This window comes from Salvia splendens, chromosome 2 (genome assembly GCF_004379255.2).
Source record: "Salvia splendens isolate huo1 chromosome 2, SspV2, whole genome shotgun sequence".
Lineage (NCBI taxonomy): Eukaryota > Viridiplantae > Streptophyta > Magnoliopsida > Lamiales > Lamiaceae > Salvia > Salvia splendens.
Genome location: NC_056033.1, coordinates 37,637,658 through 37,700,238, shown reverse-complemented (window position 1 = coordinate 37,700,238; position 62,581 = coordinate 37,637,658). Strand labels below are relative to the sequence as shown.

The following is a 62,581-nucleotide window of genomic DNA, read 5'->3' as shown; positions in this document are numbered from 1 at the left end:
CACTCTTACTCTTACAACAAAACAATGTTCGGCCACGGCGATCACACATCCGGCTCCCACGGTTGGAACCCCGATTGGTTCGGTTCACAACCATTTCCTAGTCCGGAAATGGAATATTCGGCCCCTCCTCAAACCCAAGGTTCGCAAGTTCCGAGTGGCTACCGGCCTTACCCGATCGACGACCAAGATGCCCCCGAAGGGCAATATGGGTGGACACCCGAGCCATCCGTGCCTAGAGCGGGAGGGAGCGGCCCCTCTCAAACTCCTCCTCTTTCTACTCGCGGTGTCCGCACCCCGTACACTCCGGGGGAGATGGAGCAATTGTTCAAAGCGTTCTTATCAATCTCCGAAGATCCGGAGGTTGGCACGAACCAATCCGATGACCATTATTGGTGGCGCATCTGTCGCCGGTACAATCAAAACCGGCCGGCTGGAACAATCGAGCGCAACGAGAGTATGGTGCGCAATGCCATATACAGAGCCAACGAAGAAATCCAAAAGTTCCAGGGGTATTACCTCCGGGAAGAGCGGTCGGCGGGGAGCGGCCGGAGCTAGCTTGACATCATCAGTTCCGCCTTGGCGACCTACCAATCCATGAACTACAAGCCGTTCAAGTACCTCAACATTTGGCAGGAGACGCGGTCGCATCCGAAGTATAGGGGAGGCGTAACATCCTCCTCTAGCTCCTCCTCCAAACGGTCGAGGTCGGTATCCCTATCCGACGCCGGCTCGGAAGATGTGGCTAGCCAACTTGCCGGAGCTAACTTGGGTAGCCCCGACGCCGGCCAGAGCGGTTCCCAACGCCAGCCGCAAGGAAGGAAGAAGGCGGCGGCCAACCGCCGTCACGCCACGACTCCATCCGCCCCCGCTCCAGCTCCCGCTCCCTATGTGCCACCTCAACCCCCCACCAACTCGTTGTGGGGGATTTTGGCCCAACTCAATTTGGCCGATAGGTCAAATATGACCCCCGAGCAACTTTGATCGCATGTGGCGATGATACGGGGTCTCCAAAGAACATTGGGGGAAGTGCACAGATGTGGGTGTTGTGCTCTTGCCTAAGAGCAGGGAGTAAAAGTGGGACCGAGTCCACATCTGTGCTTGTTGGCAAGAGCACGGATGTGAATGCTCTAATTATGTGGATTGCTGACTGTAATTTATCTACAGACATTTATTTTGACTGATAAAATAGATATATAATACATTAACAAATTATTTATTTTGAACAACTAATTGATAGTATTATTATCTATTACTGTGATTACGAGAGTGCAACAAAACAAAGAATCCCCCAAGTAAAGATCGCATGTGATTGCTTCTAATAAAAGGAAAAACGTGTGAAGCAACACTCTTGTAGATGGGAATAGCATTCTACATTTATCTAATTGTATCGCAATGTTACAATAAGTCAATAATTTATAATTGTATACAATTTTGGTGCATTAATTGAATGTGGACCAGATATCACATCTCGAATTATAGAGTCTGAAAATTAATGCGTTAGATATTTAATATATGCCTCTAAAGTAAATATACACTCTCCTCCATAATTAAATGTTCCCACTTTGATTTTAGATAAGAAATACAAAAAGGAGTGTAAATACTTAATGAAATATGAATCATAATTTTTACTCTTATTTTATAGTAATAACTAATAATATATAAATGAAATATTCATTTATCAAAATAACTAATGAGACATTTCATTATTTACATGCCAAAATGACAATGCGTTATAGTAATATGATATCGGAGAAAGATAGTGCTAGTAGTATTTATTATTTGGCAGCTCATTCTTAGAAGCTAATCAAGTAAAAGGCTCTTTTTAAGTTATTCCACTTTCTAAATCGCGAGGGCAAAATTAGCAAATGAGACTGTTAGTGAAATTTCATTATTCATCTTAACGAAAAGTAATTGTCCAGAAAGTATTAATCTACAACGAAAAAATTACAATATACTACTATTTTTTTATGAAAAAGTGTTGTGTACAACTTTAAAATGCTTGAAAAGCACAAGTATTTGAGGGTCATCGAGACAAAAAGTCGAACAAGACTAGCCATCAATTTTCAAATGCATCAAGTTTCAACAAAAAACCTATCATAGCATTTCATAAAACTTAGTTATAGATTCAACAAAATGTCTAGGTGAGATAAGATCCCAACTACCCAACTAATAAAAGAAAGAACATAAAAAAAACCCAAATGAAAGATTTTTGATAAAGTACATATTATAGTAAAGAGAGAAACAATACACTTCGGATTTACTATATCTCTCTATTATCTATTCAAAGACTTGTTTTTTTTCTTTCACAAATTATATCTATTCAAAGACTTGTTTATTTCTTACACAAATTAATGGGCTAAGATAGGATTCCAGCTACCCAACTAATAATACAAGGAACATAAAGAAAGCCCATTAAAGAAAGAAATGGGCAGTAGAAAGATAGTTGTGTATAATTTGTAAAATTTCCATATAATACAAGTATAGTATGTTATTAGAAGTGAAAAGAATGGGTGCAACCGTCTCCCAAATCCCAATGGATATGATGAACAAATATTTAAGGTAAGGTGTTGGTATGATTAAATGGAATGAGAATGGAATAGAATGAAGATTTTTTTTGTAATATATTTTCTTTGCATTTCATTTATTTATTTTATTGTACCAATTAAATGAACATCATTCAATTTGAAACACATTTCATAAAGAACGAGCTTTGAAAAGTTATTTTCACTTTATATATTACCCCTAGTATAAAGTTTTTGAGACTTCTTTGCACAGAAAGGATGTTACTAGTTCTTCCTAAAATTATGTTTCGTCAAACACTGTCTCAGAAATGAAACAATAATTCATATAATTTGTTATATTAAATTCAAAGCGAGTAAAAATATCTAAAATACTTGGGTACAACAATCAGTATCATCACCAATAGAATCGAATTTTCTGCATATCTATTCAGATTTGGGTCGCGCTCGTTCATTTAATAAAAAAAATCATACTATTTAATTATATTAAAACAATCACATTCGGAACAATATCATTTTTGCAACAGTAGTTTTAAATTATTACAACATGCTCTAATTTTTCATTCATAATAGCAGTCATTTTCAACATAATTATTTTTAATCATAAGTATAGTCACTTTTATACAGTATATAAGAACAATAAATTTTTGTCTGAAAATCATTATGAATTTAGAGGTCACATATATTTTCTTTTAGAAAATCAATTATAGTTTTTTATTTATTCCTATAATATGATCATGGTCACTCAAATTTATCATAACTTGGATGGAAGAAAAATATTATACTATTAACTAAAGTTCGCTTTATTATTTTACCCGCATTGGTAATTTGTCTATTGAAAATACTAAATCTATAAAATACTACTATTATAAATCTACCCAAATGGACTAATTAATACTCCAAATAGCATGATCAAATTTATAGTTTAGGGATCATACTTGAAATTTTCAAGAAGTCTCTCCCTCCCACAATAAGAGTCACATTTTACTTTTACTATAAACTAGTGTTATCACCCGTGCTATGCACGGGACATAGAATTTTCAAATAATGATAATAAATTCTAAGGTAAGTAAACAAAGGATAAAAATAATATAATGAAGTTCATACTTAAGAATATGTGTTAATTATATAAGTAGTCATAACACTATAAACACAAAGAGGAGATATGTGACTAAGGATCAAAGCTTATGCCATAGTTAGAATAATATATACAAACAAAGAAATTGTTCTACTAAGGATCAAAGAAGAAAAAATCATATAGTTTGAATAAATAAATAGTTTAATTTTGATCAATAAAACATTGATGTTCATAAATGGGAACAAAAACTTAAAACAAAACAACACTCAAGACTGAAAATCAGAAATACAATATTTCTTAACTTCTTCTGCACCTTAAAGACTGAAAATCGGCATTGCAATATTTCGTAGCTTCTTTAGCACTTTGAAGAATGAAATTATGGATGGCAACATGCTCAAGAATTACTGATTGATTTGCGTTTGAATCTATTAACCAAATACATAAAAAATAAATTTTTTATTTGTGAGTTGTTGTAACACTGCTTTCCAATAACCACAGGCTAATATCTTGTACTCCCTTCGTCCCATGTAGGAGTCCCGATTTACCATTTTTTGGTGTCTCAATTTAGGAGTCCCGTTAGCATTATTCCATAAATGGCAATATGACTCACATTCCACTAACTTTTATTCACTCACATTTTATTATTAAACTAATATACACAAAAGTATGTTCCACATTACACTGCCCTTTTTCACCAAATTTCCTTTACATTTTTTAAAACTTGTGCCAAACTCAAATAGGATACTAAAAAGGGACGGAGAGAGTAATATAAATCAGTCAAATTGCACACTTTTTTGAAAAAGTTTTCCGGCTAAAGGTATTCTTTTGGAGAAGAGGTTTGAATTAGTCTTTTTAATCAATAGATAATTATTCAAACAAACTTCAAAAAGATTGCATTATATTATTATAAGATATGTTTCAATATTCTAAAATGATATTTTGGTATTGTTCCAAATCTATAAGAGCACGTTCACTATGTAAGAATTGGTCAATTCTTGATCCAATTGGGGGAATTATGGTGTTTACCTTCCACTAATTAATTGTTGGGGTCCTTACCATTGAGGTGGGGTCCGCACTATTCATGCCAATTGAGGAAGAATTGAAATCTTGCCTTTTAGAGGCAAGATTTGTCTGTACATTGAAAAATGCATCAAGAAATGAACTTGATTTTACACATTTGCCATACTTTTCCACATTTCCACCTTTCACTTGGAGGGATAAATTTGTCAATCCATAATTCTATTAATTCAAAGTCTTTATTTTGGGTAATATTTGGGTCAATTCTTGGCCAATTCTAGGGTACTAAACAACAGGGAAAAGAATTATATATGTGGCTAATTATGGTTCAATTCTTGGAAATTTTAATTCTTCCAAATGTTAGAAATGGAAATCTCCTATAGTGAACACGCCCTAAAAGTTTATAGTTTAAATTGTAGTAATAGGCTCTCTGCACGAAAAGAGCTACAGTGTGAAACTATTGCGTAGTAATAATTTATCATCTGTGGGAGACGGTCCAAATACAATACATAATAGTACTCCCTCCGTCCCGACTAAGATGACACATTTCTTGGCCGCCACGAGATTTTAGGAGTTATTTGTTAAAGTGTTAAATTTGAGTGAGAACAGGTGGGTGTAAGTATTAAAATAGAGAGCGAAAGAAAGATGAATAATTTAATAGGAGTGAAAAAAAGTGGTCGGTGTATTAATTGGAGAGAAAAAGTTTTAAAAAAAGGAAATGAACAATCTTAGTTGGGACAAACTAAAAAGGAAAATGTGTCATCTTAAGCGGGACAGAGGGAGTAATTTTTAATATTTTTATCAGTAATATCACTATTGCAAAACACAAAAAAATAAATGCTCAATTATAATGATACGCAATAAAGTCGAGTACATTTATACTGGTTTCATAAAATCCAAATATCAGTTTAAAGTAAATTGCCAAAATTGAAAATTATTCTAATTTGAAAAATATGTAATAACAAATGTCTATTATGACCACTCAAATTTATTCATATAAATCGAACATGTGTACAATTTATAAAAAAAGAAAAAGAAAATAGAGGCGTGCGCGGGCTCCACCTTTAAGAAGTAAAATGATACTTCAGTTTTATATGGTCTCAGCATTTTAATCTTTTACTCTTCCAGTATTTTTTTAATTGGTCACTAAATACTTATTTTTTTGAAAGATTTTACCGAATGCAAAGATACTACAGATTTTTGTAATGTATTTTTCAAGATAAAAAACATTATTCAATCCATCAAAATTTCTATTTGAATGATGATTTAAATTTATAAATTAATGTCGTAACTCGTACGTTAGTGTCTTTTTCATCTTATTGTGAACCAATAGGATGCAATTTTATTAAAATTTAAAATCTCATAATAATGTTTTTAAATATAAAATGTAGGAGTATAATTTAAGTTTTTAATTCGTGTAATTTATCAACAAAATAGAAGACCGCAAAACATGTAAAAATAAAGCTACAGAAAGCAATCAATAATGTTTTAAGTCTTTTTTTTTTATTTGTCTATTTAAATTACACATACCCAATTAATATAGATAGGTGATATATTACTTAAAAGCTTAAATTTAAATCTACAAAACTTAAACTATTAAATCCCCCCAATATCCCTCCTACAAACTAAACATAATATACATATAAATGCATATGTCTCTTCCCCTCTATCGGTCCTCCACAGTCCCCCAAATCAGAACATACAGATCTCTCTGCATACAATCTGTACTCAGCGGTTCAGCTCCTCCCCCGTCTGCCGATCTTCTTTTTCTTCGGTATCTCTCTCCCATGCTTTCTTCTATCCCCAAATCGAAGACCCTCTAAACATCACGCCCTCTAACTCATCGTCCGTTCAGTTCGCCAACAATAAGAGCCGTCGCCACCTCCCTCTCGTCAACGATCTACCACCGCTACTAATGTCGGACCGTCGCGAGATGTTCGCCGTGGTTGAACTCCCAATTCATCCATCTCCCCTTTGTCTTGGCTCTATTCTTATCCGGCCATGGCGTCGCCGGGCGGCTCTCGCCAGCGCTCCTTCCTCACAGCCTCGTCGCCATGTCTCCTGCCTCGCCAGTTTCTTCCGCACAGCTTTGCCGCCGTTCCTCCCACCTGCACCTTCTCTGCTGCCTTCAGTGGTGGTGTGCTCCGGCAGATTTCTTGGTTGATTCAAGTATTGATTTGGTTTATGAGTTAATGATCTTTTGTTGTTTTCTGTGTAATTCATGGAACTTGTAAATATTAATTTTATATAGGTTTAAACTTCTGTGAAACGCTATCATCTCATTGGACAGCCATATTGATTAATAGTTTATTTTTTTTTTCAATTAATTATTTATTTAATGAATACATTTCAACCAATAAACAATTTTTCCGCCAAAACTGTGCCACATGACATCCCAAAAAACTCCCCCTTTATATATTGATAGATGATAAGTAGGTTTCACAATTTATAACTCGTTTCACTCACATTCTATTATAAAATTAATATAAAAAGAGTGAACTACACTAATAGTCCCTGAATTTGTCGAAAAATGCATCAATGGTCCCTAAATTTTTTTATATCATTTTTAATACGATAAGACTAAAGTAACCCTATGCACCACTAGTGTGAATATTTAATGTTTGGGGGCATTTTGGACCTTTCTACTCTCCCTTTAATTTTTTTATTTTTTCTTCCATAATTATTTTCTTTTAAAAACTTAATGAAACCTTCATTTAAATAATATTTGATGCTTTATGATTGCAAAAATTTAATAAGAAACCAAATGTTTAAATTATGCTTTATTTATTTTTATAATTAATATTATTTATTATACAACTCAGTCAATCTGTATATTTGCAAGGAAAAAATTAAATCTAATAGTAACATTTTCTAATAAAAATATTAATGTGAACTATAGAAAACTCAACTTAAATTTTTTCAATTTGAGAAGAAAAAATATTATAGTAAACTATAATAATTTTTTATTTTGTAAATGTTACTTAAATATTTAAATGTTACTCGATATACTTAAGTGAAAAATAAATATTTTAATTACGTTAATTAAAATATAGTATAGAGAAAAATATTATTTAAGTAAAATAATTAAAATTTAAGTGAATTATATCTAATGTAAATTAAAGCTAACTCTTGCAAGTAACATTTTTTACTAAAAATATTAAAGTAAACTATAGTAATTTTTTCATTATAAAGCTTAATCTACACGTTATTCAAGTAATTATTTAAAAAATTTAAGTGAATTAATTCAAAAGGTGCTTTTGTGTATGTCCAAAAAAATTGCATGATTGAAGAGGCACCAAAACTATAATTTTTAAATACCGAAAATGCCCTCCATGTCATTTAAGAGGTTTTTCAAATGTAGAGGGATATAAAAGACTGAAAGGTACTAAAAATGTAATTTATATGGACCAAAAAGGCAATAAAATTTTTTAAGAACCATTGGTGTATTTTTTGACAAGATTGTGGATTATTGATGTAGTTCACTCATATAAAAATGGACATCATATTTCAATAATTTTTTCAACCCATGTGGAACGGAGGGAGTAACTTTTATAGTTTCATTCTATTTTGCCTTTAGAGGTTACTGGACTTACGACTATCGAAACATATATCCCATTTCTGATTTTCTAGAGGCTTATAGGTCATATATGGTTTATTAACTTTATTTTGATTATATCAAAATTTCAATGCTAAAAAACTCGTCGATCGCCAGAAAAATGGAAACCATTCTAACCATGGGCATAGCTGCAACTGTTTCCGATTTACGACGGCAAATGGTTTTTAGTGTTTGTTTGGGTTCTAATTTATTAATTTTTTTCTAATTAAATTATATGATCGATCTTTGATCTATATAGACATATACTATTTGGTAATGCAGATGGATAGATTCTTAGAGGAGCTCAAAATATTTAAAAAAAAATGGTTGATTTCATAGTAGATTCAAAGTAAAAACAATGTTGTTGATTTTAGAGAGGTAATTGAAGCTGGGTTTTGATCTATAGGCAAAACTAGATTTAAACACAGAAACGCAGAATAAAATTATACGTAGGGCATTTTTAGGTCATTGTTAGTGTAATTTTAGGTCATTTTAATAAAGGATAACCTAAAATAATCTAAAAATGACATCAAACCCAAATTTTATAATATGACCTAAAATTGGTTAATAATGATCTTCCGTATTTTTGGTTAATTATTGACCATTAAATCATTTAATCCTAAGACTAAAATTTGGGGCTACCTACTACTTGTTTAGATCATCTTTCGGTAATTGAATTTATAAATATTTTAATATTTAAGCATGAGTACTGACATTGAAACGTATGAAGTTATTAAAATGGTAAGTTCTTTTTAAACAAGTGGAGCAGTAGTATATCACAATTACATTATGTAAAAAGTGTAATAAGAATATTTTACTGAACGTAAAAGCCTCGACTTTCTATAACAATTTGAATATTTTTATGGAATATTATCAAATTTAATTACCGGTCCACAACTCACATGATTCACGTACACAAAAAATGGTTGCAATCGCCATCAGAATTAGCAAGTTGGAAAAAAAAGGAAAAGACATAATTTCGCATTAATCAACAGATTGTGATCTAATCTAAATAGTCCATAATACTTACTTTATACTATTTTCACCTATTTATCAAGTAATAAACAATTTACAGATGCTTAGATTTTTTCCTATAATATTGAAGAGAAACGTAAAAAATATTAAAAAAATGCAGCAAGTTGAAGATATATCAACAACATTCATTAAATTTAAATCAACTTGTTGAGGACTGAGTCATCAAGTTAAAGTTAGATTCAAACTTCCGTTTCCATCTATTTTCTTGACATTTTAAAGGTATTTGTTGTTTTTCTTAGAAGTTGATACACATACATATTTACAACATTTCATACTAATTAAATTGCGTTTTGTCATTTTGTATACTTTATTAGGATGTAGGAATTTCCACTTTTAGATAGTTTAAACATAGAATTTTTTTCATGTGGGTCTTTTAGAAATGTGAGAAACCTTAGCTTTACATGCAAAACATTATTAGATTTTTTTTGTTAGTAGACAACTTGGTGGCCAAACCTTGCTTATAAAAGTTAACCGTAATTTGCAAGATTCCGCAATAGATTACAAAGATCTTACTATTTGTTTGATTTTCATTATCCAAAAATAAAACCTATTTATTTTACAAATTGGGATTAGACAAATGCACATGTTATTTTACAATTATAATAGTCCAAATAAGATTTCGCCCCCCCCCCCCACCCACTTATATGCGTAATCCCACGGTTGTGTACAAATTTATACTATATTCACATTTTACTGGGACTCAGGACGTAATCACTAATTTTTTTAAGTTGTTAATTATGTTAACTCATTAATACACTATATTAAAAATGTCAACACGATGACATTGAAATGCCAACATAAACTTAGTTGATATTTTAATAAACTGCGTTGACATTTTAAATATACACAATGCATAAATTGTCAACACAAATTTGTGTTGACATTTTAATGTGATCATGTTGACATTTTTTATGCACTGCGTTGATGAGTTGGCAAATGAGCAATTTAAAAAAAAGTTAGCATTATAACACAACCCTTACATGTGCATATATATTTTGTAAATTGTCTTATCGTGTTTGTTTCACTGGTTTTTGGATTTAAGAAAACACTAATTAAATCTTAGTTAACGAATTTATGACTGTATAATTGAATGTTTTAAATTTAATTAAATGCATCTATTAATATCACTATTTAAGCATATATTCCTCTGGAGATGATCGAAACAAGAATGCATCTAAATCCAGAAGTGCAACCGAAATCTTGGCCTTAATATTAGTAGATCTAATAATCAATAATTAACCAAAAACACAGAATCTCATTATTAATCAATTTTAGGTCATTTTATACAATCTAGGTTTGATGACATTTTTAGATCATTTTAGGTCATTCTTTATTAAAATGACCTAAAAATAAATTAACAATAACATAAAAATATCCTCCATATGATTTTGTTATGTATTTTTATATTTAAAATGAACTTGCATGGATTAAAACCATATATCCCTCTTTATTAAATATTAGGCCGTGCAAAAGAAAGGTAGTTGTCAGGGGCGGACGCACCTGGACACTGGGTAGGGCTTAAGCCCTTACCAATTTTATTTAATTTTTTAATTTTCTACTTTCAAATTTTTCTAAATTTTGAAAATTCATGTTAAGCCCTTACCAAACAATGCTACTAAAGAACAAATTATCTTCTGATGAATAATTGTGTGAGGCTGAAATTAAAGAAGGAGAAGTAAAAATCTGCAAAAAAAAATGTAACAGTGGCGTTTGGCAGTGTAAGGAAGAAGATGAGTAATTTTAGAAGTGAATTAATTAATTATAAAAGTAAAAGTCAAACTTACCCCACATTATATGTTGAACTCGTTTTTAACTTTTAAAAATTAAGAATGCATTATTTAATTTTATAAAAGTGCTATCACTTTTAAAAATTGGGCACACATTTTTATTAAAATTTGAGAAGAAGGGAGTTTAAAATTTTAAGTGGGTACACGGTTTTGGGACTTAAAAAAATCAAAGGAATACAGACAGAACTGTTTAGAGGTTTAGAGCAGAGCGACTGCGGCAAGAGGGTTTGAGTCTTTGAGACTTTACAAAAATTAATATTCAAATTCTACATAAATTGTGAGGTAAGGAGTTTATTAAAGTTGTTAATTTTATATTCTATCTCGTCTTTTTAAGATTTTGATAGAATAATTGCAAGTTAAAAAAGTTATAACAATGGTTAGTTGCAAGCTAATATTTGTGAATTGTGATTGTCTAGTATACATAATACAATTATGTTATGTGGATGTAGGTGTTGATAGTCTCATACTGATATAAAATAATGGGAGGTGAATGGATGAATGATAGTTTAATTGTGTATATTGAGAAGGCCCTGTTTTGAACTATTGATAAAAAACGAATCTTATAACGTTTTCAATAAATGAGAACACATAGAATTCAGTTGCCACAACTTTAGATGTAAAACCACAATTCTGACATGTTCTTTTTATTAGATATATTTTGGACTAGTTCGTATTAAACATATATGCATTTTTACCGTTGTTGTGATTGCGGTTTTTATATGGTATAATATTTATATATATATAAATATATATTATATTTGAATGTGAAAAAATATATAATGAAACTCCGTCCCTACACCCAATTTTTTCTGCTTCCTGCCCTCGTAGTTGTTGACTATGAATATGACTCGTCACAATAATTATAAATATAACAACTGTTGAAAATGAAATAGTTGAGCTGTTGATTTTGATATTTTTATATACCAAATTAGATTAGTTGTCATTATATATATCACATTATAAGAAATATATAATTTAATGAATTCGAGAGTTAAATATCTCTGTACCATTCCCACTGTTTCATTTTCACCTTTTTTGCCTTCTTTTTTTCCATTATTTGCCTTTAAAAAATATATGACTCGTGGAATATAGGTTTCCACATGTTTTAATATGGAAATTCGTATTACAATAATATAATGCAGTGATGACGACTTCTTTTTGTTTCTAATAAAAATGACTTGAAAATTCGCTTATTAAAATTTGATAATATCTTGCAAAATAACCATCATTCGTATGTCATATATTAAATTTTCTAATTGGACCGTCAAATTGCTAGTGTATGTGATTGGCTTTTTTTATTAAGTACTAGTTTGATACGTCAAACCTCAACCTATTGTCTTTTCAAATGATTTGTAAATTTCTACACAATAATTATCTAAATACTCAAACTAATTGAAATTTTTTAAAAATCATACAGATATTAATATAATATGCAACAATTAATTGTTTTGGTTTCAAAATTCCAACAAAAAACAATTTATATAAAAGAAACAAATAATAGATAGACTGCGTAGACTTCTATCAATTATGAATCAGAGAATTAAAATTGTTAATTAGATAAATATCAATATAACCAGCAGTAGTCATTGAAACATTAAGTCAAGAAAAGAATAGTAGTAGTATAGTTATGGTAATGGAATGTAATTGATTGGGCGATTTTGCAATTGTGTGTTTGTCTCCTCACACACACACACAAGCATATTTCGTGAAGCTAAACCCTCGCAGTTAAGGTACAATAATAGCTTATGTAGAGTTTGTGTTTGCATGTGAATTATGATCCATGTTACTAGAAAAATGACATAATTATTTCATCAATTTCTTCATGCCCGAATAATGATAAATATAACGCTTTATTATTTTTATTAGTATTGAAGAGTGGAGCCTAAGAAATACCTAAACTAATTAGAAAGATTTGAGCAGAGCATTGGCGTAGGAGGTGCGATCTCTGCACCAATCATAGAGGATCTTGCAATCAATCGGCAGAAGATCGGGACCGTTAATTTCATTGACCTACTAGATCATGACACCTCCTTCTACGTGGATCGAGAAATACCATGACCGCAGCGCATCGACATCCACGTGGCAGTTCAAAAATGATCCCCTGCTTCGCTGGTTGCATCTCGAGGCCTCACGTGTAACAAAAAATTTTTAAAAAATGGGTGTGGAATATTTACTAGTTGACCGCGGGCAGCGGGCAGGGGAGACAATGGCCTTGAAACTAGAGCCCGCATGTACAGCATGGTCCCCCCCCCAACTGAGCTTATTTTAATATTAAGGGATGTGGGTCCCGCTTCGGTGGTGGATGTGGGTCCCGTCCGACGTAGCTCCAAAGTGGGCGGATGGCAAAACGACAAATAATGTGGGGACTCTGATGCAATTATGAAATTGAGAGTCTTGTAATCATCTTAAGTGGGGTCGCCCCGTTTGCACTTTTCCTTAATCGATGAGCTTTTTTTTTGGCCCCCAACGTTTTTTATATTAGTCTTTTTGCCGTAACAAAACTTTGTATTATTACTATTTCTTATCCGACTACGCCTATTGTTTAGGGAATTCTCCCTCAACAAGATATCGACGTCGACGAAAGATCGACGGAGAGAAATAACGATGGACGTCTCGATCTTTCCCCGAAATCTGCTCCAATTAGGGTTTACGCAAAGAAAGTGATAAAGAACAATAAAGAAGACGTAAATAAAAGAAATTATGTATTTCATTGATTAATTAAAGAGAATAACACTAGTCCTATTTATAATAAGGATTCTAACTTAATGGGCAAGACAAATGATATGAAAAGATATGCTAAATCAATACTAAACTAAATAAGAGAGATTTGAGGATATTCTTGGAGATATTCACGTATCAACTCCCCCATGGTTGAAATCCACCTTGTCCTCAAGGTGGGAACCACGACACAACGAAGAGCGACGCGAACAGAAGTTTTGGCGAGCTCTCCCCTGACACAACGAAGGGCGACGTGAACAGAAGTTTTGGCGAGCTCTCCCCTCCTGGATCAAATGCACACTGAATGGATAAGCGTCTCCATGCACCAATTCCTCGGCGACCAGCTTGGCCGCTTGATTGTATATAAACCCCATATATAATTATCTTCAAACCGGTATAAGCACCTCCTCTCTTGTTCCAACAAATCTCAACATCTTGAGATGACACACGAGCAACATGAATTGATGCGATGATCTCCTTCACTTCACCAATAGATTCCTCCTCCAACGCCTCTTCTTCCTCACTAACATCGAGGGTGTACAACTGCAAAATTGGGGACGTTTGGGGCGGTTCGTCGTCGAACAATTTCCCCTCTTCCCCACTGATATTGCTAGTCACAACAATGGCTTGGTTCGACACGTTTCCTTTATGAGAATAAGTAGCCTCACGATCTATGAATTTAGTCGCTTCCGTTGCTAATATAGAGTCCGTGGACACCAACCCACTCTTTGGAATATCACAATGCTCCCCTTCCACCATACCACGATTAGAAACGCAGTCGAAATCTTTGGGATCATCACATGAATATTCAAACTGAGTATCTAAAATCAAAGAATCTGACATTGCATCAGCGATCGGCGGTGGCGCGGGCTGACGCTGACCCAGCTGGTCCCACGACGCCTGCCCATTGTGAATTTGGTGATCAGGGAACCTGTTAACCCATGGGTCCCATGCGGCTTGATTCGTCGATGATGGTGGAAGACCCCACGGCTGGAGATGTTGCGACCGCGTCGACGGCGGCGACTCCCAGTGCGAGTTCCTCTCGCTCAATGTGGGCGGCAGGTCCCACGACGACTGCTGCGTTGTGAACCCAGCCCGAAACGGGCCCGGCGCACAACTAGGGTTAGGGCGAAACCCCTCGGGCCGGCCCAAAAAGGTTGCGCTCGCCGGTGGCGGCGGCGTCGTGACTGATACAGCCGCAAATGGTTGTGTGAATGGCAATGGAACCTCCAGCGGGCGTGATTGCGCGCGACTGTGCGGTGGCTTCGGATCCGGTCGCAGCGTATGGCGTGAAAATTGGTGGCGTACGTAGTCGTCCATGCGTGTCTCCAATCTCGCTAAACCTACCATCAACTGCTCGAACAGAACCCTAATCGGGTCTGTACGCGAAGCTATGGAGGGCGACTCCACAGCCGGTGACAGAACTGGGTCTGTAACCGCCGGTAGTTCTGCGATTGAAGGCATCGAACACATAAGGTTCGTGCGCCCTACTCCTGCTTGAAAATCGGACATGAATTCAGCAATGAAAGCACCAATTGTTAAGGGAATTATCCCTCAACAAGATATCGACGGAGAGAAATAACGATGGACGTCTCGAGCTTTCCCCGAGATCTGCTGCAATTAGGGTTTATGCAAAGAAAGTGATAAAGAACAATAAAGAAGACGTAAATAAAGGAAATTATGTATTTCATTGATTAATTAAAGAGAATAACACTAGCCCTATTTATAATAAGGATTCTAACTTAATGGGCAAGACAAAGGATATGAAAAGATATGCTAAATCAATACTAAACTAAATAAGAGAGATTTGAGGATATTCTTGGAGATATTCACGTATCACCTATACTCTGTCCGTTCCTTGTTAATAAAGACATTTCTTTTCGACATAGAGTTTAAGAACATGTTGTTAAATATATGGTGAAAAAATAAGAGAGAATAAAATTAAAGAGATGAAGTGAGATAAAGTAAAAGTGAGAATTATTTTTTGCCAAAAATAGAGATAACTTAATTAACTTGAAACATCCCGAAATTAAAATATTACTCTATTAACATGGAATAGATGGAGTATAATTTACACGCATTTTTAGCGTGCGGGGATTTAATATTTCATTTATGTTTTTATCAAGTTTGTCACAATTTTTTTGATATATTTCATAAAATGTCAGCTCTTTTTAACAAAACTATATTTTAAAAAATATACAGTACTTGCTAAAATAACAATATGCGTATGTATTTTATATACACTAAATACATCTTTTCGATAACAATAATAACTTATACAAAATCGGTGCTCAAATTGAATTCTACAATATTATTTGATCTTCCTATATGCCCTCTTATACGTGAACGTGAGTGACATAAACAATAAAAAAAAGAAAGCACCTTTTTCCCAAAGCAGCTGATTATAAGGAAAAAAGGCCATATACCCTTGATTTACAACAATTTTTACTTTTTACATGAAAATGACCTTTTTCATGATGCTTAAGCTCACGTCATCGACCCGTCTTTCCCGTAAACATCATAACTCAAACTTTATCATATCAAAATAAAACTAAAAGTTGGAGATATTTTTCAATCTCCTTTCTTTCAATATAATAAACAATGCATAATAATTTTAATAAAATATGCATTCGGTTTGTGCTTGACAGATAATCAAAATAATGTTGAAGCTTTACCATTTTTCCAAAAAGCTGTATAAAAATTAGTAGATTCCGACTCTTGTACTTCCAAATCTGACTATTTTACACCGACTCTCGATTACTAGATTAATCGCTTTTACGTGTAACTTAAATCTTTCACCACATATAGTATAAGTGCTAAAATCAAATCAAATCAAATCAAATCAAATCAAATTTTGATAAAAAAAGGGAAAATCATAAATATACAATCTTGACAAAAATGAACGCCTAATTAGAAATAGTATAAACGGTTACTAAGTAAGCAATGTCATTTTTTGTTGGATAGGATTTTGCATATTTATGTTTTTTCCATTTAGATTATAAATATAACAAGAAAATGTATGAGTTTTAAATTCCTAATTATTGCATAAAATGGAATATTATTGCAAAATGCAACCGTTACAAGCAGCAAACTAAAAAGGAAAGCAATGCATGTGTTTGTGATGATGCACAAATATTAAAACCGCATAATCCTTGATTGAATTGACATGTATCCAAGAAAGTTAAAACCAACTTAAATCATACTCCTTCCGTCTCATAAAAATATGTGCACTTTTCATTTTTATCTGTCAATTTCATTTTTGAAAAAGTTATACAGAGTATTAATTAAATAATGTAGGTCTCACGATTCACTAACTCTTATTTAACTATTATTCACCTCGTCTCTCCTACTTTACCACACCATTTTTCTCCTCTATTTTACTTTATCAATTTTATATTAATTCATATGTCATCTCATCTGCCCATATTTTTATGGAATAGAGGGACGAGTATCAAAACATGAAATGAAATACTAATAAAGTTGATGAACCTATAAAAGATTCGTCAAAAGAAGAAGGGAGCATATTGATATAAAGTAAAAAGTACAAGTTCTTATTTTATTTACCAGAAAACCTTGGTTGTCTAACAGATGCAGTGTACTACTTCTGCTGCCACAGGATTCAACCCCTTGGATTTGGGGAAACTGCCACTGGTTTTAAATATATTTATTTTTAAATTAATAATCATATTCCAGTGGTCCAACCTCAATTAAATCTTGGTGGGCTCAACCAATAATACCTGTCGATTCGAACTTGTTGTAACAATTTATGTTACATATGCTTCATCCCAAGAATTACACAAATGATTCATTAATCCAACTAACCGCAACTAATTGGTTTGTTCGCACAAAAATAAAGAGTTCGTCGTTACTTCAAAATCATATATGATCAAGCAAATCATGATAGAAATCCCGATCCATTTGAAAAAAAAAACAAATTACGATAAAATAGAAAATTGAAATTTTCACTTTATTTTTGGCAAAATATGTGATGATGTGGCAACCAATTCTAAACAAGTGAAATGTTACAATTACGTTAACTTACTTTGTTAGGCTGGTACATGTGTAAATTGTAATGGATGTCGTGTTATCTTATATTTCAACAAAAAAGAAGTAGATGGAGATAATTGCAAATTTTAACATTTCGTGACTAACTAGAATAATTTATCCTCATTTCATGATTTATGAGACAGTTTTGTCATTTTTTATGATACTAATAATATGAACTTACAATTTCTTGTATTTAAACCATTCTGATAAAGAAAGAGAGAATCAATAAAGATGATATTTTGAAATTTTATTTTATAAATTTGAAATCCAAAAAAGTAATTTAAAAATAAATGAGTAGTTGTAGTAAGTGGTGCATGTGGTCCGTCCAGCACTCAAGTTTTGCCCCATCCCACCCGTTTGCCCTCTCATTTCACTATATAAAACCACCACCTCTCCACACCATCTCTCCTCCCTCATTTCACACCAAGAATCAACGCCACCACCGCGCCGCCCTAGAACCGCCAATTTCGCCGCCGAGCAGCTACGAAAAAAGAGAAAAAAAAACAAAGATGAGGCCGTCCGCTTCTCACTACGCTGGAGGCGAATACAACCAGCCCCATTTTCTCGATTCCTGCACTCTTTGCCAGAAGCATCTCAGCCCAAACAGTGACATCTACATGTACAGGTTCGTTGAAATTTCTCAATTTCCGCAAAATCAGATCTCGTTTTGGTTCAATTTCCTGGCCAATTCATTAATTAACCTATTTTTTCGTCCATTCCAATTTCGCAGAGGAAACGCACCATTTTGTAGCCAGGAATGCCGGCAAGAGCAGATTGAGATGGACGAGGCGAAGGAGAAGAGATGGAAAATCTCTTCTTCGAAGAGATCTAGCAGTGTTAGGCAGAGCAAGGATTCAACTACGGAGGAATCTGATACCAACAAAGCCGTTAGAACTGGAACCGTCGCTGTTGCCTAATAAGCCCAAGATTTATAAATACATTCAAATCTCCCAACGCAAAACGAGGAGTATAATAAAGGGGAAATCGAAAAAAAGAAACGCATTGATATTTCTCTCGAAATTCCTGATGATGAGAGGTGTTTTGAGAATTAAGAGATGGAGTTTGATCTGTAAAGGAAAAAAGGTGGGGCAGAGGATGAAGAAGGAGAAGATCCTGCTATACAGTTTTGATTTGATTTTTTCTCCTTTTTTTTTCGTTTCTGTAACGTTTCTTGCTTTTTTTTTCTTGAATCAAATAGCAATTTGATGTCTATATGATGAAGGTCCTTTCATTGTGATTCTATGAAATACTATAAATCCTCGTTAATTCAACAATTCTCTCTCTCGGCAATTGTTAAAGAAGTGTAGTATACCAATTGATTAATTAATCTGCACAAATATATATATTTGTGGGTATAACAAACTCACAAAGATCAAGAATTTCTTTTATTAGTAGTATATTATTTTCTTGAATTTTGAGCAAGTAAAGTACTGGAGATTGGTGTCCATTGCTTTGAGACGAAGTAAAATCTTTTTTGTGTGTGGGTCAGTGGGTGTGGGGAAAAAGGTAATCTTTTTTTCGCAATTAAGCATGGACTTCATTTGTGGAAAAAAGGAAAAGTTTTTTTTTTGTTATTATATTTAAATATTACTCCGTAGGTTAAAGCGTAGCTTTGAAAATTCCATATATAGGCATGGGCACTGAAACAGAAATATGTTACCGAAAACTGACTTTGGAGATATTATCATTATTATTAATTATACTACTATGCAAGTTGGATGAAATATATACGTTAGTCGGAAATTATTTGGTTGAGTAAATTTTAAATATACTACTGTATTAAACACCATTTTCCATAACCCAATTATAACTATTACTACTAAAATTGTGGGTAATTTGAATTAAGTAATAACACACGCAATTGTTGGATTCTACTACAACAATGGATATGTGACAGTTTACTAATTTTGGAATCTAGGAAACTCAAAATTCAAATGTTAGATATATGTACTTCACCTACGAACTTCTTACTCAACACATTACAATACATAAACTATTTAATGTTTTATTTTCATATATATACATTTATTTCGAAAATGTGTGTGCATGTAATACGAAATTTATTTTCTAAAAAAAGAAAATAAAAATTGAATTTCGGGACCGATGTAATAGATTCTAATACATGGTCCACACTTTGCAAATTACTTTTATGAAAGAAAAAAAGTGAGAAGACTTCTGTGAAACAAACACATGACCAAATAAATCTTTACAAAGTGAGCTCCATTTGCTTTAGATTTTTTATTCTTTTTACGTAATGATTTTGAGTATGCTGCCTAAAGTTTGTACGAATACTTCTCCTTAAAAGTTGTACTGCCTTTGTATTATTTTATTATACTATTTGAATAAAGAAATTGAGATTCTTGTAGAGCCCAATCAGAAGATACCAATAATTTGGGCAACATAAATTATTTAATAGTAAAAGTGATTAAAGGTGGGACACGTAGTAGACATTTGTAAAACAGCGACATTAAGTTTAAAGATTTGGGGCAGAACCATATTATTTAATTGAGTTAGGCAAATCAAGAATGATGAAAGTGATTCGTAGAAAAATTACTATACTAGATTAGTATAAGTAGCTAATAATAATGACGTTTCAAAGTAATTTACTTCCTCTATTTCAATGAATATGACTTGTTTTCTTTTTTGTCTATTCCAATAAAACTGATTAATTTTTTAAAATAAAAGTAATACTCCTACTTATTTATAGTCTATTTTCTTTTCATTTAATATAAAAATATCATTATATTGAATTTTGCGTCATTCAAGAAATAGGTCATTTGTGTTAAAGAGGGATGAAGTGTATCTAGATATTAATAGATAGAAAATAAAACTCCATATAAAATTAATTACTCCGATCTTCAAAGGCATCCACAGCCTAATTATGACAAATATGATAAATCACATCAAAGGGAAGACCCAAAGACACTACAAGTTGTGTGTCAACATGTATTAATTAAATCATATTTCAGCGTGTATTTTAATTATTGGATTCCGTCCTTCATATTGTTTTGTAAAATTTAATGTTTTAGGAAGCTGAAAACTTGGGCGGAAGAAAAAGAGATGTTGAAAAGGTCAAGGTTTTAAATGCTCGGATTGTCAAACATTTCATATTTTCTTCTAGAATATACAATATTTGTCAAAGATTATTAAAAGCTAATAACTCTGTTACTTCTTCAAGGCTCTCAATTTTTTTTTATAAATTCTCAATCAATGGGGATGTAAAATACTTCTTATAAGAACAAAATACATGTGTAAATAGTGTACCGACTCTAACAAATGATGATACTATTATTTTTGTTATTTTCCCCATTCTAGTGCTAACCCATGGACCACATATCTTGGAGCAGGCAAGGGGGACGGGTCCGGAACTCTACCCGGTTTTGACCACACCCGGTTAAGCCTTCAAATTGCTACTTGTACCCGACTCCGTTCTCTGATCTGGGTGACTCAAATACCAGGTTCCGGTGCTTGATTTGCATGGTCAGGCATTCGAATATCCGAATTTTAATTTTTCTTTTTTGCATTGTGTGCTTGGAAAAGACATTTTCGGCAAATGCAAACTTAATTCATCTATTTTTGATAAAAACAGTTATATATATAGCGAAACAAGTAGCTCAAAAGGGAAGAATGAAGAAGTAAAAGAAAGTGCATAACTTCAAGTAGATGCTCACTCAATCGAACCTTTGATAATCCTGTAATCGACGACCTGATCTTGTCAAAACAAACAAGAGGATAGTTCCTCCACAACAGCCTGCAGTTATATATATATATATATAGAGAGAGAGAGATATAGTATAATATATCTGAAAATGTAAAACTTGTACTAACTACCTAAGAAGAAGAAGAAAAAAGACATGAATTCCTCTACCCGATTCGATAAACATTGTTGTCTTCTACATAAACTTATCTATTCTGCACGGCCTGTTAGAACCTGGAGGTCTGAAGTTCTGTAGCTGCAGATTCGAGCTTGAACGAATCTCATTCAACACACAATCACCTTTCTCCGACTTGATTGTGTCCAAGATGGTTCCCACCACATCAGCTGCAATCCCTGCTTCTACAAGGCTCCCTTGCTCTTCTCCACCTTCGTATACCAACCGCCCGATTTCAGAAAGTGAGACAACCCTGTCTAAGACAACTCTTGCGAAAAAACGACCGAGGAACTCAGCTGCTCTCGGGGCATCATTGACGGCATCCTCCAAGACAGCTAGGACAGATTCAAACCTGTCAAATGATGATAGGTCAGATACGAGGATTGGACATTTTCAAGTAATAACGACCAACCAAAAGCGTGTCCCGACTTACCCTCTGACAAGTTGAGTCTGACTTAGCAAGCCATCTTGTGATTTTGTAAGGTTGATAAGAAGCTTTGTCAAGAGCTCCCTCTCCATATCTTTCCTCTCAAATGAATCAACAAGCCAGATAGATATCATTGAGGGATAGAAGCTAGGGGCATTCAAATCCTTGATGCACATTGCAACTTCACTCTCATCTCTTGCACTGGGGAAAAAAGATTGAGTTTCATCTTAGCAAAATACTCAAAGTACCAACGAGATAATCTCAAGCCTATCACACCAGCAACTTTGTGCATATATCACAAAATATTCAGGCAAAAGAAGGAAAAACATCAATCAGCTGACCACAGCATGAATTTGCTGTGTTCCACGTGTTTCTTTAAGTGAAGGATGCATTTCAAACCCAACATTGAAGAAAAAGTAAATGTTCCTGGGCATGATTATCAGGGCCATTGATATCTCGTCCTTTTTCTCTATGTCATTAACATCTCAATCATTACTCATTACCAACTGACGCACTAAATTCAGGGTGTGGTACTCCATTAGTTAATACTACTAAACTATTCTAGACAGGTTTCTTCCGATAATATGTGACACTAAACTGAAATTGTAGTCAGCCGGTGAAAGAAGTACTAGCACAATTCTTATTCTCAAGCATCAGGAACCAAACAACTTCGTGCCACTAGCACCCCCAAGCACCCAGTTATGTGACAAACTGAATAAATATGGCAGCAATAAAGAAGATTATCATTCCTCTTTCATCATATCATAAGTTCCATATCAAAACTTCAATTAATTCTATTTTAGCTTTACAGTGTTGGTTTTAATCTTGTTCGGATACTCAAAAAGAATGTAACGGACTTATGTGAGCAAGAAAGGACCAGAAGGGTGAGACTGAGCGAGACGTCACAAACATACAAAAAGAACTCTAGGAATATTTTACAATATGCAGTCATCTATATATTTCTCTAGCTGAAGTAAAACAATAAGAATCTCCACAGATTAATTCATTCCGTTTTCATGTCATCTGCTGATTCATCCAAGCGCCTCTCAACAAATTACAGGCAAGATGTGTTAGGAATAAAACAACTTCCCAACAATGAGCCTGCTGGTCGCAGATGTCTATGCAACTTCACTTTAAAATTTTGAAGAGAAATCTAGCATTTAGTTCAACCAACTTAATTAACAATAAAAAGGGGCGTGGGGCAAGTTGATTATAACATAAAGAAACAATGACCTCCAGGTTGGACGCACAAAATACCTGTAGAATTCTTTAATAGTGGTCATCGATTTGCCCCGCAAGTGTTCTTCGGGCCACGTATTTTCTGTGCTAGTTGGGGGCGCATCACGAGCAGGTGGAGAAGTAGGCAGAGACTCATCAATGCGATCTTTGTTTCTATTCCCATGTGTAACATTCCGTTCTTGGTCATAACTGGAAGGAGCAATAAACCTGTCCGACGCATATCTTGGCACGGGATCCTCTCTTTGGCCATAAGCCATCCGTTCTGGAATAGAACTGAATCCATTTAGACCAGGGCCCACCCTTCGTGCATCTCCAGGACTTGATATCTCAGCCAAACGAGAGCTAGATGCAGATGGCTGACCACCATATGCCATTCCCCGGACAAGACCACCTTGTGGCCCAAGTGTTATGGAAGCATCACCAAGGGGTCTTTGAGGCAGAGGAATAGATATCGTCCTGTTCTCATAGGAATGTCTCTCATCCGTCCGAGCATCCTGAGAGCCATGGCCACGTAGCTGTGGCCCGCCAGGACGAAAACTACTGAGTTGTGAACCTGGAGGAGATAACATATTAGGAGTTCTAGGAGCAAAATCCACAGGCGGGCCCCTTCTGTTCGAACCACCAATGCTGGAAACACGGCCAAGCCTGCTAGTTTGAGCTTGCCGTTCTTGCGCAGCATCTCTGTGTACGTCCTCAATCTTTTTCGGACCTTCAACTTTCCTCCGCTGCTGCCACTTATTCTTTCTCAGATCAATAGAATCTCTTAGCATAAATCTTACCCGGGAAGACAGCTTCATATTATTGGACAGTTGTGTCATGATGAGAAAATAAGCATCCATGTAGTCCTTTGCTTTGGGGTGGTCTATCATTACACCAATTGTGCTCATTAATTTGCACAGAGCTTCTATGTTTTCTTCATCAGGATTCTGGTGCTGACCCAACAATTTACCAATGCACCCGTGCATTATTTTTTCAGTCAACATCCTCTTCTTGTACAATTCTCCAATTAGTCTAATATTACCCAACATTCGTCTCCTAACACGGAGTCTCTTCTCTTCTCTCTCTTCTTCTGTCTGTGTACTTTCACCTTCACCAGTTTCATTTGCTTCTTGTTCCTCCCTTTCTCCTCTCTCGAATTCTTCCTGGCATTTGTTAAGGAGTAATCTCTTGAAAGTAAATTTTTCATTGTCCACGCTCAATTCAGGCAAGCCCGCAGCAAGGTGAAAGCAGAAGTCGGCATACATCTCACAGAAGGTAGGCTCCATCAGAGCTTTATCAAAAATCTGAGAGATCACCCCAGACAGTGTAACAACATTATCAATGTTGACTTGCTGAACTTGCTGGAACAGTTTCTCAAAATTTTGAGGTGTAAGTTTGTTCAATATGCCCTTTAACTGCCTTTGTTTTGCTTCTTCCTCATCAGTAACCTTACCTACTTCATACTTCTTCTCTGCTCGGTGCATAATTGGGGGTGGTGTCTGAGGAGGAGGCATCAAACCTTTCTGGAAACCAGTTCCCCGCTGCCATCTATCCGCGCTGGAGTTATTTCTTAGCAATACTCCCTGAGGGCCAAGGGACTGCATTGGCCCAGAGAGGATGCCCCCAGGATGCTGATTGGGTGTTTGAGGCCGTGGATTCCTTAGAACACCATAATTACTGACTTGACCAGGCCGGAAACTAGCATTGTATGCATATACAATATCCGCCCGCATATCTCCTCGCCCTGACATAAGTGGGTCTGGAAATTTGTTCCATTTATCCTCATCTCCATGGCCACTAGCACGGCGATCTAGTCTTGAACCTCCAGACGCCCTGTCAAAGTTGCGTCCAGGACTAGGATGTGACTCACGAATATTGACATTGGAAACCATCAATGCATCTGCTACTTCTGAATTAATTTCAAATCCGTCTGGAAGATCAGTGCATTGTTCTACGAATTTAAGGAGGAAATCTCGAGAATATCTTTTAGTCATCAATCCATTTTCATCTACATCAGAACCTTGATTTACATTCTTTGAACTTTCTAACTGCGGAGAAATTTCAGCAGCATCTTCCCAATCATCTGGCTCAACTTTAGTCAGAGGAGGTTTCTCATTTGACAGGTCATTCTCTCTAGAGAGTTCAGACGATGTCTGCTTTATGTTATTATTGCTTGATTCTTCAGTGCTCTCTGCAGAGGTCACAGCATCTTTCTTGTCCTCAGGACCCTTGTATGCCATATACAGATCAGAAATTGTACCAGCAGCTTCTGCTTTCCTATATAATTCTCTTTTTTTCTTCTTCCCTCTGGGTAGAGCAGTTTTAGACACACTTGCATCTAACAAGACTTTATCCTTGACACTTGAGGAGGTTGAGACTAAACTGTCCCTATTATTGTCAATATCTTCGATATCAGGTTTTGATGAATCATCAAGACATTCTATGTCTGCTATAGAAGTCTTATCATCTTGTGCAGATAAACCATCCACTGACACAGGATTATCAGCATTTTGACCACCTTCTATATGGGAAGATGCAACATAATTAACAGCCATGTTAACATCATCACTACGACAACCTAAAGACTCTTCTGGCTTCTCCTCTGTACCCTCCAATAGACCACTTGTGTGAGATGTGATTTTTGTTCCAATACTTTCCTCAACTTCACCAGTTACTTTTGGTGATTCTAACGAAAGTGACTTCAGTGATGTGTCCAAACTATCTTTATCAAATTCCAAACTCTGAGATGTAGCTTGTCCTTCCATTTCCACGGTTATCTCAGGCTCTGGTTGTCTACTATTTACACTATTGGGTACAATATTCTCACTTGTAAAATCAGATGCCTCAGATGTAGCTATATTAGTTGATACTGATTCCTTGGAAGTTTCGCATGCCAAATTAGTTCTAGGCAATGTAGATTTTGTGTTAACAGCTTCAGGTTCCAAGGAATGAGAAGTCGAACTTGATAGCGATGACGGTTGCTTGCCAACCTGAAATAACGGGGTAATAAAGCCCATAAATCAGGTAAAATTCTTAACGAGGATAGCACCCATAACTGGATAGACAAACAGACATCATACCTGATCCTGCTGGCCTGGATTGAGTGGTTCATTAGGTATATCTTTAAGTGGAACAGGAAGAGCTACGTTATTAATTGATTCATAGGCAGAACTTTTTAATATAGATGCAGAACCATCCATATGAACTAAAGCAGGAGTTGCATTGTTGCATGCATCACTTTCCACATTGATAGAACCTGATGATGCAGCAGAAGTAGATGACACTCCTAAAACAGGCTTCGAATGTGGAACAGAGATCAGGGATGATGATTCAACTTCCTTTTGTGGACGAACAGAATCCTCTCCAGATAAAGCTGATGGTTCTGAAGACTCTGCCTTTCTGACAGAAACTGAACTTGTAGCTATCAACGGCTCTTTCTCCCCATGAATGCCAAGAGGTGGTTTCACTGTCACCTGCAGGGGATGAACCGAAAATGTTATGAGCTAACAGAATATTTTTCAAGCAATCATATCAATGCACTATGCTTTGCATAAAAATGAGAGCAGAGCAAGTAGCCTAAAATAAAACTACCAACCAACCTGATTGTGAAACCTTGGTGGTTGAGAAGTGGGTGGAATCTGGGAGCTGCTCAATGGAACAGAGCTAGCAGCAGGAAAATAGACAGAGTTTGTGTTATAAGAATTAGGATAAAAATTCATCTGGTGATTTTGAGGAAATGATGGGATAGGCTGTGACTGAGGTGGCACAACAGTATGTGATCTAGGAGCAGGCGAACCATCCAGCCTCAACTCTTCATGAGTGTCTGGATGTGTAATCTTCACAGTTTTCCTAGAAGCACCATATTTTCCAGCCTGATGCTGAGGAAACTGTGGGGTCATATTGATTCCCATGTTAGCCAACTGAGGAGGTAGCTGATGAGCCATCTGTGGTGGAAAGTTAAAGTTCTGTCCTTGCATCATTGCTTGAGACTGCAATGGATGTGGCTGGAGACTTGAAATAAACATTTGCTGCTGCATTTGGGGATTCCCTATAGGCAGGGGCATCTGCATTGACAGAGGCAATGGTGTCCCTGACAAGGCTTGAGGCTGAATTTGTGGATTAGGACCACCAAATTGAACCTGTATCTGGTGAAATGGCATTTGCATGGGCATACCAGGCATAGAATGCACACCTGGCTTCTGGATTTGAGTTACAGGTGGTACAACTGATACCTGAATGTCCCGCTTAGGCTTAGAAATTGAGTGAACTTCGCGAGCATTTGTTTGGTTGGGAACACCTGCATCCTTTTTCACAACTGGTTGCTTGGGTATGGGAATCGGCACAGGACCAGCCCTTAATAAGTTTTGTCGAGCCTGGAGTGAAAGTATCCTATTAGCAAAACATAATACACTGAAGCAGACTATCCTCATCATAATTCTGCAAGTTGTTCAAAATTAGTAATCTTGAGCAACAACCCACAAATAAGACTTAGAAAAAATTTCATATGGGCATAACTTGATGAGGTTCCTAGTAAATAGACAAAAACCACTGCCCCAGATCAATTCTTTTCATTTTGAAGATATCATCGAAAACACCATATCAGAAACCTAAATAAGGTTGACATTCAAAGCACCTGGCATTTTTTCAACATGAAAACATACAATACTATCATTCATCATCTATAAGCAACTTCTGGAAGCTATGTGAAAATCAAATATAGAGAATGTCTAACCTGATCCTTTTTCTGCTCATCCAAATTTGGTGGTGCTGAGCTTGTCCTAGCAGGTATCTAAAGACAAAACAGAAAAAGCACTTTCTGTAATTAGAAAACAGAGTTTGAGGATTAAAACAATAATACTGAAAGGACTACCAAAGATTTCTGCATTACCTGCACTACATTCATAGCACTAGGATTTATGGAGATGGAACCAAACTGCAGGGAAAATGACCCTGGTGCATCTTCTGGAACAATTTACAAACAGAAAAGTCAAATGAAAAGAAGACAAAGTCATGAACACTGAGTCACTTGTACTGAGAGTATGTTAGAACTTAAAAGTAATTTCAACAGTTTCAAATATTCTGTACATGAACACCACCATGTCATACCTTTTGTAGGTGTTTTAGGCAGCCCAGACTCCGGATTTGCAGCAGAAACATTAGGTGCTGGAGCTGCATTTGAAACATCAGAAGATGGAGATCTGGGAACGACTTGAGAGATTTTGTGAGCAGGAGCATCTGTCAGCTTGACATTGTTAGATATGCTGCTAACCAGAGATGCCTCAAACAAATCGTTATAGGACAGTTCATCAGAAATAAGAACCGGTAACTTGATAAACAATAATACCAAGAACTCAAGGAATTTACATAAATGATGAATAGTGATGTCATTGTTTGTGCATATTTCTTAGAATCATAAAAATCATCTCTGATTGGCAGTTGGCACCATCTATCCAACATCACAGGGTCATAAAAATAAACATCAAATAATAAGAGAATACTAGTAATTTCCATTCGCCAGTGATCAAACAGTAGCATTACCAATGAAAGCAATACGTATAAACTACAAAAAATCAATTCACGTACTATGACTTGGCTGCTGTTCTTGAGGACTATTATGGAAAGCATGCCCAGCAGAATCTGAATCCACATTCGGACTTCTTACCCTCGACTGACCACCTTGGGCATTGTTGTTATACTTCTTATTATAACTGAATCACACAGACAAAAACAAAACATCAAACCAGCATCCAAACCCTAGTTCCTGAATAAACGAAACAACCACTTACATTCACGCTCATCATCTACACATACCCATATAAGCAAAAGGAGGTGCAGGAAAACATCAAAACCCTAGTACAAATTCAATTCATTTCAGGAAGGCGTACCTGCGGCTGGCAGAATTGAAGGGGGCGCCGCCACCGCCCTTACTGGAGGCGCTGCCTTGGAACTGACGCTGCTGATTGGAGCTACCGGATCGGCCGGTTTTCCTGTACTGCGTGGACTCGCTCCTCTCCGCCCTTGATTGATTATGGGACATAAATCCTAGTCTTTATGGCAAAAGGAACCGCTTTTCGAGAAATTCAGATGAATTTATCACCCTAAAAGGATCCGCCTATCAAATCAAAATCACCAGAAATTAATAATCTTTTGCACATTCCATTAGAGAAACAGCCTCCAATCAATTAAATTAATCTGAATGTGGAACTAATTTAACCTGCAGCAGGTGAGAGAGCAATTAGGGTTTCTACTGGGAGAGGGGAATGGCGGGAGCCATGCCCTAACGACGCCGTTGATAGAAGATGGAAGGGTGCGGAGAAGGAGAAGAAAATAAAGTGGAAGAGATGAAGAAAAAAATTAAATAAAATAAAAGGTAGTGTGCAATAAGTGTGTGATTTTGTGTTTTATGGTAACAAGAGAGATGAAGGGAAAGCGAGGAGATAAATTTTAGAGAGAGAATTTAAGTGAGTATTTTATTTTTGAGTTTATTTTATTCTGTATATGTGTATAATTGGATCATCATTGTACAAAATACGTATTCATATATTCTCAGCATTTAACTTTGATGATCTCAAAAATATTGTCTGTATTTTATGGTCGTTGCATTAAATTGGCTATATTCGAAAAGTGATTTTGGGGGTGCTACAGTTAATACACGCTTTAGTCGACATTATAAAGTGATTCGAGTAATGAATTTGTCTAATTTAGTGTTATATTATTGTTATTGGTAACAAAAATAACCTTTATCAGTTTATGTTATGAATTTGAAACTTTTATCTACTTGTTGATTTCTCATCATTTTGTTGGGTAACTATGTTCTTTCATTGGATATAGTTTTGGGTGTTTCATGGTGAATAATTATACAATCTATCACCGATAATATTTGGGAAGCCAATATAAATTAATTAATTATTAATAGTAGTATTTTCTCCGTTCTATAGTGTAATCATTTTCATTTTGCGCATTTCATAATAGTAAAGTCATTTATTTTTTTCAGTAAAAAGTAGTACTAACAAATTTTCTTATTCTTACTTTACATTTTATAATTTTTTTATTTAATACATTACACATATTTTTTCTTAATGACCGACTGTGCTATTTAGCACAATAATACTACATAAAAATAATATGTAAGTATATATTTAATTTATTTTATATTATTGATTTAATTTTTTTATTGCTCAAGCCTTTGTTGTTGAATGTGACATAGTATATTTGTACTTCCTAAATATTCATTTTATTTGATTTACCAAATAATCACATCTTACCAAGATATTAGTATTTCTTATTTCTTAGGACACAAATAAATTTAATGGAACACTGCATAAAATTATTTAAATCTACTTGGTTGATTAACATATTAGAAAGACAAAAGGGCCCAAACACGTTGGGCCGAACTAATGCAAACTCCCATATATTTGTGAATGGGCCGAACTAATTTGGGCTCATTCATTTGCTAGCAAGTCATCAATAGATTTCGGTTATATATAATCACACAATTGCATTTAGGGTTAAATCTAGGGTTTTTCGTCGCTGCAGCCTCTCAGTCGTCTCTCTAGCTCGTTTGCAATGGTAAGCTTCTACCTTTTCGACGCGATTCTGCATTTTGCTCAACGTCTTTCGTTGTTAACCGAATTGCATCAACAACTGCTGCTGCTTATGGTTCTGTTTTTCACTTGCTTTTCCCCTTGATTTGGGCAGTTTAATTGGTTCGATGGTAGTCTAATTATGCATTTTCACGAGTAGTTTGATTGATTTACATACTTCTGCTGCTTGCGTTGCACTGTAAATTTCAGTCACGTATTGATCGGCAGCTAAAAAAACTTTCATTGTTTAATACGGAGTTATTTGATTTTGGGTTCTGTTGCGAATATATCTTCTTTCAAATGTTTCAAGATTTATATTATGTACATGAAGTTATTTACTTTAATTAGCCATTTGCTGATTATGCATTTTCACGTGTAATTTGATTAACTTTGTCATTATGCATTACTTGTGCCCCCGCTTTGGTCATCGGTTATTAATGCCCTTGTTGTTTGCTTTGCACTTTAGATTTGAGTAATTTATATCTTGGTTGTTAAAAATCTCTAATTGTTAGAGGCGGAGTTATTTGATTTCGGTGGTGTTGCAAACATTTCTTCTTTCAAAATTTTTAAGATTTTATATTATACTCCAAGTATAAAGTTATTTGCTTTAATGATCATTTGATTGCCCATTTCATCTTTGTTTAGCTATAGATAAAAGGTTAGATTTGTTCAGTCTTGTTAACACTTAATTCACTTTAATTCCTATGTACAGGCCAAGAGAACCAAGAAGGTTGGTATTGTTGGCAAATATGGTATGTTCAATGTTGATTTGTTTCATTTACCAATTGTTAACTGTTTCTAACTGTTTTTACTCTCAGGCTTATGTTCACACGCCATAGTTTGTTTTCTATGTATTTTTCTTAATTTATGTACACGACATTTTGCTAAATCTTGGAAATTCCGTGAAATCACAGGCACTCGTTATGGTGCTAGTTTGAGGAAGCAAATCAAGAAGATGGAAGTCAGTCAGCATAGCAAGTACTTCTGCGAGTTTTGCGGCAAGGTATGCACTTTTTAGTAAATGCTTTAACTTGCATTTTGTAGTACCACAATTTCCTAAATCTGTTAATCCAATCTTCCGGTTTGCAGTATGCAGTGAAGAGACAGGCTGTTGGCATTTGGGGTTGCAAGGACTGCGGCAAAGTGAAGGCTGGTGGTGCCTACACATTAAAGTAATGACCCTTTACTTGTGCCAATAGTCACTCTGTGTGCTTAATTCTTGTATCCTGACTCTGATTCTTTTGTGTAACAGCACTGCTAGTGCCGTGACTGTTAGGAGCACTATCCGAAGGTTGAGGGAGGCGACCGAGAGTTAAATATTAGGAAAAATATCATAGTGAATTTTGGTTTCTCTATTGTTATCCTTAATCATTTTCTTTGGACTTGGGTGCTTATACTTTTTCATCAAACTGAGACTGATATCTGTCAAAAGTACAGCTGTAACTTGATTTTAAATGATGTGTACTATTATATGTTTCGGTACTTGTTTGCCTTTTTATTCGCAATCTCAGTAGCCGTTTTAGTCCATGGATTGTCATAGTTGGTTAAATTATGTTAGTATTGCTTAACCTCATTTTCTAGAACACATTATGTTATTCTATTGACAACTATTGCTAGCAGACAAGTAGCAGACTTTCAACAAGTAAAAGCTATTGCATTAACGTTGCCATACACCCTTACTTACCATTTACCAATATTTGGTTGTAGAGAAATGATATACCCTCTCGTGTAAGAATGGGTAAAAAGAAATACCTAAATCCTTAATCCATCAAGAACAAATTCGCTGCAAAATTACATTGTTTGGCCGTATTCATATGCATTGCGTCAATAGAATGGTGGAGTGCCATTGTGCGGAAGATGGAGAAAACATGTACTAGTAGTTATATTTGTCAAAATTTTCGTTGTAAAAATTTGATGACTTTAGCCTACAATGTTTGTTAAATTTCAACATAGTGCTGATAAGTATGCACACGGGAAAAACTACATGAGTAAGTGCTTCAAGCATCCCTCAGCATGGAAAGTAAATTAGCTTACACAATGACCAACTTGCTTCAGAGGCTCTTTTTCTTCCTTCAATAAATTTTGCCATTCAATGTTGTCCTCTGTTGCGAGGCCACTTGGTACACCAGATACAAAACATATACCCAAGCTATATTAATTTCAACTGCATGTGATGACGGCTCAGTTGTCAAGGCTTGTGGAGTTTGAACCCAAAAACTCTGGGGACATAGCTCTGCACAGGCTTCTGTGGCTTGAGGTGCCCATAGGTCCATCAAATATAGATGAGGGAAAGTGGTCCCAAAATATGCTCCATCCATATCTATACTAGTTAAGGAAAGCATCACAAAATGAAACATATGCCAACAGGATGTCTCACTTACCGTTCCCGAGCTCAATACACTCAGTTGAAAATTGTGGATCATAAAGACAGCATGAATTTACTAGAATATGAAAAGCTTCAGATAAAAAGCATACAAGGATACTGCCTTGATATTTGGATCGCGGATAGAAAATATCTTCACATTTGGGACAGTATATTTTTACAGTACTGGAGCGTGGAATGTCTGATTGTCCAACGGGAAGACAAGGCTGTCCACAGCAATAAACTCTTGGACATCTTCCAAAGTCATAATTCTTCTACTTCTCTAACTGTTTTAGGTTGCAGCTTGACAAGTTAGATAGCGTAATTAAAGGAAGAGGAAGTTAGAAAAAAAGAAGCTGAGGGAGTAATGATGATACCATTGCCGCCATTCCCTTGGTGGTCAAGATGTACCGGACATGGATAAGGCTGTAGAGCATTTCAGCAGCCGACTCAACCAATTCATTTTGTTCCTCAGTGAACATATCACCTACATATGTTCCAAATTGGAGATTGTTAACACACTGGCAAAGGTATCAGATGTGAACACCAGATGCAATCACTAAAATAAAAAAATCCAAACCCAGAAAACACAGAAAAAGCAACCCAAGCTTTGGGAGAATGTGCAGCAATAAATAGCATGCAGCTATTCATGAAACTAACGAGGAAGCACAGAGTTCACACCACTATACAAACATTCAAGCAGCTATCTGGAAACACATGATGACTTTATCAGTATTCAGTAACCAAAATCAGCTATGATACAAGCATAAATACTAGTAGATGTTAACTGCATCCAAAGACTCCTTTTTATGTCCAAGATGCAGGAGTAGGAGCATGTGAGGTTAAAGTAAAAGTTAAAAGTTAAAAAATTAACGTGTCGCCGATCGGCGGTGATCTAACGCGTTCCTCCTGTACTTCTTGCGCTCCTCCTCCTGTACTTCTTGCTCAACCTCTTTAACCACCGCGCCATAGACCTCATCCCATGCGCGTTGATACTCATCGTCGGGATCCATTTTTGGAGAGTGGATTTGAGAAAATTTTGATATTTGAGATTGGAATGAAAAAAAATGAATCGGGAAAAGGTATTTATATATAAAAATAAAAGAATTTAACTACAGTTATTTTGGTCAAACATAAGAAGATAGTAGCAAAAATGTTCGACGATAAAAGTAAATCTTTGAATTGACCACACACAAAGAGACCATATTGTGGAAGTTGACGTGCGTAACTAGACTAAAACTGATTAAGAGTAAAGCAACACATTTTAGATATTCCTAATGTGAAATAAAATAGATTGTTTGTCTTTCATAAAATCAATATCTCCTGTTTCGCCCACTCTCGAAGCAGTTCGAGAACCTGTTTAAGTTCATAAATTAATTAATCTTATCACAAGTTTTAATACTTAGCCCATATATTATACCTTGAATAGTTGGCATGCAAGGCCATGATCACCAATAGCTGAGTGAGGTTTGCAGCAAGGCCACCTCTGTGGGTTGCGTTTAATGGATTCCAGAGCATCGCGTGCAGCAAGCACCCCGTTACCTATATTCTCATAGCACATGTTTCACGTTCTATTTATTATAGCAGTAGTGGGGCTCAGGGTTAGTAGATTTAGGTAGAGATGAAACTATAAAAGACAGACAGAGAGGTCTTTAGGTGAGTGATTATTGGTGAATGGCCATAAATAAGAGAAAAAATAAAAAAGAAATAGCTTTACCCTTGGAGCTAAAATCTTATCCTCAACTATAACATCTCCGAAAAAGAGACAACTGCAAAAAAACAAGTGTAGTAAGGTAATACAATTCTAAAAACTCAAGAGTCTTAGTTAGAAGATAAAAGGATAAGGTGCCATATTACAAGAACATTCAAAGTATCTTTACTAAAAAAAACAGGTAAGTGGATAAATATCTAGTCCTGGTAAGAGTTTATTTTATGGTGATTGAACATTCATCACAAGTCTTTAAAGTAATACAAACAGAAACCTCCCATCTCTATACTCTATGGAAATAGCACTTAGATGAAAAAATGGAGTTGACCTAGTTAGCTTCATTGCATCATATGCATAGAACCAACAGCAACCTCCCATTTCTGTAGAATTATCCCTGAAAGTCAAAACTGATATGTGGATAGTTAGCAGAGATAAGTTATCCGAAATCCTGGCAGTCGAGACAAAAAGTAAGGAGAAACAATATCTGCTGGAAAAAGTCCCAAAGCTGTTTAGGCATGGCGAATAGCTGCATGATGAGAAAAACTTTAAAAAAATAAATCAAAAAACAGGAAGAGAAATAAATAAAATACAGTAGAGAAAGAAACCATGATGAGAAAGAAAGAAAGCCACTGTAAACATGCCCTTTTATACTTATTTCTTACCATCAGCTTATAATCATGACTAAGTCACTTGAATTGACTTTGAGATTCTCAATCCAAATTTAAGTTTGGTATGGATACATATACAACACAATATACACATATATATATATATAATGTATGGAGGGGGAGAGAGAGAGAGAGGTGAATTACTTGTTTCACCAAAGGGCGTGAAGTTCGATAATGATGCCTTCTTCCTGAGGTGTTAACAGCCCCTTTTTAAGGCCAGGCCTCAAGTAATTCACCCACCTCAGCCAACAGATCTCCCCACTCTACCTGATCACCATAAATAGGAGTACATAACAATATTCACAACATGTATTCTTTCTTTTTCTATATCCAGATAGATATACCTACCTGTGCACTTAGAGACAGAGTTTCATCTGCCTTCACCATGCTGATAGATATATTGAAAGAGCAATTTGGATAAGACTTCTTGGCTGCAGACTCGCTGTAAGCACCTTGAACACCTTGGAAAATATTCAACCAAACTCTGAATATAAACTGTTGTGTTTTGTGTGTAATACACATGTTGATTAACATGTCTTTTTTTAGCCTTTTGTTCTGCCTAGAGTAATTAAGGACGAAGTGTATGTAACATTTTAATCAAAATAAAATAATAATGGTAATTATTATCATGCTGTTGGCCGGCACACAAAAGTAAATTGACCAATTTCTGGACTTGGATCCCCTGCTGTGGAGGAATCACAGCAGGGTGTGCTGTGTACTCACAGCATAATATTTTATTAATAAAATGTAATATTAAAAAAAAGTTTTTTTTTAAAATAAAAAATTAGAATGTGTGTACACAGCACACCCTGCTGTGATTCCTCCACAGCAGGGGATCCAAGCCCCCAATTTCTTCTCCAGTTTTTCCTCATTGCAGCAGTATCAACCACTATTCTTCTCTCTCTTACTCCTACTATAGGCAATTCCATGCAAAAAAAAAGGAAGATGGTGCAGTAGTTGATACTCCACTTATTAATTAAAAGCTCTTATATTTTGAAGAAAAAACATGGCAAATAGACAAGATTTTTCACAAACTTCAACACTCAAGCATAGAAATGGATCGAGGTGCACTAGATTATATTGAATCATCAGTGTCAGACAATATTGACCAGCTACAACAAAGACTCACATGCTGATTTAGGTTTTCATGCATCAGTAAAAATCTATTGAACTTAAGGTAGAAGAGAGGTGGGAGAGAGCGATCAAGTTAACCCTAGAAAATCCAATTTAACAAAAATCAAAATTAATTGCCCAAAATCCAACCTGTACTCGCAATACTTCAATTCGTACATGCCAAAAAGGTGTAATAGGTGAGTAGAAACAAGATTCTCACCTTAATTATTCAAATATTGGAGCTTGACATCAAAATTCCCTTTTAAGTGGAGATTAGAGAAGGTAAAGACTGAGAAAAGTAATGTGAGTACATGCCACAACTGTATACCGGCGATTTAGAGGGAGGATACAATTTAATTTAATTTAATTTAATTTAATTTAATTTAATTTAATTTAATTTAATTTAATTTAACTAAATTAATATGCCGCCCACATTAAGTAGTGTAGAGTTCCTAAGTGTTGTAAAGTACCAACCACATTTATTGGTGTACTAGAATGTTCTCACTCACCCTATAAATACTAGGGTGAATGAACATTTATAACATAAGGGAAAAACAAACATTGAAATATTTCTCTATACACTTCTTTCTATCAAATGACTAACCAATCTTTCCCCACCTCTCTCGATTACCATCTTTAAGATGGTATCAGAGCAGGAAATTTCTATTTGGGGACTCAGAGCAATGTCATCATAGTCCCATACCCTTCTCGGCCTTTCCTTCATTATCCCTGCAAAACCAAAACCAAAGATGTCAGATTCTGACACAGAAAATACCAAACCATACTCTGCCGATACTATGGCAGATTTTGCGGCACAATTTGCCGAATTCATGAAGTTCATGAATAAAACCGGAAACATACCAGAAAACCCTCCAAAACAGTCACCACAAAACCTGGAGTCTTTGGGAGAAATCCGCTTAGAAGACAAATTCAATGGGGATAATTATCCCCTTTGGATAAATTTGATGGAACGAGCTATAGGTGGAAAGGGACTGATTTCTCACATTTCTGGAGGATCAGAACCCCCCACCGCCAACGATCCCGGCTACGCGATATGGCAACAACGGGATCATTGTTGCTTCAATTGGATCATCAACAACATTGAATCCAGTTTGAGGAATGAAGTTTCACAGTATAAAACAGTCAGAGACCTATGGGAAGGTCTGGCAATCACCTATGGAAGTGGAGCTGACCCCTTTCAAGTACATGATCTACACAGGCAGGCGATGACAATTAAGCAAGGAGATATGAGCTTGGAATCCCTCTGGAATAAATTCCAGGACTTATGGATCTCAATAGATGCAAGAGATCCCAATCCCATGGAAAGCCCCAAAAGCATCGAGAAGTACAACAAACATACACAGAGGCATCGACTCTACCAATTCATATGGGCTTTAGACGACAAATACGACAAGATCAGACGGGAAATACTAAATACATATCCGTTACCATCCGTTCGCAGAGCATATGGTATGGTGAGAAGGGAAGCTGTCAACGAGAAGGTTCTCAAGCCCGAACCAGACCCATTTGGAATCGCAGCCGGCTTGGGAGCTTTCCACAGAAACCGCCCAACTCCAGCGGCGCAAACCCCACCGGAAATCTGCACACCATTCCCACCAAATCGAAAACAAGATGAAGACAAGAACAAGCTTATTTGCTCACACTGTGGAAGAAAAAAACACACACGGGATACATGCTTCCACCTCCACGGATACCCCGAATGGTGGCAAGAGATGAAGAGAGCTCGCCAAAATGGAAAACGAGGTGGCGCCGGGAATGGAAGGGCAACAGCCGCCATTATGATTGGAGGAGACCGAGCCACCTACACCGGAGGATCGGCGGGCGGCTTCGGCAATCCCACAAGCGGCGGCGGCGGCTTCGGCAAACCCACGGTCAGCGGCGGAGGCGGCGGCTTCGGCAACTCCACAGGCAACGGCAGCGGCGGCTTCGGCTTCGGCAATCCCTCATCCAGCGGCGGCAACGTCGTCGCTCCACCACCACAATACCCTAATTGCGGCGCAACACCAGAGGGTGGCGGAGGCGGCGCAAACCCAGTCAACGTGGCCAAAGCATCAATTGCATCGACTCAAACCTGGATGGAAGGTAAAATTAATGAGAGGGAAGGAGGGACCAGTGACCACCGGTCTCCGATCTCGGTTGGGAAGGCCGACGGTGAGAGGGAGTCGACGGGTGTGGGAGCAGAAATGGAGTTGGAGAGTGAAAGGGGGGGACGGCTAGGGTTTTTTAGGAGAAGACCCCATTTTTTGCAAAACAGTCCCCCAATCCCACATAAATCCTATAAAACACCCCACCCCACCAATATTTTCGAAACCCCACCCCTACTTATACCTGAATTCCAAAAACCCACCCCAGAAAATCACAATACTTCCAAATATTTCCCCAACTTTCGGAAAATGCACAATCACACCCGAAAGTTTGAATTTCCACCTTCCACACCATATACAAACTTGGTCCAAGCTCTGGCATATTCTTCGTCCTCAAAAATAGGACCAAAAGACTCTCATTGGATTTTTGATTGTGGTGCAACTGACACAATGACATTCGATAAATCCGATTTTTTAGATATATCCCAATCAAAGAAACCTTTTGTCCAAACAGCCAGTGGGGAGTTAGCACATGTCGAAGGGGCGGGAACTATATCTATATCACCAACCCTTCGCCTCTCCAATTGTCTTTATGTTCCGTCCTTTTCCCACAAATTATTGTCTGTGAGTCACGTCACGAAAGAACTTAACTGCAAACTCCTAATGCAGCCTCGTTTTTGCATGTTACAAGATATCAAGACGGGAACGATAGTTGGGCGTGGCACTGAGCGACATGGACTGTACTACGTTGATGAGATTGCCCAACATAGTACTGCACTGCTAAGTCGTGGACTGAATGAAAGACAGATATGGCTCCTACACCGTCGGTTAGGGCACCCATCTATAGGATATCTCCGTTTACTCTTTCCCAAATTAGTTTCTTCTTCATATGTTTTGAATTGTGAAACGTGTGTTTTGGCTAAAAGTCATAGACATTCCTTCAAGTTGAACAAAACTAGAGAAAAAACTCCTTTTGCTTTAGTTCACTCTGATGTTTGGGGCCCTGCGCCCGTTACCGGGGGTCAAGGATTTCGATATTTTTTGCTTTTTGTTGATGATTTTTCTCGTATGACTTGGATTTATTTTTTGAAATCAAAATCAGAAGTCTTTGGAAAATTCACTGAGTTCTATAACCTTGTCCAAACCCAGTACAACACCAAAATCCAAATCCTTAGATCTGATAATGGGAGAGAATATGTGAACTCTAGCATGAAAACCTTCTTTACCGAAAAAGGTCTCCTTCACCAAACAACATGTGCCTACACGCCGGAACAGAATGGGGTGGCTGAGCAAAAAAACCGGTATATTTTGGAGATCACCCATGCACTTCTGATAGAGTCCCACATCCCTAAAACCTTCTGGCCTGAAGCCATAGCCACATCTGTTTACCTTCTAAATCGTCTTCCCACAGGAATCCTAAACTTCAAAACCCTTTTAGAGGTATTCTCTAAAAAACACTCAATTCCCTCTTCTCTCATTCTTGAACCCAAAGTTTTTGGTTGCACTGTCTTTGCTCACATACCCAAAAATGATCGCGATAAATTCTCACCATGTGCTGTCAAATGTGTTTTCTTGGGGTATAGAAAAAATCAGAAAGGGTATAGATGTTATGACCCATCAACAGATCGCATGTATGTCACTATGAACTGTGACTTCGTTGAAAGTGAATATTTCTATAGCCAATCTAGTGGTCAGGGAGAGAGTGAGCCAGGTAACCCGAATAGTGACGCACTCAATTGGCTACCTCTATGGGGAGAAACCGTTCAGGGGGAGAAAAATCCTATCACAGTTGAGAGTCCAACAACGCCAATTCCCCATGAACAGAACATGTCGCCTCAGGACCCAGCCAAACTATCGGACCAGTCTTTGAGACCTGAGGTAAAAACTTTTGATCCCAATATTGGTACTCTGCCCGAAATTGCTAACAGTGGCAGGGAAAATATAAGTGATACAGAAGAGCCATCTACAGAACAAGAGACAGGACATGGCAGATTACCCCACAGGAGTACGAGGGGCATTCCTCCTCGACGATATTCTCCAGACTGGAAAGGACGAAAATCAAGGTACTCAGTTGCAAATTTCACCCAGGGACACCTTACTGAAATGGCTAGAGCGTTCGAAGCTGCTCTCTATGAAGAAGAAGAGATTCCACAATCCTTCGAGATGGCAATGCAACACAAGCACTGGAGGGAAGCCATGAAGAAGGAGATTGATGCCCTGAAAAAGAATGAAACATGAGAGAAATGTACTCTACCTCCGGGAAAGAAACCAGTAGCTTGTCGGTGGATCTTCACCATAAAACGACGTGCAGATGGTTCAATCGAGAGATATAAGGCAAGATTGGTTGCTAAAGGATGGAGTAGACTATGAGGAAACGTTCTCCCCGATGGCCAAACTAAATACAGTAAGAACTCTTCTTTCTGTGGCTGCATGCAAAGAATGGCCATTATACCAGTTGGATGTGACAAATGCCTTTCTTCATGGTGAACTTGAGAAGACCAAGGAAGTCTATATGGAGGTCCCACCAGGTCTGTACGAAGAATTTGGAAAAGGGCAGGTATGCAGATTGAAAAAGACCCTCTATGGGTTAAAGCAATCACCCAGAGTATGGTTCGGAAGATTTTGTCAGGCAATGTTCAAACATGGCTTTAAACAGAGCCATTCAGATCACACACTATTTCTGAAAGAAAGGAATGGAAAAATGACATGCTGGATTATTTATGTTGATGACATGATCATAACAGGAGATGATATTGAAGAAATCCAGAATCTGAAAGAGAATCTTTTCAAGGAATTTGAAATGAAGGACTTAGGAGCTTTGAAGTACTTCCTTGGGATCGAAGTGTTGAGATCCAAGCACGGAATCTTCTTAAGGCAGAAGAAGTATATACTTGACATGCTCACCGAAATAGGTATGCTTGACTGCAAGCCTGCTGAAACTCCAATGGTACCCAACCATGGGTTGAAAATTGTAGATGGAGCTAAACCTACAGATCGTGAAAGATACCAACGGCTAGTAGGAAAACTCATCTACCTTTCTCATACCAGGCCCGACATCGCATATGTCGTTGGAGTTGTGAGCCAATTCATGCATCAGCCTCAAGAAGATCACATGGATGCTGTCACGAGAATTGTGAGATATTTAAAAGGAACATCCAATTATGGGATATTCCTAGAGAAAAAGGAAGATTTGGAAATTGATGGGTACACAGATGCAGATTGGGCAAGCAATCTAGTTGATAGAAAATCAACTGGAGGGTATTTTACCTTTGTTGGGGGCAATTTAGTCACGTGGAGGAGTAAGAAGCAGAAAGTGGTTGCCTTGTCAAGTGCGGAAGCGATCAGGAGCGGTCTTATGGAGATACTTTGGCTTCGAAGATTATTAACAGAAATTGGATTCCCACCGACACGGAGGAGTCAGCTTTTCTGTGACAATAAAGCTGCAATTAGCATTTCAGAAAATCCCGTACAACATGATAGGACCAAACATGTGGAGGTCGATCGTCACTTTATCAAAGAGAAACTTGAAAGCGGGATTATCGAGTTCCCATTTGTCCGATCTGAGGAACAACTGGCAGACATTCTCACCAAGGCGTTGAGTCCTACAAAATTCAAAGAATTCCTTGGCAAGTTAAGTATCGGGGATACCATTACTCAACTTGAGGGGGAGTGTTGGAAAAGAAGATGACATTAATATGCCGCCCACATTAATATGCCGCCCACATTAAGTAGTGTAGAGTTCCTAAGTGTTGTAAAGTACCAACCACATTTATTGGTGTACTAGAATGTTCTCATTCACCCTATAAATACTAGGGTGAATGAACATTTGTAACATAAGGGAAAAACAAACATTGAAATATTTCTCTATACACTTCTTTCTATCAAATGACTAAACAATCTTTCTCCACCTCTCTCGATTACCATCTTTAAGAGGTGAGTAGAAACAAGATTCTCACCTTAATTATTCAAATATTGGAGCTTGACATCAAAATTCCCTTTTAAGTGGAGATTAGAGAAGGTAAAGACTGAGAAAAGTAATGTGAGTACATGCCAAAACTGTATACCGGCGATTTAGAAGGAGGATACAATTTAATTTAATTTAACTATGATTACCGACGGATCTTATTCGGTCGGTAAATTTATTAATGATAAAAAAAAGATAAATTGATTATTTACAATTCGTATAACAACAAATACTCATAGAAAAGGGAAAAAAATATTACCGACTTAAAATTCCCTCGGTAATCACCCGGGATTACCTTCCGTCGGTAAACTGCTAATTTTTATAGTGTTTAGTTCAAATTCAAAAATAGGATCAACATTTTCTTAAAGCCGTGTCAAATTAAAGTGAAACATTTAATCTTAACGACAGAATAATATAAACTAGTCTAATTTTATAAAATATATTCAGTGTAAATATTTAAATAATTTTTCATCCTATTTAGTAAGATGTTACGTTGCATAGTAGTACTATGTAATATATGGTCGAATAGACATTTTCTGAAGGTAAAAAAATCTAGATTAATCTATTATAGTATTACTAATTATTTTAATCATCTATATTCCCATATTGAAACAGGACAAGGTAAGAAGGTATTTAATTAAAAAATTAATTTTCCAAATTTCAGGTAGTTTTCATGACTCTCCAACTCATGCCTCCTTCCTCCCTTATATATATTGTCATTGTAAAACACAAAACCAGTGGGAAATAAATCATGGATTACTCCAAAATCAATCCCAAACAGATTCTTGCAATCCTCTCCTTAATGGTAGCAACCCTAATCCTTGTTTCTTCATGGGAGCCTTTAACCTACAAACGAAACTCATTTCTCTCAGACAAGATGAATTCGACCTCTGAAAGAGACGACTTGGAGGTAGCGTTGGAGAAGGCGTCTATGGCTAATAAGACGGTGATCATCGCCTTCATCAACGAAGCGTACGTGGAGCCCAACGACGACGAATATCCTTCCATGTTCGATCTCTTTCTCGAGGGTTTTTGGGAGGGAGAAGATACCCGGCGCTTCCTTAGCCATCTGGTGGTTGTCTCCATGGACACCACCGCCCACCAAAGGTGCCTCTTCCGCCGTCTCAACTGTTACATGATGGCGGCGGAAGGCGATGGTCTCGCCGGAGAGAAAGTCTACATGTCGGCTGGGTTTATAGAGATGATGTGGAGGCGGACCTCTTTTCTCCTCCAACTTCTTAACAGAGGATATAATTTCCTCTTCACGGTATCTTCTTCTATTTTTATTTTTCTATTTTAAAATTTCATTTCTGTTGACAAATAATAGAAATTAAATATTATCAATATTTAATACTTATATCATTGTAAAAAGACGTCAAATATATCAAATCGTATGGCATACAACGTACCTAATGCTTGCATCACTATTAAATTAGAATTGGTCATGCGATGAAAGATTTGAAGAGTGTTTATTTAAGTGCATGCTTTATTTGTTTGATTTTGTGAATATTGTAATTAAATTGGAATATTTTTAGTTTTAAATGTTGCACATGACATGGCTACTTGGTAAGTCTAAAACAAACATGAGAGGAAAAGCATGATTCAGATTATAGAACGGAAAATATCATTTATTTAATGTTTAAATTGAAAATTATATGTTGGGTTGGAAACTTGGAATCACTACCAGAAAATTTCTAACATGCTTACATAGTCGTCGCTAACCTGCTGTGGACCACCCTAAATTAATTAGGAGTGGCCCATTTATTAGTATTAGATTAGATATAATAAATGAAGTATAGTGTGATTAAACGTAGGACCGCAAGACACATGTGCATGTGTATCACTTGAAAATCTTGATATTTTATAGGGTTACTTTTACTTTTCAAATATATATGGAGAAAATGATGATGTCTTTATAGTCAAGTTAACAGTATTGAACTTTTATTTAGAATAGTCAAATTTATACAAAGAAGACCTACACGTTTTTATGATGAATAAAATTCATTTAAGATATTAGCCTTGAAAGGAAGTGTTTTGAAAATTTATCAGTATATGCCTCCTTTCGTTATCAAAAGTCAATAAATAAACCTCAAATCATAACAATCGAAATCTCGGTAAATTATCTGGTAATTTGATATAATTCATGTAATACTATGCTTTTTTATTGTATAGTTCAAAATCTTATAGACTTATAAACGAGCAGGACACAGACGTATTATGGCTAAGGAATCCATTCACAAGGCTGGTGATGAACGACGACGAAGAATCCATGGACTTACAAATAAGCACAGATAGGTTCAACAGCGATGCATCCTCAACCAAAAACCATGTCAACACAGGGTTTTACTTCATCAAATCCAACAACAAAACGGCGTCGTTGTTCCAGAGATGGTACGACACGAGGAAGAACTTGAGTGAGGTGAAAGAGCAAGACGCGCTGGAGATGCTAATAAGGCATGGCATCCTCACACGACTCGCCATCAAAACTAGATTCCTCGACACCCTCTATTTCAGTGGCTTTTGCAGAGACAGCCGCGACGTCAGATCCGTCGTGACTGTCCATGCCAACTGCTGCCGGAGCATCCGGGCGAAGGTCCTTGATTTGAAGGCCGTTTTGAGGGATTGGAAGAGGTTTAGACAAGTGGAAACCAATGGTGTTCCTACAAATGCTACTAATAGCTTTAGATGGTCTAGACATACATATTGTTACAATTCATGGCACCAAGGAACCTCTTAGTGTTTTTTTTTAAATATAATTTTTCAAACTAGGGAAAACAGAAAAGGAGAATAGCATGGGGTGACATCTAGATATGTATACTGTCCAATTTTCACTCCCTTTTGGCACAATATTTTATAGTATAGTGTTATTTTGTGAGACAATTAATAGGAACGGGATGAAAATGAAAAGTTTGGATCATGAGATGTGTTTGAGTAGCGGGTTGAGTCCGGTTCGGGTCTAGGGCGACCTGACCCGCATGTGCGCATCCTTAATTAATGCCAGCCCTCCATCTATTATTTTCCTTGGGCACAATTGATGAATAGAGTGGTCTATGTTTGTCTTAGTTTTTTAGCTTATCCAATAAATAATTAAACAAACAACTTTAAGTTTTGGCGATACTCCCTTTTAGATTATTGTTCTTCTGTCGAATAATTAACTACTTATTATAATATATTGTAACTTAAATTAATACATGTTTACTCTGTTTATAGAGCCTTTTTTTATTTGATTTGCGTGACAGGTCATATAAGAGTAGAATACAACGACCATGCTATATTTATGTATATATATATATATATATATATATATATATATATATATATATATATATATATATATATATATATATATATATAAGGTCAACTAGTAGTTCTAAATGAGGAATGAGATCCGAAATATAGAGAAGTTGAATTCATTAAGAAAATCGTACACCCTTACCAAACTATTTTGTAACTTCACTCTAGCCATTTCATCCAAAATAAAAATCAAAATAACTCGTGAAAAATTCTGGAAATATGGAGTGCCACTTTAGTAACAAAAATTTGGCAATCCTTTCAATATTTTTAGCAATAATCACACTTTTCTATTATCGTGAAGAGCTAACCAACAAGTCTCTCTTATTTTATACAGACAAATACTCTTCTACCGATTCCAACTGGGTGAGTTTTTTCTAGCTAATGCAATTCATTAATTAATTTACATGTATTTATTTGTTTTGTTGGAACAGTCATCATGGTTGCCACGAGATGAGCTCGGAATAGCTCTGGCGAGGGCTTCAACGGCAGACAAGACGGTGATCGTGGCCGTGATCAACGAGGCCTATGTGGAGAGCGATTTCCCCTCGATGTTCGATCTTTTTCTTGAGGGCTTTTGGGTGGGAGTGAGGACGCGGCCGCTCCTCCGCCACCTGGTGGTGGTTTCAATGGATAAGGCTGCTCATGAGAGGTGTCTCTTCCGCCGCTTAAACTGCTACTTGCTGGTGGCCGGCGGTGGTTTCTCCGGTGAGAAGTTATACATGTCGGGAGAGTTTATAGAGATGATGTGGAGGAGGACTGCATTTCTCCTTGAAGTTCTCCATAGAGGTTACAACTTCATATTCACCGTACGTTTTTCTTCCTTAATATTGTCCTTTGCATCTTAATCTAGTTGTCATCTAAAAAAATGTACAATTTCTACCATTTTATTAGCAAAGTAACAATATTAAGTTACACTAATTTCGGATCCTTTGTCTCACAAATTTTCCTAATCACACTAATTATGAAAAATATTTAATGGGTGCGTTTATTTATGGGCAAATTGTTAAAAAATCATGAAATTTTGTCAAATTTCTGGTTCTGATTAATCCACAAGTTTGAAAATCAGCCAAAAAAACCTTGAAGTTTGGCTTTGTTATCAATTATCTCTTGATGATTTTTTTTGTGAAATTGTATCCGATATAGCAGCAAAAAAATCGTACGTGGATGTCACTGATGAATTAAACAATATCGTCTATCCATAAAGAAACTGTATCGTTTGATTCAAAAAATACTCCTTAAACAATATATTATACACAGACGACTAATTTTCCACCATGGGATGGTTGAGAACTAGTATTAAAAATTTCATGAACTTTTTGGCTGATTTTCAAAATTATGGAACGGGCCAGATTTTGTTTAAATCATGATATTTTTGGTAATTTACCCCTCTTTATTGCAGGATGCTGATGTTATATGGGTTAGGGATCCTTTGGCGAGACTAAAAAGGAATGGGAAGTTTGACTTGCAAATAAGCACCGATACCTTCACCGGCGATCCGTTCTCGAAAGACAATCCAATCAACACAGGATTCTACGCGATCCGATCGAGCAACAAAACGACGTCACTTTTTAAAAAATGGTACGGTATGAGATCGAATTCGACGGGGATGAAAGAGCAAGACGTGCTGCAGATGCTAATTAGAGACATGGGTGCACTAAGAGAGTTCAACATAAGTGCAAGATTTCTCGAGACGCAATATTTCAGTGGATTTTGCAACGATAGCCAAAATATTGGATCAGTGATCACTATCCATGCAAATTGTTGTCGCACTATTAAAGCCAAAATCGTGGATTTGAAGGCCGTTTTAATGGATTGGAAGAGGTTCACTGCGGGTAATAGTACCAGCGACTTTAAATGGTCACCACATGCAGCTTGTGCAAATTCTTGGGGGAGATAATGCTTTAATTACTCCTTTTTTCCTATGTGAATGTGGAATTATGTTTCATTAGTATTATCACATGATCATACACAAATAAACGTAATGTACTGTAATGTAATAGAGGGTTACATTTAATTGAATACAATCAGATTGAGGATCTACTTGAGGGGGACCTCCTAATTAAAATACACTATGTTAGTTTTAAATTAAATTATCTCAATTTTATTGACGTTGAATTTTGTGCATAAAAGAAACTTGTCAGTTTTTATGAGTAAAATGCACTGTATAGCTTTTATATGAAACAATTAATGTGTAATTTCTGTCAAACTAATTTAAATTAGAAGAATTCAATATAATAAAAGTCACGTATTGCTGAAAAGTAGCAAGTCTCACTTTCACTCATAACAATAACTTTCAAAAGATATTTTAGTAGGAATTTGTATCTAAAAAAGGAAATTATTGAATTACAACAGACATAAAATACTAGTACTTGTTGGATTCCTAGATTTTGTGTAATAGTAGTATATAAGATTTGGGATTAGTTTATGAGTCGACACAAAAATTCTGGATTTCGGAATAAAAAAGAATATAGATGCTGACAAATGGAAAATGGAAAATTGAAAAATTATATGGTGATTGAATGGGAATATAGTTTCTTTTCAATGCTACTACCATGAAATACGCATATGGATGTGGAAAGTCTTTCAATCAACATTTTCCACAAAAGCCTTTATTTGTTCATCTAGTGGCCAAAATTGCATTTCAAGAATGAAGAGTTGTTTCTTTGACTTGGGGGACAAATTACAATCTATTGAATTTGATTCTACCACTCAGGCACTCACCCCAAAACTTAAGTTATTATAAAAGTAAATTGTCGTAAAAATTACCAAATTTGCTACATATCTAAATTAATTATTAGTATGGTATACCTGTGGTGGAATCAGAAAATTTAAATAAGTCGATACTAAATTTTAAACAGTATTACGAGAAATTAGATAGTAATAATTGTTTTCGATGATGGATCTCGAGTATAACTTATAAACTCTAATTAAGTTTGTCTAAAGTGGGCTGAAATGGCTAATGTAAGAAAGCCCAACTAAACTAATAAAACAAAGCCCAAATGCTTAGTGCTCCTGTAATCTCCGGGTCCAGCACCGGCCAAGCTCCCGCTAGAGCAGTGGCTTGGCCTATGCTGGATCTGTATTTGTAGTGCACATATGTACATAATTTAAAAACGTGGTTTCTAGCGCATTAAACAACATCGTTCAAGCAAATGAACACTTTGTCCGCATAGTATTTTCTCGCACATCATACATAACATCCCTAAATCCTAAATTATGAGACAATCGAGAAAAATATTACTTCATCCGTACCCTAAAAATATAATCTTTTCTTTTTAGTCAATCCCCTAAAAATAGAAACTTTCTATTTGAAGAAATTTCTTTCTCTTTAATAAGGTGTGACCCAAATCCGTGCCGTTTCAAAAATTTCTATTTTTAGGGGAAGGCCGAAGGAGGGAGTAATATTTTTAATATAGTCAACTAATTTTGTAAATTGCACTAGAAATCAATCAAACTTAGTTATTTTTCATACAATATCACCTTATTCCTGTCCATTTTTGTATTTGACAAAACTACTCCCCTTCCTGTATCTGTGTATGTCTGCAATTTTGCAAATTTGTAATCTCATTCTTCATAAACTCAATAAGAAACCCTTGATACACTCAGCAAAATAATTTGATAAACCTGAAACCAGCAGTGCACCACAGCAACCAACATTCAAAATGCCTCAGCTCAAGCAAGAGTTGATGTCCAAGAAAAACTCTAAACTGAGCAACAAAGATGAAAATCTCATTTCCAAATTATACATTGCATACACAATATACAAAGCCCTTCTTACCAGACCAAACAGGGCTATAACCAACCACTACCTTTTACAAATACAAAACCTACCAACAAAAATTAAAACACCAAATCAACTCAAGAATGCAATTCAAGAAAAGTTCCAACATTGAAAAAAACCATTTGAAACAATCACAATTAGAACAGGAAGAACTACATTGCTCATTCATCCAGATAGACAAAAGCTTGGAGCAAGATTGAATCCATGACACATCTTCACTCTAAGATCATGTTCCCACCATTCCTTATATCAGCAAATACTCATACATAGAAATTAGAAGCAAAGTTTGAGAAAAATGGAAACTGTTGCATGATGGATTTATCCAAACAAAACAGTGAAAAATTCAAATTTACAAGTTCAATGAGGAGCACAGAGTTTTTTCAAGAATAATTTTACCAAAATGCAAACCAAGCTACATGGGGAGAAAGCTAGCACTAAAGTTAAGAAGCAGACTGTGTTGGTTCCAAACCCAAATTACACAGAAATTCCAATACTGCTCAACCATTCTCCAACTCTTGATTTCAATCAGGTGTAGTCGAATTCCTTTTCGCCCGTTTTGCACTTCTCTCGGATTTCGCCTGAGCAAACGCCTCGACAATCCTCTGCTCTGACTCAAGCAACATCTCGGTCCTCTTCAACTCCATCTCCATCCGCATCTCCTCAATTTGCTTCACCATATCCATCTTAGCCTTCTCCATCCTCATAAAACCCTCCCCCAAACCATGAATTGCTGCAACTAGCTCACTCAAACCGTCACCCCCTTGGCTCTTTTTCGGCATTTCATCAGCCCTCTTCCTAATTTGCCCCGCACCAACAAAGCCATCCCTAGAAATCTTGGTCGAGGCAGCCCCATTCACACCCGCAGCATAATTCGTAAACCTAGGGTTATGGTAAATAGGGTTTGAAGCACCCATCTCATCGAATTTCGAATAAATCTTGGCCACAGTAGGTCCGGCGGTAGCCCGGCCCGGGATCTTGATCCGGAAACCGCTACCCGCACCATTATTCTCATTCAATTGGCCACCGTAGACTCCTCTCTGATTGTAATTATACAAATCGTTCACCCTTTTGGTGCCGTTGGCATTGTAATCGTTCTCGTCGTCGTCATCGGAGGAGGAAGGGGCGGGATTGGGGCCTTTCTCCATGGAATACATGCTCTGGAAGTGGGCCCAGGAGGAGGTGAATCGGCGGACGCCGCCGTGCGCGGCGGCGCGCTGGATCTCGGAGCGGTACCTCTTCCGGAGCTTCTCCATCTTGTGGCGGCACTGGACGGGGGTCTTGGGGAGGCCGGCGGGGCACCTGGCGGCGACGTCGTCGGCGACTTCTTGCCAGTGGGTTGCCTTGAGGTTGCCGCGGCGGAGGGAGTACCACTTGTCCTTGTAGGCGTCGATTAGGGAGACGGTCTCATCGGGGGACCAGCAGGGAGGAGGGAGGCGGCGGGAGGAGGAGGGGAGTGGGAGGGTGGGGGTGTGGGAGTCTTCGTCGTGGGAGGAGGGAGAGAGGGCGGCGGCCATGATGCGGAGGGAGATCTGAGAGGAGGGGAGGGAGTAGTGGTTGTGGCATAATGAAAGGGAGAGGAGGGCGGTGGGGTAGGGTTGTTAAAGGGGCGGCAGGCGGGGGGGGGGGCTGACTTGGAGGATCTAGAAAGATGAGATGGGATGAGATGTGAGAGGCCACCGCTTAGGGAGGGGCATGCTATCGTGCGCCGTTTCGGTGGTGGATGGGCAGGTGTTATCGTGCGCGCTACCAGAGGCGTCGCCGCGTGGGGTTTTTTTCCTTTGAATTTTTTCTCTCCATTTCGAAATTTCAAATTTCGGGGGTGCCTTTTTAAGTGCCAACCCTACTAATCTACCACTTATCCCTTACTTATAAATAATTTCTTATAATAAACCGATGGAGTTTAATCCAATTTTAATTAATTTGTCCAACTTGGAAAATCTATGGGCCTTGATAGTCATATTTTTGTTTTCGATGGTCCAATAAAGTAGTCATCTTATTTTTTTTTATTTAGATTTATCAAGTTAAAAAGAATAGGGTGGTAAGAACAGAGCATTTGGACGCACCGCACCCTGCATTGCTGCTGGTCCAATACGGCATTACACAGACTCAAAATAGGCTAGGTCGTGTGCTTGGCTTGCTCTATTGCATAGCCTGTTAAGAATTCTTTCTCCACTCACAAAACATATCATCCAATCTAATCTCTGTTAAAATCCGTTTCACGTCAAAGTGTGCTGCAGTATTTTCGCATACGGAAGAACAATACGGAGCGCATATATTAATTAACTTCAATGCATGATAATAACAGGAAACCGAAGCTGGGCAACTCTTAGAGTATCCACTATGGTTGAGGCGCGGCTATAGCCCCCGCAGGGGCGATCTCGGGGCGATTATAGTGGAGGTGACGTCCGCCCCCGGGGCGGACGAGGAGTGTTGGTGCGGTAGGCGGCGGACGGGCATGCGGCGACTCCGGGGCGAGGACGCGGCGGATAGGCAGGGCTCCTATAGTGGCGCGGTGTCCGGCGCGGCTATAGCCCCCGATTTTTTTTTATTATTCAATTTAATTCATCTATAAATACACCTCATTCCATTCATTATTTTCACACCATTCCAACTCTTCATCACTCAAAATTTCTCTCACTAGAATTTGTGGTCAGAAATGGACAATTTGTGGAGAGACGCGTGGAATGCTTTGATTCAACAGGTGCAACACCAGGCCGCCGAGGAGGATGCGGCGCACTTGGCGGAGGAGGCGGAGGCTGCGATCCCTCGTGCGATTACTCATCGGCGGACCATTCCACGAGACCACGTTGGTGCGCACCAGCGTCTAATGGCTGATTACTTTGTGGATAACCCCCGCTATCCACCCGAGATATTCCCCCGTTATTCAGCAATGATTTTAATTATATTTAATTGAAACTAAAATGAAAATTGATTATAAAATTTGGGAGCTATTGGAAGTGTCCATCATAGTGGCGGAAACAAAAAAAACTGGGGCTATGGACAAAAACTGGGGCGCGGCTATTGGAGCGGACACCCTTATCACGTCCTAATTTCCTGTTGTAATACTACAACTTAAAATCTCAAGCTTCGTATGATTGTTTCTAATTCCATCAAGAATATTGTACAACAAAATATGATCGCATGAAACAAAAATGGGAACTGATATTTAAATTGAAACTACACATTTGACCTAATATAAAAAAACAACCCCAATAGATTATTAATTCATTCCCTGTAATTATGGAGAGGATGGCAACTGATGCCGCCGTGAAGGGAGATGCTGATGAACTGCATATATAACACCTTTCACATTGCTTCTGCTAGAGGCGACGTCGAAATTGTGAGAGAGCTGCTGAAATTAGGCAGCCATGTATGTCTACTTAGCCAAGGGCAGAACACCAGTCATCCTAGAGTTGCTGTGAAATTCAATCAGTATGAAGCTTTCAAGATCCTCTGTGACCATGCTGTCAAACCGTATTGGGGAGAATATCTCTCTTTATTGATTTATGAATAATGTAGTAATCTCTCTTAAATAGAGAGTACAAGACGTGTAGCTATTCTAGGAAAATATTTACACACTAATTAGGTCCTACAAATAAGGAATGTAATTCTTGATTTGATTGCCTATGATCTTCCTTGATTTAATCTTGATTTGCATATATCCTGCTAACACTCCCCCTCAAGTTAAGTCACGGGATTTCTGATACTTAACTTGTCAAGCACTTCTGAGAAATTCTTTGCTCCCACTGCTTTTGTCAGAATATCAGCTAACTGATCTTCAGAGCGAACAAAAGGAAATTCAACAATACCAGATTCAATATTTTCTTTGATGAAATGTCTGTCCACTTCAACGTGCTTTGTTCGATCATATTGGACCGGGTTCTCTGCAATACTGATTGCAGCCTTGTCATCACAGAATAATTGACAAGTGTATTGTGACACAAGTCCTAATTCACTCATCAACCCTCTAAGCCACAACACTTCCGTTAAACCGTTCCTAATGCCCCTGAACTCAGCTTCAGCACTTGATAATGCCACAACCTTTTATTTCTTACTTTTCCACGTGACAAGGTTTCCCCCTACAAAGGTAAAGTACACTGAGGTTGATCTTCTATCCATCGGGTTCCCAGCCCAGTCAGCGTCTGTGTATCCATGAACTTCAAAGTGTCCATTTTTCTTGAACATTATGCCATGATCAAAAGTCTTCTTCAAATATCTGACTATTCTCAATGCCGCTTCAAGGTGATCATTTTGCAGGCGATGCATAAACTGACTAACCACACTAACTGCATAAGCTATGTCGGGTCTGGTGTGAGATATGTAAATCAACTTACCTACTGATCTCTGATACCTTTCTTTATCGGCTAGTTTTGCTCCTTCTACAATCTGAAGTACATGATTCACAACAATTGGTGTCTCTGCCGGTTTGCACTCCATCATCCTTGTTTCTGCTAATAGATCAAGAATGTACTTCTTTTGACTGATGAAGATTCATTCCCTTGATCTTAAGACTTCAACTCCTATGAAGTATTTGAGTTCCCCTAAATCTTTCATCTCAAATTCATTGGCAAGATTCTTTTTCAACTGCTCTATCTCTTCTGTGTCGTCTCCTGTGATGATCATGTCGTCAACATAGATTATTAAACACGTGATCTTGTCTCCTTTCTTCTTCAAGAACAGCGTATGATCAGCATGACTCTGTTGGTAATCATATTTTTTTCATCACCCTTGTAAACCTCCCAAACCAAGCTCTTGGAGACTGTTTCAACCCATACAAAGTCCATTTTAATAAGCAGTCTTCTCCACCTGCAAACTCATCTTCAAAACCAGAAGGAGCCACCATATAGACTTCCTTTTTCAGCTCACCGCGTAGGAAGGCATTTGTTACATTGAACTTATGCAATGGCCAGTCCTTATTGGCTGCAATAGATAGTAGTACTCGTACAGTGTTCATTTTAGCCACAGGGGAGAATGTCTCTGAGTAGTCTACATCGTATGTCTGAGTGTATCCTTTTGCCACTAAGCGGGCTTTGTATCTTTCAATGGATTCATCTGGTCTTCTCTTTATCGTAAATACCCATCTGCAACCTACAGGTTTCTTCCCTTCAGGAAGAAGACACTTCACCCAAGTGTGATTCCTTGCCAATGCTTTTAACTCCAACAACATTGTTTCTCTCCAATGTTTGACTTTGATAGCTTCCATCCATGTCTGTGGATTTCCTCTTCTTCATATAAAGCAGCTTCAAACGCCATTGCCATCTTTGTCATGTTTGCCTTGGCCACATTTCCAATCGCGTATCGTGACCGTCTGTCTATCTTCTCTGGAGAATACCGTTTTGGCGGAATTCCTCTCGTGCTCCTTGGAGGTAGGATGTAATGTCCGGTATCCCCATCTATAATCTCATCATGCATATTGTCAGTAGTTAGGGAATTCTCAACGACATTATTTACCTCGGATACCAGAGCGGGATGCGACGTTGGGTGAGCAATGGGCTCCTCGGGTTGTACAGTAGGTAAAACTTGCTCGGCGACAGATGTATCTGACTCGGGTCGATCTCCAGTAGGATTATGATTAATGGTCACAGGTGCCCAACTTAACATGTCACTAGCATTGAAGTCCATTTCACTCTCCCCCTGGCTGGTAAGTTGGGTATTGTAGAAGAATTCTGTTTCTAGGAAGGTGCAATTCATGGTTGTGGTGATCTGTCTGGTTTTGGGATTGTAGCATCTATAGCCTTTTTGATTAGACCCATACCCAACAAAGACACATTTGACTGCACAGGGAGAAAGTTTTGTACGCTCATGTTTGGGATATGGACATAGACATAGCAACCAAATATACGGGGATCTAGAGATAATGCGGGAGGAATATTGGTTAGTATGGACAGGACTTGGAGAGGGTTTCTTTTGTCAAGTATTTTTGTCGGCAAATGATTAATAAGGTAGGCAAATGTGGCAACGGCTTCTGGCCAGAAGGATTGTGGGACTTTTGAGTCAAAAAGGAGGGCCCTAGTCATTTCAAGAATAATACGGTTCTTACGTTCAGCTACCCCATTTTGCTCAGGTGTGTAAGCACAAGAAGTTTGGTGTACTAAACCAGTTTGGGCACATAAGTCTCTCATTTTTGTGTTAACAAATTCCCCCCCCCCTCCATTATCAGACCTAAGGGATTTGATTTTTGTATTGAACTGAGTAAGGATCAATTTATAAAAAATGTAAACCTTTAAAAGACATCAGATTTATTTTTTAGAAAATACACCTAAGTCGTGCGAGTGCAATCATCAATAAAAGTAACAAAATACCGAAATCCCCCTTCCCCAAGTACTGGAGCCGGACCCCACACATCAGAATGAACAAGCGAGAAAACAGAATCGACTTTAGTATTACTGGGTTTAAAAGTCTGTCGTTTGTTCTTGGCCAAAATACAAGTCTCACACTCAAAAGCTGAATTCTTAAAAAGGGGCGGAAATAAAATATTCAAATAACTGGAAAACGGGTGTCCTAACCGTCTATGCCATAACCATAAGTCCCGTTCCGAAGATCCGTAAGCCAGCATTGCCCTGCCAGTTTGAGCTATCTCGTCTACATAGTACAACCCTCGGCGCTCAGTGCCACGCCCAATGATCTTCCCCGTCCGGATATCCTGTAGTAAACAAAATTTTGGATGCATCAACAGAGTGCAATTGAGTTCCCTAGTTACATGACTAATAGACATTAATTTTTGTGACAAAGATGGAACATAGAGACAATTTGATATTGTCAAAGTAGGGGAAATTTCCACAGTTCCCGCCCCTTCCACAGGAGCCAAATCACCACCAGCGGTTTCCACATAAGTACGTTTAGCTTGAAACAGTTCACCAAAATCAGACCTATCATATGTCATAGTGTCTGTCGCTCCACAATCAAATATGCATCCCCTATCATCTTCTATAACAGATTTTTTAACATGACAAGCCTTGGAATTTTCAGAATCATTATCAAGGATTGCAAAACGATTACTACATATAATTCTGGGGTCGATTTGCAATGTATCACAATCCTGGGGTGCAATTCCTAAATCAGGCATGTAATGGGGTATTTTATCTAAATATGAGTTAGATTGTTGGTTAGATTGAAAAACCTAAACCCATTACCTCCAAATCTTGTCTGCACCGCCCCGTTACCTCCAAAGCTTGTCTGCGCCGCGAGATTAGCTTTTGCTCCCGTCGGCTGAGCCTCCCTGCCATTGACCACTGGGTTCGCCGCCCACCACCCGCCGGTTGGCGTCTCCGTCGGACCACCTCCAGGTGTTCCGTAAGAAGTCTCATTTGAATCACCTCCGGACTGAATGTCTTGTTCGTTGGTAGGAAAACCGACGGCGGACCTCCCCCTCGCCGTCTGGTTCCGATTTGGCTGCTTATGCTCATCCTCCCACCATTCCGGGTATCATATTAACCATAAACATGTTTCCTTAGTATGTCGAGGCATCTGACAATGGGTGCAATAAAGTTTGGATTTATCGTCCTTTTCCCTATTCCGATTTGAGGCAGATCCGGTCGGAGGTTGGCCTCGGCGTGGTGGTTGCGGTTGCGGGCCACGCGGTGGCTGTCGATTCTGTTGATGCAGAGGAGGAGGGTAAGAAGGACGGATTCTGAATCCGGCGCCGATGCCTGAATCTGGAGGTTGTAGCTGCCTCCAGTCCGCTGCGTTCTTCCTCTTGCTTCAAAATCCTGAGCGCGGTCTCGGCGTCGGGTGCAGGGTCTTCCTTTAACAACTCCCTCCGGAGTCCATTGTATTTGCTGTTCACGCCGGAGAGGAATTGATGGAGTCTCTTGATTTTTGTCTCCGTCTGATAGATCTTGACGCCTTCGTCGCAACATGTGCATGGGCAGGGCTTCCGGTTATCCATCCCGACCCACAAGTTCTGAAGCTCCGCCCAGTAGGCTTCGAGTGTATCAGTTCCTTGAACCAGCTTGTTGGTTCGATCCTCCAGATCATATATCTGGACGAGATCCTTGCGAGCGCCAAACGTGGTAGCGAGGCTCCGCCACATTGCGGCCGCAGTTTGGTGTTGAGCAAACTGTAACACCAAGCGTTGTTCCATGTTTTGGATTAACCAAGAAAAAACGATGTAATCTTCCGCCTGCCATGATTTGAATGTCGGGTCGTCTTTCTTGGGTGGATCTGTATCGCCTTCAAGATGGTCGAGCAATTCACGACCTCCAACTGCTATTCGCATTAGACGAGACCAGACAGGAAAGTTATTCCCATCTAGTTTGACTCCTATTGAAACTGATTCGATTGATTTTGTGGCCATCGATTGCTTTCACTTGATTTTGCTAATTGGTGCAGGGTCGGGGCTGATATGAGTCGTGCGTTGTGATTTTAGTCGAGGGTTTGAGAAAGGTATCCGAACGATGATGAATGTGTTCTGAGTTCGAAGATTGAATCGGGTTTGGTACGGGTGTCAAATTTGTTTGATTTCTGGGTTGTTTGTTGAAGAACTGTGATGAACAAGATTCTGAGTTCTTGTGCTTTGAAAAAAACGGCTTGTGTTTAGGGTTAGGATCGTATGCCTGTGATACCATGTCAAACCGTATTGGGGAGAATATCTCTCTTTATTGATTTATGAATAATGTAGTAATCTCTCTTAAATAGAGAGTACAACACGTGTAGCTATTTTAGGAAAATATTTACACACTAATTAGGTCCTACAAATAAAGAATGTAATTCTTGATTTGATTGCCTATAATCTTCCTTGATTTAATCTTGATTTGCATATATCCTGCTAACACATGCGGTCTAGAACAAGAAGGATATTAGAGGAAATACCGTGTTGTAACTTAAAACCAATTGGTCTAGTATAGACTATAGTAGTATATGTAAATAGACAAGAGTGTTTGTCTAGAAACGGACACATATATAGGGATGATAAATGAAACGAAATTAATTTGAGTAATTACTTAAACTTTTTGTCACCCCTAAATTACTATCTAAAAACTTTGAATTTTACATCACTTTTTCAATTTAAATTATATTTTTCACTTAATTTCACGACTATACACATTTGATTATGTAAACATAGTGTTTTATTTCATAAAATATTACTTAAATTATGTCACTTGTAACAAATTGCTGATTGAAATTTATTTATTTAAAATAAATAATCAATGTATACTACATTCGTCCTATAAAAATAGCATATCATGGAATTACATGAGTTTTTCATGCATAATTGGCATAATATATAAGAAAGAATTAAAAAGAAAAAAAAAAGTGATTTGATAGTACTCCCTCCGTCCCACACTACTCGCACTTATTTCCTTTTTGGGCGTCCCAAGTTACTTGCACTCTTTCCATTTTTAGTAAAAAATTTCACCTACAGCCGTCATTTTTTACTTTCCTATACACTCATTCCTTAATCTCCGTGCCGAAAAGGAAAGGGGCGAGTAGCCCGGGACGGAGGGAATATTATTAATAGTGGAGAATGAGATTATTCTCATCAAATGAAAATTTTTACCAAAAATATAAGTATCTACTCTTATGAGACAAATCAAATTGACAAAAGTAGTCCATTTTTTATTTAGATGGGTTTAAAATTTTAATTTATGACCGGAAGGTTTTGTTTTCAAGATTTGAAGTATTGCTGGTGATTTTCTTTCAGCCTGCTATCTCCTGCCCCACAAGTTCAATTTGCAAGATTTTATATAAATGATGATCATATTGTAATGTTTTTATGGTTATAATTTTATATTAAGATTATGGTTAATTTTATAATTATGGTTACTTATAATATCTATCATAGGGAAGAATTAGGGTGTCGCCATGTTTAGAGTGACACCACACCATAACACTAATCCTAGTCCTTAGATCTATAAGATGGACGTTTATGATTGAATTGATGAAATAGAGTTCGGATTGAAGGCGGGGTATTTTAGTCCATTCCAAAAAATTTAAATCAAGTATAATAAAATAAGATGTAAAACTGCAAATACTACTTGGTAATATTGCAATATCATAGAGTAACACAACAATCTGGTATGGTAAAAAACTATTACGTATGATGGAGGTGCATAACACTGCAATCTGGTAACAAACTATAAATAGATAATACTGATTTTGCCCTTCAACCTTTTTATATTCTAATATAATTAAAATGGGTTGCCACATGGCAGCTTGAGAATCACGCAATCTTCACATCTAACGGTCTAAAATGGTGGTATGGTACTACAATAAAGAGGGTTGTCAATACATCCCTATATAACCACATTAATTTTAGTGGATTGTTATCTATTTTTTATATATTACATGACATGTTTTAATACCATTAAATTAATAAATCAAATAAATATTATTGAATTTTAGTTAGAATTTGAGATTTATTTATTTATTTATTTTTATACAATCATATATGTGTACACTTTTTTCTATATTATATTTTCTATTACTTTACCTCTCTATGAATAAACTTGGGCTCACCAAATTAATAACTTCACCACCAAAGTGCAAGTTGGCCCAAAATCAAAACCAGATCTTTCTTTCAAGTTCTTTATCCATAGTATTTTCATGTTGATAAACATATTTTTATCCACAAATACAACAAAAAAATTTCAATATAATGCATGCGAAATCTCAATAAAATTGTGTTACTATTTTCATATATTTGTGTTAAAATACTTATGTCATTGTGTTGATATTTGTAATAGATCACGTTGAAAATTATACTAAGATAATAACTAAATGCCGATCTTACCCATTTATTGAAACTTATACTAATATGCTAATTAAAAATTGAAATAATTCTGATATAAATTAATTTTAACTTAATTTTAAAACAGAGTAGATGCTTATCAAATCTTTTAGTTTTGCAAAGATAAATTAGTTTTGTTGTGTAAATTTAAAATTGAGTGATCTAAGTACAAATAAAATACTACTTGTATAAACACTCCACTATCGTCTATCAGATATCTCATATCTCTCTTCTCACTCCTATGTCTACGTGATTTTCCTCTCTCTCTAGATTAGAATCGGTTTAGCATGAACACTTATTACTACTATATACAGTATTCTTTTAACCATAAATTCCTATGATTCTAAATTATGATTGTCAGAACAAAATTATTTTTTAGGCTGTGGAAATAAATTATAATCGGAGTATATTATTGCTGCCTAAAATCCCCAAAATTTAACATATGAAATAGTGACAATAAAATGCTATTATGGCATTTAATGTTCTCGAAAGGTATTATGTACGTGTAGTCCAATGGGGAATACTTCTAAATGTCATTAAAATTTTATAGGAAGACACTGTGGAATAATATGTATTGAAAATAAATCTCCACCGCCTTTGAAGAATGTGCAAGAAGAATTGGGGATTAAGAGTTGCCGAAAAAATCTGAGAATACAAGATGGATGACGAAAATTCACAATTACGAATAATCTTGTTAATTGAAAATCTCATGTGTGTAAGATGTTTGATGGAGTACTATTAATTGATTAAACTTGATGCCTATTTAATTTAATTAACTAGAAGTCTAATAACAATCCTAATGCATTTAAATATTACTACCTCCGTCTCGCATTAACTATCACATTTACTTTTATGAGCTTGTTTTGTAAAAATGATACTCTCTCCGTCCCGAAACATTATCCCACTTTGATTCGACACAGATTTTAAGAAATGTAATGAAAAGTGAGTTAAAAAGTTAGTGAAATGTGAGTCCTACTTTGATATATTTGTTTTATAGTAAAATGTGAGTAGAAATTAGTTAGTGATATATGAGGTCCACTACCAAAAATGGTTAAAAGTGAAATGAGACAAATTTTGTGGGACAGACGGAAATGGAAAAATGGGACAAACTTACAAGAATGGAGGGAGTAATAAATAGTTAAAGTCGAAAAATAGTAAAATAAAAGAAAGAATAAGGTAGAGAAGAGTCGTCTTTACATTATTCTCTCTCTTATTTTACTATTTCTCCACTTTAACTATTTATTATCATTTTTATAAAACGATTAAAAAAATAAATCTGACATATTATTAGGGACATAGGTATTAATTATTAGTATTATCTAAGATATACGAATTTTTCTTGGATTACGGAAAAGCCATCATCGTCTACCAAAAAGTCAAAATGACCAGTAACAATATATGCTTAAAAAATGTATTAACATGCTGTTCATGTTATCAATTGAATTTTTTTTTTCATCTTATCAATTGAAATTTTTTTGTCGAATTGAGAATTGGGATGCATTATCAGTTACTCATTTTAATTAAATGACTGGTTCAGAATTTGCCACATGGAAAATATTTTTAGATTAATTAATTATAAAAGGACAGAATGGTAATTTTATGTTATAATAGTTGCTTTATTACCATGTTAAGAGTTGACAATTCGGCACGTCCTCCCCTCAGAGCATCTCCAATGGCGGCGTCGGCACCGGCACGCCGATTTTTCACGAACGCCGGTGCTGACGCCGAACCATTGCAGCCGGCGTCAGCGAAATCGGCGTCAAAATCGGCGTGCCCACGCCGATCCGCTGGGTGCCATTGTAGGCCCCGGATCGGCGTCAGACCGGCGTCAGACCGGCGTCAAATTTTTAATTTTTTTTAATTCGAATTTTTAAAATTCGAATTTAAAAAAAACAAATTTTAAAAAATACTATTTATTTATGAAAATTGTTTTTTATATTTAAAAACAATTTTTACAAATA

At 36.8% G+C, this 62,581-nt stretch overlaps 6 protein-coding genes and 1 pseudogene across 7 annotated transcripts; 4 read left to right on the top strand and 3 right to left on the bottom strand.

The window, feature by feature from the left end:
* Positions 1-18,199: 18,199 nt before the first annotated feature.
* On the top strand, positions 18,200-19,070 carry LOC121765803 (FCS-Like Zinc finger 3-like). The gene is made up of 2 exons (XM_042162047.1): positions 18,200-18,421; positions 18,527-19,070. The coding sequence occupies exons 1-2, from the start codon at positions 18,306-18,308 to the stop codon at positions 18,711-18,713; spliced, it is 303 nt and encodes a 100-aa protein (XP_042017981.1). The 5' UTR covers positions 18,200-18,305; the 3' UTR covers positions 18,714-19,070.
* Positions 19,071-21,508: 2,438 nt separating this feature from the next.
* On the bottom strand, positions 21,509-29,726 carry LOC121792602 (eukaryotic translation initiation factor 4G-like). 2 transcript variants are annotated; one of them, XM_042190610.1, is made up of 11 exons: positions 29,528-29,726; positions 29,199-29,425; positions 28,897-29,021; positions 28,420-28,548; positions 28,202-28,272; positions 28,046-28,102; positions 26,913-27,686; positions 26,394-26,786; positions 23,353-26,303; positions 22,102-22,296; positions 21,509-22,020 (listed from the first exon to the last, which is right to left on the bottom strand). In XM_042190610.1, the coding sequence occupies exons 2-11, from the start codon at positions 29,348-29,350 to the stop codon at positions 21,690-21,692; spliced, it is 5,178 nt and encodes a 1,725-aa protein (XP_042046544.1). In that variant the 5' UTR covers positions 29,351-29,425; positions 29,528-29,726; the 3' UTR covers positions 21,509-21,689. The 2 variants fall into 2 exon arrangements, with proteins under 2 accessions (XP_042046544.1, XP_042046543.1); XM_042190609.1 differs by having other exon boundaries at positions 28,202-28,275; positions 29,528-29,725.
* Positions 29,727-30,804: 1,078 nt separating this feature from the next.
* Positions 30,805-32,378, top strand: LOC121792600 (60S ribosomal protein L37a). The gene is made up of 5 exons (XM_042190608.1): positions 30,805-30,882; positions 31,609-31,648; positions 31,811-31,899; positions 31,986-32,068; positions 32,149-32,378. The coding sequence occupies exons 1-5, from the start codon at positions 30,880-30,882 to the stop codon at positions 32,210-32,212; spliced, it is 279 nt and encodes a 92-aa protein (XP_042046542.1). The 5' UTR covers positions 30,805-30,879; the 3' UTR covers positions 32,213-32,378.
* A 389-nt stretch (positions 32,379-32,767) lies between these two features.
* Positions 32,768-37,087, bottom strand: LOC121792601 (annotated as a pseudogene).
* Positions 37,088-43,482: 6,395 nt separating this feature from the next.
* On the top strand, positions 43,483-45,853 carry LOC121768204 (uncharacterized protein At1g28695-like). The gene is made up of 2 exons (XM_042164619.1): positions 43,483-44,083; positions 45,020-45,853. The coding sequence occupies exons 1-2, from the start codon at positions 43,568-43,570 to the stop codon at positions 45,551-45,553; spliced, it is 1,050 nt and encodes a 349-aa protein (XP_042020553.1). The 5' UTR covers positions 43,483-43,567; the 3' UTR covers positions 45,554-45,853.
* Positions 45,854-46,210: 357 nt separating this feature from the next.
* On the top strand, positions 46,211-48,171 carry LOC121770771 (uncharacterized protein At1g28695-like). The gene is made up of 3 exons (XM_042167547.1): positions 46,211-46,473; positions 46,542-46,916; positions 47,510-48,171. The coding sequence occupies exons 1-3, from the start codon at positions 46,330-46,332 to the stop codon at positions 48,005-48,007; spliced, it is 1,017 nt and encodes a 338-aa protein (XP_042023481.1). The 5' UTR covers positions 46,211-46,329; the 3' UTR covers positions 48,008-48,171.
* Positions 48,172-50,105: 1,934 nt separating this feature from the next.
* Positions 50,106-51,717, bottom strand: LOC121765795 (trihelix transcription factor ASIL1-like). Its single transcript, XM_042162035.1, has one exon. The coding sequence runs from the start codon at positions 51,403-51,405 to the stop codon at positions 50,413-50,415; it is 993 nt and encodes a 330-aa protein (XP_042017969.1). The 5' UTR covers positions 51,406-51,717; the 3' UTR covers positions 50,106-50,412.
* Between the last annotated feature and the right edge of the window lie 10,864 nt (positions 51,718-62,581).

Excerpts from the sequence above, each read along its gene's own strand:
- LOC121765803 (XM_042162047.1), top strand. The coding sequence starts at position 18,306 with ATGAGGCCGTCCGCTTCTCACTACGCTGGAGGCGAATACAACCAGCCC. Across the intron at positions 18,422-18,526 it reads AGTGACATCTACATGTACAG|AGGAAACGCACCATTTTGTA; the intron begins GTTCGTTGAAAT and ends CCAATTTCGCAG.
- LOC121792602 (XM_042190609.1), bottom strand. The coding sequence starts at position 29,350 with ATGTCCCATAATCAATCAAGGGCGGAGAGGAGCGAGTCCACGCAGTAC. Across the intron at positions 29,022-29,198 it reads TTCAATTCTGCCAGCCGCAG|TTATAATAAGAAGTATAACA; the intron begins GTACGCCTTCCT and ends TGTGTGATTCAG. Across the intron at positions 28,276-28,419 it reads GCCTAAAACACCTACAAAAG|AAGATGCACCAGGGTCATTT; the intron begins GTATGACATGGT and ends AAATTGTTCCAG.
- LOC121792600 (XM_042190608.1), top strand. Across the intron at positions 31,900-31,985 it reads TCTGCGAGTTTTGCGGCAAG|TATGCAGTGAAGAGACAGGC; the intron begins GTATGCACTTTT and ends TCCGGTTTGCAG. Across the intron at positions 32,069-32,148 it reads GGTGGTGCCTACACATTAAA|CACTGCTAGTGCCGTGACTG; the intron begins GTAATGACCCTT and ends TTTGTGTAACAG.
- LOC121768204 (XM_042164619.1), top strand. The coding sequence starts at position 43,568 with ATGGATTACTCCAAAATCAATCCCAAACAGATTCTTGCAATCCTCTCC. Across the intron at positions 44,084-45,019 it reads GATATAATTTCCTCTTCACG|GACACAGACGTATTATGGCT; the intron begins GTATCTTCTTCT and ends ATAAACGAGCAG.
- LOC121770771 (XM_042167547.1), top strand. The coding sequence starts at position 46,330 with ATGGAGTGCCACTTTAGTAACAAAAATTTGGCAATCCTTTCAATATTT. Across the intron at positions 46,474-46,541 it reads CTTCTACCGATTCCAACTGG|TCATCATGGTTGCCACGAGA; the intron begins GTGAGTTTTTTC and ends TTGTTGGAACAG. Across the intron at positions 46,917-47,509 it reads GTTACAACTTCATATTCACC|GATGCTGATGTTATATGGGT; the intron begins GTACGTTTTTCT and ends TCTTTATTGCAG.
- LOC121765795 (XM_042162035.1), bottom strand. The coding sequence starts at position 51,405 with ATGGCCGCCGCCCTCTCTCCCTCCTCCCACGACGAAGACTCCCACACC.